The sequence below is a fragment of the Haliotis cracherodii genome, unplaced genomic scaffold (genome assembly GCF_022045235.1).
Source record: "Haliotis cracherodii isolate W230 unplaced genomic scaffold, xgHalCrac1.p SCAF_4, whole genome shotgun sequence".
NCBI lineage: Eukaryota > Metazoa > Mollusca > Gastropoda > Lepetellida > Haliotidae > Haliotis > Haliotis cracherodii.
In genome coordinates this window covers 60,491,559-60,552,506 of record NW_027266297.1, presented here as the reverse complement: position 1 = coordinate 60,552,506, position 60,948 = coordinate 60,491,559, and the positions used below count along the sequence as shown (strand labels likewise).

General features: G+C 40.9%; 1 protein-coding gene across 2 annotated transcripts; it reads right to left on the bottom strand.

Moving 5' to 3' along the window:
* Positions 1 to 1,342: 1,342 nt before the first annotated feature.
* Positions 1,343 to 45,381, bottom strand: LOC139480582 (nuclear pore complex protein Nup153-like). 2 transcript variants are annotated; one of them, XM_071263722.1, is made up of 25 exons: positions 45,198 to 45,381; positions 43,672 to 43,815; positions 40,246 to 40,480; positions 38,535 to 38,759; positions 37,257 to 37,393; positions 36,828 to 36,944; positions 35,348 to 35,470; positions 34,498 to 34,557; positions 33,434 to 33,502; positions 32,234 to 32,397; positions 30,106 to 30,235; positions 26,023 to 26,232; positions 24,825 to 24,975; positions 23,012 to 23,323; positions 21,848 to 22,015; positions 20,810 to 20,965; positions 19,071 to 19,226; positions 18,022 to 18,177; positions 15,753 to 16,493; positions 11,732 to 11,989; positions 10,377 to 10,523; positions 9,692 to 10,114; positions 8,679 to 8,761; positions 8,019 to 8,176; positions 1,343 to 6,414 (listed from the first exon to the last, which is right to left on the bottom strand). In XM_071263722.1, the coding sequence occupies exons 1-25, from the start codon at positions 45,270 to 45,272 to the stop codon at positions 6,357 to 6,359; spliced, it is 4,656 nt and encodes a 1,551-aa protein (XP_071119823.1). In that variant the 5' UTR covers positions 45,273 to 45,381; the 3' UTR covers positions 1,343 to 6,356. The 2 variants fall into 2 exon arrangements, with proteins under 2 accessions (XP_071119823.1, XP_071119824.1); XM_071263723.1 differs by lacking the exon at positions 21,848 to 22,015.
* Positions 45,382 to 60,948: the final 15,567 nt, after the last annotated feature.

Genomic DNA, 60,948 nt, shown 5'->3' with positions numbered 1-60,948 from the left:
TCCCGTTAGTAGCCTCTTACGCTGGAATATTGCTGAGTGCAGCGTTAAGATCTGTTGATGACATGTCGCTCAGCAGAATGTGTTGATGACATGTCGCTCAGCAGGATGTGTTGATGACATGTCGCTCAGCAGGATGTGTTGATGACATGTCGCTCACAAAGATCTATTGATGACATGTCGCTCAGCAGAATGTGTTGATGACATGTCGCTCATTAGGATGTGTTGATGACATGTCGCTCACCAAGATCTGTTGATGTCATGTCGCTCAGCAGAATGTGTTGATGACATGTCGCTCACCAAGATGTGTTGATGACATGTCACTCAGTACAGTGTGTTGATGACATGCCTCTCAGCAGGATATGTTGATGACATGTCACTCAAGATGTGTTGTTGTGTTGCTCAGCAGGATGTGTTGTTGACATGTTGCTCAGCAGGATGTGTTGATGACGTCGCTCACCAGGCTGTGTTGATGACATGTCACTCAGCAGGATGTGTTGATGACATGTCGCTTACTAAGATGTGTTGACATGTCGCACAGTAGGATGTATTGATGACATGTCGCTCACCAAGATGTGTTGATGACTGTCGCTCAGCAGGTTGCGTTGATGACATGTCGCTCACATACCCTCCTGCTAAGCCCCATTTCATCAACACAACACATCTGGCTGAGCATGTCAACACAACTTCGGATCTTAGCTGGTCTTATTTCTCAAGACACTGATTTGCATTCTGCTCCAGTAGTCCAGTGGTATTATGCAGTGAGTATTGAATTTACAGTGCAGAGTTGCATCCCTTAGCCAAAAGTGAGCTTCCTGCTCCTGGACTCAATCCCAAATCTGACCTGGGTATGATACTTGGTCGTGTCTAATTCAAATGATCATAGGTTTGAATCCTAGATGTGTGGATGTCATATGGTAACATGGGGTTCAGCAGGTGTTGATTGTGCAGACATGGTTCTCAACAGGATGTGTTCATGACATGTCACTCACCAGGCTGGTTGTGTCGAAGAGAGTGTTTAGTAGTATGTGTTGATGACATAATTCTGCTGGTTGTGTTTTTGACATGTTCTTCTGCTGGATGTGAATGAGTGAGTGAGTTTTACGCCACTTTTAGCAATATTCCAACAATATCATGGCAGGGACACCAGAACTCGGCTTCACAAATTGTACCCATGTCAGGAATTGAACAGGGTCTTTGGCTTGACGAGCGAACGCTTTAACCACTAGACTACCCGACCGCCCCTCTGCTGTTTGTGTTGACGCTTCAGTTCTGGTTTGTTTTGCGTATGATCTCATGTCACATCAGTTGTTTTCTCGGTACTAATAGTCAAAACAAAAATTCCTTATTTTCAAGGGGTCAACTCAAGATTTATTTCCGCGTGACAAATGCATATACCAAATTAACTCATACACCATTCACCGTTATGGAGATATTTACAAATGCAGAATTTCACAGCACTTTTCGTTCAATGTTCAACTTTCTCACAAATAGAATATTTTTCAGAAACAATCTCTTTCTCTCGCAAATTTCAAAGTCATCCTTTCACACTCCTATCTTGCCCAAAGTCAACAATTTATGTATAACAAATTTACATTTGATTTTTCGAGGAGAAACAGGTCTTCTCCCAATGAATTTCCCTATGTATATGGCTAATGTAGCCACAAGATTCTACTCCTTGCCCAGCTTAATACACGAGGGCTTCGAGTCTGTGAAATTCTGCCGAGACTGCTAGCATTGTGAGCCACAAAAAAAAATTAAACAGAAAAAAAAACGGTATCACAGTTTGTTCAGTCTCTGTTTGATAGTTGTCCTTCGATTTTCTTATATTTACACCAACAAAAGCAAAGACATCACAAATTGGCAGAGAACTCGAACCAGGCTTGTATCATTAAGTGACAAGAATTATTGGCTAGAAGTACACTGGGATAAAACAGAAATGTTTGACATAGAAACATATTTGTATAAAAATGTAGCTTTTCTTTAATGTGCAAACTTATTGGCGATATTGATTAAACTGATATATCATGCAGTAGGAGCCATTAACACGCTGTAGTAAGTATAATACCAATCAAATTATTCAGTTACGAATAGTATTTCCCAGTATCTCTTCCTTAATATGGCAGTATATCTATGTACATTTTGTTTACATCAAACACATGCATACTGAAATATTGATGCAACTGAATTTGTTTTTTGGTTCTGAAGATAAAATAATCTAAATTCAGATTATTTGGCACATTGGATTGTCATACGTGGCAAAATATGGAATGAAAAGTACTAACAAAACAATTCGGTGAGTCATCAACCCTTGTCTAATTCCCTGCCTTACTCATTGGTGATAGATGGCCTGGTGCAAGCCCTTCATACAAGTTGAACTACACTGTACAATATCGTATGATCAATGAAAATGGAAAAATTGTGAATTACAATCTTGTTGAGCACCTGCTTACGAAATTCAATGAAAGCTTACCAAATCATAGGAGCTTTACTATGGAGTATATACAATGAGAAGCAAACTGAGTGTGGACATACAACAGAAATTTCTATGTACAGTATCATCCCAAGTGGACAATTTGAGACCATGATCACAATCAGATTGAGGTTAATATTAATGGACTTTTTGTGAAACTTCTTTTATAAAACACTTCATTCCTGCATGGAAAATGTACACTTCCAAATAACAAACAAGATATTCATTCACCTGAAATAGTCTTCATGCTCCCAAGTTCAATCGATAATAAAAATTTGAAATTTACAAGATGTACAAAATATTGTAGATGTGTAATGACCTGGACCCTCACTGGCTGCCAGTGACCGACAGGACTAGAATTTGGTAGTGCTCTTATCATCAAGTAAGTCTTCCTAATGCACTGAGAAGGGTCTCGAGGCATCTCCAGCAACACCTCTGCTCAGGCAAACCTGAGGAATAAAATCTACAGCTTTACAATAAACAAGCCCCGAGAGATCCTGTCAATACAGTCCATTTTGATTTACATTCACAGACCTAGGACCTGAGAATTACATTCTGGGACGGTACCAACGGTTTGGACAAACTCTGAAGATACCATCATTTCCTGCTGCTTGCCAGATTTCTCTGAATGTCTACCAAATTAAATGTTTCTTTCAGAAATATGGTCCAATGATAAAGTGTTAAGTTCAGAGCTACACCAAACTAATATCTAGTTACATATATTAGTATCAATGCTTAGCATGAAAGAAATGCTAATTTAGAGAATCCAACCAAACGGTTCTTGCCATCTTCCAACTCTATTGATCTTCTTAAATGACTGTTCTGTCTTATGGCTGTCTTGGAGACAAACCACACAATTGCATATTGGAACATATCTAATAACTAGATTCGGATGCTGAATGCCCGAAGTGTATACCATAGAGTGGGTAGACAGAACACTGATGTATATCTTCTAATCAAATGTGTAAAAGGACAATCAGCTCAAAACCTCCAAACCAATATAAAAATAGAATCTTGTTTGTTCCAACACTACTTGAATACATACCCTGTCTGATACGAGAGAAAGGAGCGATAACAACCGATATACAACCCTATCTCCACACTGCTTACTTGATGAGAGTAGCACCCAATAATAACACTTTAGTAATTAACAGGGCTTGGAGGGCTATATGGAGGGTCAAGCTCACTACCACGACATAACACATAACAATGTTTAACATTTGTGCACCTCATACACATACAAAGACACACCAATAACACTAACTCAATGATCACCACATCATCCCCACAGCCTCCCAGCATCACCGATATCTTACAAAAAAACCCGATCATTCATTAAACACGATCTAGTATTACTTCTCCTTCAGTGTATACCCAAAATGAAATTTTAACATACTGTATTTGACGTAATAAGCGCCCACAGCGATATTTGCTGATATATTGACTAGTAAACAATCCCAATTAGCACCCCTTAGGATTGATCAATGTTCACAAGATTTATTTATTCGCGTATAATACGCACCCTTAATTATAGGCTATTAAATTCTGGAAAAACATATATGTGGTATATAAACATTTCAGGCCGTGAGCATAAACCACGAATTTTATCTTTCAACTCTGTTTTTCACCAAAGTAATATTCTATTAAGAGCCCCCTATTTCTCATTTTAGAGAGCGCCCTGGGCGCTTATTACGTCAAATACGGTATATTACTTGATGTGCTTGACCATTTTCTGATAATAAACACCCATTAAAAATAGAACCCTTTTGACAAACATTGATATTTAACAGTAATTTAATGATATATATTTGTCCCTTCACCAGTCCACCAAAACGTTAAGGAGTGACGAGTGTGTACAGGACCTCATCAACATTGGATTATTGATTGTTGTTCAACGCCGCACTCCGCAATATTCTAGCTATTTGACGGCGGTCTGTAAACAACTGAGTCTGGACCAGACAATCCAGTGATAGGAATGATGTGCTGTGATGCTGGGCAATACCACGATACAATCTCTGAACAAATACAGTATCAATTCTTCATATCTGTCAACACTTTAAAAGATTGTTAGATTTTCAACTTGGCATCTTAGATGATCCCAAGAATACAATAAAAGAGCATGGGTTCAAATCTGCATTATCACCATACAGCAGACAACACCATGTTATTTTATAAGTACTTTGTTAAACACTGTTACATCCTAGCAATGGACATAATCATTGGCAAGGCACCAAGACACAGTCAAGGTATTCAAAAATAACAGCCCTATTTTCAAACCATTTCCTGATTTATTTATTATCTTGTGACAATATTATTAAACTTAAATCAAAACATTCGATGAGTGAATTACTTGCCCAAAGCTAAAAAAACCCCTGAGAAACCTAAGCTTAGTTATGAAAATGCCTTTGTTCTTTTTTTTTCATCTCTGAAACATTTTGTTACTTGTATAAAATCAAAGTGTCAAATGACTAACGTGTTATACCTCACAATTCTTCACTCTGGCAAAACGGTCTGACAACCTGATATGGCACTAACATTGTGATCACCAAACAACCTTGGTTTCCCTTGATCTACATAGATATGGAACAGTGAACCCATCTTGATGAAGCTTGGTCAAACTGACCAATGACTACACTGCTTGCAACTCAACCAAACCATCAGCAGTGTTTCTGGGATAAAACCGCATCGGGAAATCATCCATCAAATGACAATCATTCCTGATGATTTCAGACCACTTTTTTTCAAATTTACATAACCGGAAGACTCTTTATTTATGGAATCAATGGATCAAACCTCATGTTCTTTAAGTTCCAAAGAGACACGATACAGGACAACCACATACACGATACACAATTCACACCTGTGATAGGGGTAAAACTGCAGTAATACATCAGAAAACGAATGGTTCATCTCTCCGCGACTTCTGTCTCTCACTATTCTCTTTCAAAAAGGCACTGGGCCAGGTCAAAAGTTTTGTTGATTCACAAATAATTCCAAATCTGACACAGATGATCATGTCAAATGGCTTTTCAACAACAAACTACCTTGAATCACTGACCAGATTAATACGAGTTCATTTCAGGATCAAAAAGTGTGTGAACTGGCTACTCAAAATGAAGGCAAAATTGCACATTGACATGGCTCGAAGTCCTCTTCTTTTTCAATGCTGAAGCTCTTGATGCCACGGCTCCTAACCCATCAATGCCAAGATAATTAAATAACCTGATGGGTGAAAGACCTTTTAGCAGAGTTTCCAGGCATTATAAACCGTCTAATTGAATCTGGGGCATTTGTTTATGGATTATCAATGTCCTGAAGAGTACACATGAAAGGCAAGCCACTGCTGTCTCCACTGTCTCAAAGCCAACATGATTTAACACATGGAAATTTGCAGCGAGTCAACTTAATGTGTTTGTACATAAAAAGGAGACAATTAATTGCCTGATAATGCCCCAATGTTTTCAAGTTTTCTCCATGGTAGACACGTTTTGGGTATAGATACAACAAGATCTGCATTATGCAAGTGGTCTTCTCCAAGATTCTGCATGGTCCAAATAAATAGTGAAAAACAAACAATAATACTCTCCATCTTGAATGTATCTTCATGACGATCTTTTGTACCTCCGTTCATTCTGTTCACTTGATCAATCTTCATTATTGAATTTCTTCCCTGTCCCGGAAGGTTTCCGGACACACCAGTCGTGTGAATGATTAATTCCACCCTCCCTCTCTTCCTTTCCATGGAGAGGTAATGCCTATTTTACGTGTGTCCATGTCTTGACACGGTTGTTTTACTTGGCTGATCCTTAAGCCGCTAATCCACTCATTTCCTCATAAGCTTGGAAAGTGCTTACAATCAATGTGAAATTGTACAGCCATGTCCGTTTTATTTCCTGATTTTCCGTACTGCACGTTTGATTTTTCTCCCTGTATCTGGAGTGCTCCTGAAAAGAATGTTAATGTAAGTATGAGAAATTAGATACTTAAGGCAGGGGTGTGGGAGGATCGTAGTAGATACAATTCCTTGATGAACAAGTCATTTTAAAAAGAGGGAGGGAGGAGTTTAATGACCACGATTGAGTGAGTGTGTGAGTGAGTGAGCTTTTTTAGCAATATTCCAGCAATATCACGGCGGGGGACACCAGAAATGGGATTCACACATTGTACCCATGTCGAGAATCGAACCCGGGTCTTCGGCATGACAAAGTAATGCTTTAACCACCAGGCTACCTCACCACTGCGACCATGGTTGAGTGAGTGAGTGAGTATGGTTTTACACCGCTTTTAGCAATATTCCAGCGATATCACGGCGTGCAAGCGGACACCAGAAATAGGGTTCACAAACTGTACCCATGTAGGGAATTGAACCCCGGTCTTCAGGGTGAAGAGCGAATGCTTTAACCACTAGACTACCTGGCCGGCCCTGTGACAAGTACTATGTAACTGATGTGTCGAGTTTAAGGTAATTAAATTATTGAAATTAAGTCACTTCACAAATACATCACACTTGTACATTTTTCAGTGAACTAGAATGAGCCACAATGATTCTACATTGCAGCTGAAGATTGGTGAATGGCATCTTCCCAAGGCAAGGGCGTTAAATTTTCCAGAAAGGTCCAGATTCCACCCTTGCCAAACTTGGCTGGTATTCCGGAGTTACACTTTGGCTGGACTAACAAGTCTATGCACAGTCCAATCAAAATCACGAAACGAATTAGACATCAGGTTGTAAACATTGATTTCAACGTGCAGAATATCAGTTGACCGAAGGATTTGCAAAGCATATGTACCATCAAATGGGCATAGACAGATATTTTGCAAGTCTTTTCATGTTTTTAATCAAGGTGTTCAAGTGATTTGATGCACTCGGATGTCTTATTACAATATAGATCTTGATTATCAATCAGATCGTCGTGACTGGGCACCGCCATTTTGTTTGAAGCAAATGCAAGTAATATGAGAGGTGGAATCTGATTGGTCAATAGGAGGGACATAGACGGGACATCAGTTGTAATAGCCACTGGTGGCATTGCGATCGAGCCAAGGAATTCCAGCCTAGTTCAGCAAGGGTGGAAACTGGACTGTTATAATAAGTTAACGAAACATGCCTTGGGAATATTGTCGAATGGCCACTTGTTCATGATCTGGTTCCTCTTTCTGATTTTGTGAATGTTTTGGACATCCAAATATCTGAAGATAATCAATGCCCGCCCCACTACCATACATCTTGCCTTACAACAAATTATTGCCCCCACGTACCTACAGACAAAGAAAATTAATGTGTGTGCTCTCTTCATTTGTAATTCGTCAAAGCCTATTATGATCGTCAATGACGTGCTACAGTCTTATTCTCACATACTCCCTACAGTTTTGTATTGGGGGATTCGTAGACGCCTATTATGACCAGCAATGGAGTGCTAAGGACTTACTGAAACCTGGGTCTACACATTTTATTGGGGTATTCATAGTTGCCTATTACGACCGGCAATGGAGTGTGAGGACCTCCTTCAAACCTGGGTCAAAAGAGTATTGTTTGGGGTATCCGTACCCGATGGTGAAGCTGGGAGTGTTGCCGCCTGTGAAGCTCATGGCGTTGGTGGAGTTGAAGGTTGGGGCAGGGGCTGCCGGCTGGGGCTGCTGGGTACTACCGAAGGAAAACCCTGACGACGTGGATCCCTGGGCTGGTGCACCGGCTGAAGTCTCATTCTGCAACAGTGACACATCATGAAGACCTACATGTGACAAAGTAGGTACAGACCCCACAGTAACTCAGTAGTGTAGTCGCTTGACACAACTTTGAACATTATCGCGGTTGTTATACCACAGCATCATAACCAACAACTATAATATTGTCAGCAAAGGGGCATAACTTTACAGCTATTTGCTTTGCCTTGGACCACCAGTGAGTGAGTGAGTGAATATGGTTTTACGCCGCTTTAAGCAATATTCCAGCAATATCACAGCAGGGGACACCAGAAATGGGCTTCACACATTGTACCCATGTCGAACCCGGATCTTCAGTGTGACAAGCAAACGCTTTAACCACTAGGCTACCCTACCACCCCTGGACCACCAGTATCAGAATTCCCTGATCCAAACCAATAGGACTATCGCAACTCTCCATTCTGTCTACATGACCACCCTATTATCCCCCACTCAATCCATACCCTAGTATAATATGTACCCCCCTACTCCCCTGAGTACATACCCCTTTAGCGGTGAACTGGAACACTCCTCCGCTTCCTGCTCCCCCGAAGTTGAAGCTGGGTTGAGAGTTGAGAGTGCTGGTACCTGCAAGAGACACACAAGGTACTGAACGACATGTTTCCAGGGTTAGAAACTAACAGTTTTTGTCCACTAGTCCTTATAGTGATAACATATAGCAAAACCCTTAAAATGGGCCAATTTCTACTAGTCCTTAGGATACCTTTACTATTGGGCAGTTTGGTAAGGACTACAGGACTAGTGCCAATTTCTAACGCTGGTTTCACATGGAGTTCCTTCACAGAAACATTCCAATATCAAAGAATCAACTTTCTCCAACAACTGAGGAAAGGGAAATGTACAGTTCACACTTAGAGCAATTGAAAAAATTAATTTCAAAACAAACAATTTATTAACGTTTTCCGTCCTCACATATTTTAAAGTTATCCTCTGACTTGATATATCCTACTCCAAGACACATCTTTAGGAGACTCAAATTGTCTTAGTTAAATGCTAGTTTGATTCCACTGAGAAATCTCAGAACAAAACAATTCTTGACTTCACCATCACCAATCAAAAGTTATCTGCAATTCTCTCATCTACTGAAAAAGGTGAGGTGAGGTGAAATGGGGTTTATGTCGCATCCAAGATTATTGCACTTATATAGCAACGTGCATGCATGTGTATGTGTGTGTGTGGCTGCTTGTACTAGTCCGGACTGATGCCGATTTATAGTGCTAGCACACTGAGATACCATGCCGCAGTTTAACATGAATACTCCACTCAGACACAGTATACTGACTCTGAGCCGACCAGTCCTTATTTTGGCCCCTTAATGCCGAGCACCACACAGGGTAACAACAAGTACCATCTTTTAACGTCTTCTGGTATGACGCGGTCGGGGACCGAACCCGGACCTTCCGCTCTCCGGGCGGACGCTTTACCATTAGACCACGGAGGCGGTCCTACTGAAAAAGGAGTTCAGGCTAGTTTTTGTTATTGGCGCAAACTGCTTACTTTGGTTGTTTGCGCCTGCCATCTTGAATGAGAAGCCTCCTGAGTTGGCGTTCTGATCTGCAGCTCCGAACGCAGGCACTGGTGTGGCACTGTTGTTGGCTCCAAACACCGACGTGGAGTTGCTGAACATCCCCCCGCCCTGGGCTCCGGTCTGAGGGGTGCTGTTGGCGGTGTTGCCGAACGCTGGCTGAGGAAGGGTGTTGGTGGTGCCAAACGGTGCCGTAGTTGTTGCTGGGGCGGAGGAACCGAATGCAAACCCTGTCTGTGATCCAGCGGAGCTGTTCCCGAACTGGAATACTGAGTTGGTTCCGGAGGATGCTGTTTGAGCGGAGAACTGGAAAGGTGTGCTTGCAGTAGGTGCTGGCTGGGCAGCTCCGAATGAGAATGATGGGGTTGAAGTCGTCGTCCCTGCCGCAGTCGATGCTGTAATGAAGGCAGACATACAGGAGGGGAAATATGTCATTGCTGATGACAATTATCTAACTGCATCTTAAACGCCAAGTCAACAAATCTGACAGTGACACAAAATGAACAACTATGAAAGTTTTGGAAGTGAATGAGTAGGGATTAACACAGAATCATAGTTACATCACAGCGTGTTAACTTCATGTGGGAGAAAAATCTACAGATGACAAGTATCTACACTGCTACAGGACAACAAAGAGAGTGTTCTCCGGTCACTCACCGCTGCTGGTGGAGTTGGCACCAAAGGTGAAGACACCACTGGCAGATGTCACAGATGCCGATGCACCAAAGTTGAAGCCACCTGTTGAGGTAGAGTTTGTGGACTGCCCGAACGAGAAGGACTTCTTGGCTGCAGGTGCTCCTGACTCTGCAACAAGGATTCTGTGATGATCGACATTCAACAGACATATCAGAGAGTCAGTGAAGATGGTTTTACACCACTTTTAGCAATATTCCAGCAATATAACGGCGGGGTACACCAGAAATGGCCTTCACACATTGTACCCATGTCGGGAATCGAACCAAGGTCTTTGGCGTGACAAGCGCATGCTTTAACCACTAGGCTACCCGACCACCCCTTTATCGGACAGAAGAAGCTAACAGTTCTGTGCAGATCAAGAGCTAAAGCATGTGGTTTTTCTGATCCCAAGGTCCTGAAACAAGCCAGGGGGTCAAGTTCAAGACAGCAAGGGGAGATAATAAAACTGGCACGTAAGCCATCTTTTTCATAGAGGATGGCCAAATACCTGGCCCACTGATGATTTACAGTTGGCAGTGTGAAGTATGGCACAACAAATGAAGATATGTATGTTTTCACCATTAACTTGCACTACTGATCAGTGTTTAGTGGAACAGTTATAAAGCAAACATTTAAGGTCAGAATCGATATTATTTCCTTAGTGTGCGACTGTGATTGATACTTGTATCAAGAAGTAAAAAATAGCGATCCACCGATGCATCAGTGTATCGTCCCACCACTAGCATTTACTGCTTGTTCTTGACAGTGAGAAAGAACTGTTTGAGGTCTTGCTGAAGAAGTTGTTTCAACTAGAAGAGTGGCTAACCCTATCACACAGCTCCATTGTGACCATGGAAAGGGTGGTGTCACAGATCAGCAGCACTTTTCTCATGCAGGAGAAGTTAAAAAATATGAGTATTACAGGCAGATATAAAGACTGAAGACAACCAAACATATCTGTATAGTTGGGGAAAACTAACAAAATGCCCATGTTGTTACTGTTTGTTGTTTAACGACGCACTCAGCAATATTCCAGCTATATGACCAAGGTCTGTAAATAATCGAGTCTGGATCAGACAATCCAGTGAATGACATCATGAGCATCAATCCACGCAATTGGGATCGATGACATGCATCAACCAAGTCAGCGAGTCTGACTACCCGATCCCGTTAGTCGCCTCTTACGACAAGCATAGTCGCTTTTTATGGCAAGCATGGGTTGCTGAAGACCTATTCTACCCGGATCTTCACGGGTCCAAAATGCTCATGAAATCGGAGTATTTATTCTAATAACTTGTCATTTTCTATCCTTTCCCTTCCATGAAGGTCCTCCTCACCCTCATCCCGTCCTCGCTTCGGGGCAGCTGCTGCTGTTGATGTGTCTGTGTTGGCAGTGAAGGGGAATCCCCCACCCACTCCCAGAGGTTTGTTGTTGTCTGTGTTGCCGCCGGCGACTGGTTGACCGAATGCAAACAGGGAGTTGTTGGTTGCAGCAACAGGCTTGCTGGCTTCCGTAGTGGCAGCTGGCATGGTGCCAAACACAGCCTTACTGTCGGTCTTGTCTTGTCCGAAGGAAAACCCACTGGACATAATGCCTGCATAGAAATGAATTTATTTTTAGGTTAAAAACATCATTTATGCTTATCCTGACTAATACTAATTGGTTATCTTTCTTATTCCCAAAAGGTAGTGGAAACTTCCTGTGCTGTGTTCCCAGAGACGGAAACATCTCACCCAAACACACCCCTCCAACTTGTAGATGCACTGGAAACCACACGACCAACTCTTGTTAGGGCAAAAATAAGAGTGATGAGTCCAGAGCTCCAGATAACTTTTTGAGCAATTGAGTTTTTAATCTAGGGTTCCTATTTTAATTGGGTTATTACATTTTTCATTTGGTAACCAATATTTTTTCACTCATCTCTTCATCTATTAGGTTTTTCCAAAAATCAGTTAACATTTTAAGATCAAAAATAAAAATGAAATAATGTTCTAAATAAATAGGCTTGACTCGGTAAGTAAATTAGCTCGTAATTGTTTCGGAAATTAGCTCCTTTGTACGCATGCTGAAAAAGCCTCTATTTGGTATTTACGCGAGCTGTTTTTGTACATTTGAGTATGCGTGATTAAGTTTATTGAAAGTAATTGGGTTTTGAATATTTGGGCTGGGTGGGGGGTGGGTGGGTGTATTTTACGCAAATATGCTGCTTATCTGTAGCTCTGCGAGTCAGATGGGTTTGGATTTGGTCATGTGGTTCCGATGTGCCTGCATGTGGGAGGGGTGCGTTTGGCTGAGATGTTTTCTGTTCTTCGGGTACACAGCACAGGGAGTTTCCATTACCTTCAGTCAGAAGACAAAATAATAGCGTTTAGCAGAAGCCTATCCCTCAAAGTAAGCAATCATCAACTGAACTGTCAGTGTATACACATTCTCAAAGAGAGTATCAACAACTCTTAACACCTGTTATGCAGTGTAAGAAGGGAAGGCTTGGGTCCTACCCGTCTTTTTCTTGTATAATAATTTAGGGACTCCCCAAACATTCATTTAACATGTTTAATCAAATTAGAATTTCATACCCTCAACTCTTATCATTATAAGACATGAGTCAAAATAATTTAATCACAATTACCCAGGGCTCGACTTCAGAAAATTGTCTTATGTTTGTTGTTTAAAGCCTCACTCAGCAAGATTCCAGCCATTTGACGGCAGTCTGTAATTAGGTGAGGTGAGGTGAAATGGGGTTTAACGTCGCGTCCAAGATTATTGCACTTATATAACGACGTGCATGCACGTGTGTGTGTTTGTGTGGCTGCTTGTACTAGTCCGGACTGATGCCGATTTATAGTGCTAGCACACTGAGATACCATGCCGCAGTATAACATGAATACCCCACTCAGTCACAGTATACTGACTCCGAGCCGACCAGTCCTTGTTTTAGCCCCGTAATGCCGAGCACCAGACAGGGCAACAACAAGTACCATCTTTTAACGTCTTTTGGATTGACGCGGCTGGGGATCGAACCCCGGACCTTCCGCTCTCCGGGCGGACGCTCTACGACTTGACCACGGAGGCGGTCCAGTCTGTAATTAATAGAGTCTGGACCAGACAATCCAGTGATTGACATCATGAACATCGATCTACACAATTGGGATACGATGACGTGCATCAACCAAGTCAGCGAGCCTGACCACTCGATCCTGTGAGTCGCCACTAGGCTTCCCGCCTGCCTGCCCGAAAACGAACTCTAGGTTGCCTCTGAGAACTTTCTTGACCAAATATTGCATTAGAATGCATGTAACATATGCCTGACTCATACCCAAAACACAACCCACATGTGACCTCACATAACCAAATTCCCAAATTAATGATTCATTAATCCAGTATCAGAATTTTGTGCAATGAAATCACTTTATCTCATACGAGGTGTCAGACAGTATCATCATCTACTGGACAAAGAATAAATTAATATGTCTAACTTTTTATAAACAAACACTTTAAACTGTCAGTTTTGGTCAAAGTATATCTCAAGACATCTTTCAAAACTCCCTATTTTTAGCTGTATTTGGCTTTATTTATAATTCCAATTGATGTTTTTGTTGATGGAAATGTATTCCAGGCTCCAGTCTACTTATTCAGATTGTTCCCAATACTCTATTATTCTTAAAACTTATGGAACTGTTTTGTCTGCACTCAGCAATATTCCAGCTGAATGACGGAGGTCTGTAAGTAATCCAGTCTGGACCAGATAATCCAGTGATCGACATCATGAGCATCGATCTACGCAATTTGGCTACGATGACGTGCATCAACCAAGTCAGCGAGCCTGACCACCCGCTCCTGTGAGTCACCTGCCTGCCCGAAAAGGAACTCTAGGTTGCCTCTGAGAACTTCCCTGACCAAATATTGCGCAGAATGCATGTAACATATGCCTGACTCATACCAACCACACAATCCACATGTGTCCTCACATAACCAAATTCTCCAAATTAATATGATTTATTAATCCAGTATCAGATTTTTGTGCAATGAAATCACTTTATCTCATACGAGGTGTCAGACAATATCATCATCTACTGGACAAAATTCAAAAGAGCTGATTACAGCAAGAATAAACTAATATGCGTAATTTTTTATATACAAACACTTTAAACTGTAAATTTTGGTCAAAGTATATCTCAAGACATCTTTCAAAACTTCCTATTTTTAGCTGTATTTTATTTAACATCCCAATTGATGTTTTTGTTGATGGAATGTATTCCTGGCTCTAGTCTACTTATTCAGATCATCCCCAATACTCAATTATTCTTAAAACTTATGGAACTGTTTAGTCCTCACTCAGCAATATTCCAGCTGAATGACGACGGTCTGTAAATAATCCAGTCTGGACCAGACAATCCAGTGATTGACATCATGAGCATCGATCTACACAATTGGGATACGATGACGTGCATCAACCAAGTCAGCGAGCCTGACCACCCGATCCTGTGAGTTGCCTCTTACGGCAAGCATGGGTTGCCAAAGGCCTATTCTCTACCCGGATCTTCACAGGACGAACTTGTTTTAAGTTGTACCAGGTGCATGTTGACGTGAAAATGAAAAGTTGGTCACACCAGACGAAACCAGGTTGCACCCTGGACCCATAAATTTATCGAAGTTGAATCAGATGCATAAGCAAGTCTAAGTAAGCACAATCTCAGATCTCTGAGGACTATGTCATGTGTCATGAATTACATACAATACAGCGATTAGTGATGTATTATGGTAAATGAAGCTTAGACGTGACGTATGGAGTGTGTTCAAAGACTGTTAGGTAAGTTGGACACAAAATTGGTTTTACATAAATAACATAAATAATAGGTTGCATTTTTTTTATATGGCTAAATCAAGTCCTATTTACCAGTGGTTGATATTTGAACAACTAGCACCTGCCTTGGGGTTTGAACGGACACCAATTTAGCCAGCCCTAAGCTGAGAGTGAAAGTCTTGTCTGTGGTTACTTGTCCAGTGTTTGACATGAAGGGGGGTCCCGGGATGCGTGTACGGTACTTTTGTCTCAGGACACTCTAAATGTTCTTTTTACAATCAGGTTACGACAAGGTCAGGACCCAAGATTTTTATACTGAATTCTGAACACTGCTATCCAATTGTAAATGGCTTGAAAATGTCAGGGTACATAAATACTGACTTGTCATGCTTCCAAAACTAAGCATCAGAGAATATCATGTATTTACTTGCCATGCCTCTAAAACTAAGCATCAGGGTATATACAGTACTTGTAATGTCTCCAACATATTTAAAGCTAAACATGAGTTTCATTTTCTTAAGCTTATCTGCTTATAACACTACATTTTACTCACCTGTAGATGTTGTGTTAGCTGTAGCAGTTGTCGTGGCTGCCGTTGCTCCAAATGAGAATCCTCCAGGTGAAGCAATTGATGTGGCACCACTCTGACCAAAACTAAAACCTGTAGCACTGCTCAGAGAATTCCCAGAACCAAATATATTGTCACTCTTTTTCTCTGCGGTAGAGTCTGTTTTTTGTCCAAAGGCTAATTTCCCATTGGACGAGTCCGTTCCACTAGGTTCACTAGTAGTACTTGTTTTACTGGCCTCAGAAGCAGACCCACCAAATCCAAACCCAGACGATTTAGATTCCGACACTTGGGTCTGTGTGCTGGCTTTGAAACTGTTCACAATGCCTTCCGATTCTTGAACTGGCTTCTTATCGAGAGTTCCAAATTGAAAGCCACCAGATATACTAGAAGTCTTTTGAGAGCTAAGAACATTTGATACACTATTAGAATCACCTTTACTAGAACTTCCATCTTTTGCTTCATTGTCACTAGATGCAGATTTTGAGTCACTCCCCTTAGTGGAAGGTTGTCCAAAACTAAAACCAGAGCCAATCTTAAATCCACCTTCCAAGCCAGCATTCTTTGAATCTGTAGATCCCATGCTGAAGCCTCCAGTGGATAACCCTGACTTTCCAAAACCACCAAACCCTCCTCCACTAGAAGCTGTTCCACTGCCGAACATAGATCCACTGATTTGGAATCCAGATGCACCGATTGTACTGTTTGTCTTCGTCTCGGGTGTCCCTACAGCAAGATGGTAAAATAGCAATTATTGAGAAGTGTTCGTTCTCGGTAGTTTAGACTCAATGAGTTGGACTTGACACAGACTGTAACACTTGTAACACAGCATCAAGGTATTCATACAGTAGAACTGTAGCGTGTGTGCGAGTAATATCCTAGTCCAGGGCTCAATCTAGGAATTTTCTGACATGGTCCCGTTATGTGAAAATTTCAAATATTCCAGGGGTACGCCCGTACAGCACAATGTAAAAATGCCCCATTTCTTTTAGAATGTGTGCCTTTTTTCAAATTTAGGGGCCAAAAGCACAAGGCCTCACCCTCGAATTATACCTGATAGCCATAAATTGGCATCATCAATACTTGTGGGTATATACACTCCGTCCCCCCGATCATCCCCATATTACATGTGTATGCACTACGGTGTATCTACAACCAACAAATCAGGAGACGGAATCGCTCCAGTAGCAGGGACACCAGTGATGACTCGGTTTACATCTTCACACAAACACCTTGGTTCATGAACAGAGAAATACAGTCTCATTTCATTAGCTAACCACAACTTTAGACATTGGTTGATTCAATATTGTTGCACTCATTTAGTGATGTGTATGTGTATGTGTATGTGTGCGTGTGTATGTCTGCTTGTACTTGTCCGGATCTTATAGTGCTAGCCCACTGAGATACCATGCCGCAGTTTAACATGAATACCCCACTCCGACACCGTACACTGACTCCGAGCCGACCAGTCCTTATTGGCCCCTTAATGCCAAGAAACAGATAGGGTAACAAGAAGTAGCATCTCTTAACGTCTTTTGACGCAGACGGGGAACAAACCCCGGACATAACGGTCTCCAGGCCGATGCTCTACCACTAGACCACAAGGATGGTCCGAAGGCCTGACGCTGTATTAAGATAGCTTGTGAATAATATAGCCTGGGCCAACAAATAACACAGTGGCCAAAAGCATAAGTAAAAGATCCCCCACCAGTGTTCAGCTGCTCTTTCAACAAGCACCGATATCTATATCTATGCACAGCCTTACATGGCTATACAGGTCATCCAGTCACAAGGCAAAGAACCCTTGAAGACCCGTGCTGAAATAGGCCTTCAATAACCCAAGCTTGCCGTAAAAGGCCACTATGCTTGTCGTAAGAGGCGGTTAACGGGATCGGTGGTCAGGCTCACAGACTTGGTTTGATGCATGTCATGGTATCTTAATTGTGTAGATCGATGCTCATGATATCAGTCACTGGATTGTTTGATCCAGACTAGATATCTATGGACCGCCGTCAAATAGCTGGAATATTGCTGAGTGCGGCGTAAAACAACAAACTATCAAAACAAACAAAAACACAAGGCAAAGAGGTACTACACCTGATAAGCCTCTCCACAACAGGGATGGGAATTAACATGAGAACAATATGACATTTATATTTCACTTTGATGGTTGTATGTTTTAGGTACTCAAGCATTAATAGTCTTCCAATACAATGTCTCAACTAAATTCAATAATTCATAAATCTCATTTTACCTGATGTCTTGGCTCCAGGTTTGGGCGTTTTACAGGCCACACATTTGGTGTCTTCTGGCTTGTTCTGAATCATGCACGTGTCACAGTCCCAACTTCCTGCAGACGACTTGAACATGGAGGACAGACTTGGTTGTCCGGAACTCAGAGATCCAGTCCCTTTAGCAGAAATGTTACAACGGTTTCTTTAAATTTGTATAAAATTCATTTCCCGGGAAAAAACATTTGCAAACAAACACACGCCCAAGACCAGTTAATTCCACGAGGGACGGGAAAAACAACAAAATTACCCACCCTGTGGACAAGTCATAGTTTACAGTCATTATTAACTCCCTGAACTAGAATTATGGATATTTTAGGTTTTAAAAAGTTAAGACAACTACTCCTACCAGTACGAAGTTAACACTTTCAACAGCAGTCAACTAAGGTTTTACTGCTATGACACAAAGTTCCAAGAGACTCTGGTGTGATCGATGAAGCCTACATTCATCAAGGAAATTATCAACTTGTGCAAACATCTTTGTTGCAACATGTTATACACCATTTGAAAGGTCAAATCCTACTGTTTCTAAATATGATAGTTACGTTTGTCAAATTATTAAAATAATGCATTTACAACTTAAGTTTGTTTATAACAAAAAATGTAAGCATTCATTATATCTGGATTGATCACTAAGGAAGTGAAAATTGTAGCGATTTTCTGCAATAAAGTAAGATTTCTGAATATCTATGTACCTTTTTATTTTTTATTTTCATTGTTTCAGTAACCGGCAAATTATTTTTAAAAGAATATTAAATATTATGTTTATTTTAATAAAGACAGCATCACAGTAACTGTATTGACGAATGTCAGATGCATCACTTTTCATGCTATCAAAACTTACATAACAAAGTGCCAATGCTGACACATTTTCCATCATCATCATCATCATCATCATCATCATCATCAATGTCAAACTGCAGCTCAGTTTACTAATGCTCCTGAACATTGAGAAGACTAGTTTGGGGCTACAGAAGTTCACAGACTGAACTTATTTCAATAGGCGCATTACCTGATGTCTTGGCTCCAGGTTTGGCAGTTTTACAGGCCACACACTTGGTGTCTTCTGATTTGTTCTGAATCATGCACGTGTCACAGTCCCAACTTCCTGCGGACGACTTGAACATGGAGGACAGACTTGGCTGACCGGAACTCAGAGATCCAGTGCCTATTTTTGAAGAAAATTGCACTGACAGTTAACACAGAGATGTGTAGAGAAAGATGTTTTAAAGACACAATCCAGAAAATGTCAGTTAAAAAGGTAAGACATCAAAGGTGGTATCCTCAAGTTGTCGAAACTCACATTGAGCCAACAACCTTCAACAAAATATCCCCCTTTGGGCAAAACTTCTTGTCCAAAAAATTTAAAAATTTAAAATAATAATAATAATAATAATAATAATAATAATAATAATAAACAAACAAACAAACAATAATAATAATAATAATAAAATAAATAAATAAAATAAATAAATAAAATAAAATAAAATAAAATAAATACAAAAATAAATAAATAAAAATAAATAAAAAAGATTTGCTTTTGCAGGGCCACAGGATTTTACAATCTAAAGTGACTTGAACACCATAAATTCATAACAAATTTTTCATTCAAAGTTATGTAGCAAAGCAGACACTACAGGAATAGACACAGCCTCCAGTCTGTAAATCAGAGGCTAGTGGAAATCGATGACTAAAATCTAGCTACAGTGATCCCTCGCTACAACGCGACCTTCGGGGTCCAAATAATTGATGAGCGTTATAGATGATCAGCGGTTTAACGGAGGTCGAGTCGAAGGTGGTAGATGACCAACAAAACAGTATACATGCTCTGCCTACCTAACACGATCTACTTTGCACATTTCAAAAGTTTAAAAAAAGACTAGAATAGGAGTTATTTATGATTCAAAGTGTAAAAAAAGTTTTATCGAGTATAAATTTGCACTTTCAAAAATTACAAACACATTGTATCCCTTCAGCGAATTCAGGTGAATAAACAGGTATAACAAACTTGGTCAATAAAAGTATGAAATTTGATATAAAACATCACTAGACATGATGATTTTCCATTTAAGTGTTTTCTGCTCTCAAAGGCATTGTTTTATATACAGAGATTAAGATTACTGTGTGTATTTTCTCGTAAACTAAGCCGGAAATAGCAATCAGCTGTGCACACGTTTCTTCCGTATCTACCATTGATTCAGTAAAACGTACCTAATGATACATCTTCAAAGAATTTTGTTGCAGGGTTGCAGGGAAGAAATTGTATCTAAAATTATTATTTTATCAGGAATACTATATTCCAATATCATGTTATTTAAGTTGAAGCTTCCACCATATTTACTTAAAATTATAAGAACCCTAAGCATAGCACTTTGGTACAGATTGTATGCAGGATATTTTTTGACATATGGTACGATTTTGACATTTAATAGTCAAACTGGCTCAAATATGACTTTTAGCGAGTTGTGGTACGGCATTTCTGAAATGTGTATCCATTCTCTTGCAACTAAAGATCGTTTCAAGGCGTCAATACCAGTAATCTGACTGCGGTTGCTGTTAATAACGGTGAGTTGTGCGATCTACTGATCACTGCGCATACGATTTCGCGGAATTATTGTAAACATTATTACAATTGGTCAAGCAAGGCTGAACAGCTGTCTTGAATGGGTTCTGACAGGGAGCTACCAACAACAGCTAGATCCAATGGCAAGTAATATTACATTAAATAGACTCGGTTTAATAAGGAATTACCTGATGCCTTGGCTCCAGGTTTGGGAGTTTTACAGGCCACACATTTGGTGTCTTCTGGCTTGTTCTGAATCATGCACGTGTCACAGTCCCAACTTCCTGCGGACGACTTGAACATGGAGGCCAGACTTGGCTGACCGGAACTCAGAGATCCAGTCCCTTTAGCAGAAACAGCTGAGATAACGTCATGCATGTGGACATTGTATTAGTTCTGCTACAAGGATATGAGCCTTCGGACATTGACAAAGAATGACAACTTCTGCATTTGGATCTTATTTGATATCTGAATAGCCAATGAGGTCACAAAACAATTTATTTGTTCTACAAATTGTGTCGGCAGGATGGACTTTTCCCGAAATAGACAGAAATACTTTATTTGGAAAAAAGAACGAGTTTGACACATCAGAATACAAAATGCCATTTTGTTACATTTGATACATCTGATCTGCATTAGGAAGTAGTCCTAAAGTCCTTCGTGCCCAATAGTTAAGGTATCATAAGCACTAGTAGAAATTGGCCCTTTTAAAGGGTTTTGCTTATTGCTATCATAATAAGGACTAAAGGACTAAAACTGTTAGTGTCTTATGCTGCTTATCAGCTAAAGTAATAACAAGAGTTTGCCACTAACGTGGCTATATCCCCCGCCCCTGTTGCAGAATTTATGACATAATTAAATCTAAACAAACCCTAACCCTTTTTAACCGAGGTGGAACTTGTCATGGAAATTGTAAAAAAAAGAAGAGTTTGGAACCGAAGTCCATCTTGTTGCCATGGAAACGTAAAAAATTAAAATTTCTAAAATTTCTATGTAGCAAAAGGCACAACTTCAGCATGTACTTGACAGACCTGCAAAGTTTCATAAAAAAATATTGATCGGTTTCCGAGTTATGCTCCAGAAACGAAACGTGACGGACGGATGGAGCCCGTTTCTATATCCCCAGCCAACTTTGTTGGGCGGGGGATAATAACCATGATACGTTAACCATAACTAAATGCGCATCAGGGCAGAGGCCCTCCACAGATGCAACCCGACGTTCCTACCTGACGGAGGAGGGGGTTTCGGACCCGACCCTGGCTTAGACGTCCCACAGGCAACACATTTAGTTGCCTCAGGTTTATTCTGTACAAGACAGGTGTCGCAATCCCATTCCCCTGGCTTTTTACAGAACTTGGTCATAGGACTACTTGAAGGCGGAGTCTCACCTCCCTCTGCAACAAAGAAGCCATGGTTGTGATGCCACTGATACTGTGGGGGACCAGCTGGGACACATCCTGAATGCACTCAGCCTATTATATAAGAGTGTGAGTGAGGTGGGTTTGACGCTGCTTTTAACAGTATTCCAGTTATATCACGGCGTGTCAGCTTAATGTGGGAGGAAAGCCCGAAGTGATGCAGGTCTTAGACGTTTACCACTTTCGATGAAACCCACGAGCACGGGTATGGTGCTGACAAATCTATAAACATGATGGGCGAACCGGGATTCGAACTCACAATCATAGGTTTCTTGCGTGCCCAAGGGACGCAATTCTGCACAGTGAATCGTGGCGCCTTAGACGACTGAACCACCCATGCCCCCTATTATATAAGACAGACGCCGATTATAACATAGACACCTATGAAATAATGAAATGGTGTAGTGTACTGATGTTTAGATAATTACTACAGAGCCTGAAATGAATCAATGATCATTTGGACATGATAGATGGGTGAAACAATGGACACCCATAGCTGCTCTTGCTGCGCTGTAGGTAAAATGAATATTATTGTACTTCCATTGAGATGCAGTATATTTCTTTTCTACGTCCATTGAGATGCAGTATATTTTTTTTCTGCGTCCATTCTTTAAATTTGTGCATACTGGACGTACATTTTTGTGTTGTGTAAAACCCTGCCTAATACATTTGTGAACCTTCATGGAAAAGAGGAATGGTTTGCTGCCATTAAATAACCCCAGATCCTAATTTGAACTTGTTGCCTTGGAAAAGCAAAAGATAATTATCATTTTTAAATTCTGGAATATCAGAGGCGCCAATACAGCATCTTCCTAATGTGTATACAAGGTTACTCTAAGACATATGGAACAGTTTTAAGTTACGCTCTTGAAATGAACCCTAACATCTTTTCAGCAAAAGAAAACATACAAAAAAAACGCACCAAAGGGCCACAACTCAAGCTGGTGGTTTTCAAATGTCATAACAACTTACTCTTGCCTAGGATGTCCATGACACTCCCTTGCTTCAGGTTCAATGCAGGCTTAAACCCTGACGGTGAACTTGTATCATTGGAAGTTTTCCCCAGAATGTCCATAACACTGCCAGACTTCAACTGGCTTCCTTCTCCAGCAGACTTGGTACTATCTTTCCCCAGAACATCCATCACACTCCCTTGTTTCAGGTCACTGGAGGGCTTGAAGGCACCTCCGCCCAACACGTCCATCACACTCCCCTTCTTCAGACCTGCAGCAGGCTTAAAAGCCTGTCCACTGCTCATGGCTGTCTTCATGTTCATCCCAATACCTGCAATATTGACTTGCATATAGTACATGTACAACACACATGCATACTGAACATTTGCTAAAACCCAAATAGTCATCTTTAAAGGTGTGGTCCTTAGCAAATGTTGAGTAGTATATACATCTGACTAGCTAGTAATTCCAGCATTAGATCGTGCATTTGCAGTGAAATCATTCCTCTCAATATAAAGTGTCAGAGTGAGTAAGTGAATAAGTATGGTTTTACGCCGCTTTTAGCAATATTCCAGCAATATCACGGCGGGGGACACCAGAAAGGGGCTTCATACATTGTACCCATGTCGAGAATCAAACCTGGGTCTTTGGCGTGACAAGCGAACGCTTTAACCACTAGGCTACCCGACTGCCCCTGAGGTGTCAGAGAGAATCATCATGTACTGGACATGCACATGCAGGGATCTTAGATATCACAAACATCATGAGCAAATTTAAAAATCATCTGAGAGACAGGTTTGTTAAGGATCAGTCCAGAAAATGTTTGTTTTGTTTTGTTGTTTAACGCCGCACTCAGCAAGGTTCCAGCTATATGACCAAGGTCTGTAAATAATCAAGTGTGGACCAGGCACTCTAGACACTCTAATGATTGATATAATTGATAATTGGGATACGATGGCATGCATCAACCAAGTCAGCGAGCCTTACCACCCGATCCCGTTTTGTCGCCTCTTACGACAAGCATAATGGCCTTTTACGGCAAGAATGGGTTGCTGAAGACCTATTCTACCCCAGATTTTCACAGGTCTGGTGGACCTTAGCAAATGTTAAGTAGTATATACATCTGGCTAGCTACAGTGATTCCAGCATCAGATTGTGCATTTGCAGTGAAATCATTCCTCTCATATGAGGTGTCAGAGAGTATCATCATGCACTGGAATAACATCATAACCAAATATAAAAAACATCTGGACAGGTTTCATAACGATGAGTCCAGAAAATGATCCGAACTAAAACCCTAGAAAGAGTAGTGCTGTTTTGTGCTGCAGTCAGCAAGGTTCAGTTATTTCATGGAGGCCTGTGAATAGTTGAGTCTAGGGCAGCCACACTAGTGGAAGATAGCATGAGCATCACTCAAGTCAGGTTACAAGGACATCCTAGTGATCACTGTGATATGATCCCATCAAAGCATTGTCACAGTATCTCAGGACTTTTGTCTATGAATGATTGTCTATGACACACATAAGACCCTTGCAGCAGCATAATAGCAAAGACTCCTAGCATAGCCTTCACACACTGTAAAACCTGTGTCAAACCAGGTTACAATTGGTCTGGCTCGCTGACTTGGTTGATGCTCATGATACCAAACACTGGATTGTCTGATCCAGACTCGATTATTAACAGATTGGCGTCATGTACCTTGAATCCTGCTGAGTGCGGTGTAAAACAAACAAACAAACAAACAAACAAACAAACAAACAATCACCCACTGTAATGTGTGAGGGAAGTTTCAATATTCCTGTTGGATAACATGCCCGAGTTCCTGATCTTACCTCCATTTCCCAGCTTGCAGACAGGTGCAGTAACCGAGGAATTCAGTAATGGTTTGAAAGCTGGTTGACTATCACCAATGGCTGTGAATGTAGATGACTTAGGCAAGGACTCTTTGTCAGTGACCTTGAGGGGGGAACTGAAGGTGAAGCCCTGTGAAACAAGGACAAGGAGTTGGTGGTAACATTATTCAAAAACACATGATCATATCTCACAAGTCTAACAGCCTTGCAACATCATATAGATTCTTTACATACAAACAGAAAAGACAGCCTTTAATGGATATATTGATAACAAAAATTATTATTAATTAAAGCATTCATTCCTGCAAAGTTAACTTGCCTCTACATATCAAAACACTTAGGCCTTATAAGGAGTGAAATAAATGAAGCTATTCTGCACCAAATTTCCAAAGAGCAACCTTCAAAATTCACTATAGTCTGCTAGCCCATGACCTACTGGTGAGTGAGTGAGTGAGTTTGGTTTAATGCCGCTTTGAACAGTGTTCCAGTTATATCCCAGGGAACCACTTTATTGTGGGAGGTGGTGAGGTGAGGTGAAATTGGGTTTAACGTCGCGTCCAAGATTAGCGCACTTGTTTAGCAACGTGCATGCACGTGTGTGTGGCTGCTTGTACTGGTCCGGATTGATGCCGATTTATAGTGCGAGCACACTGAGATACCATGCCGCAGTTTAACATGAATACCTCACTCAGACACAGTATACTGACTCCGAGCTGACCAGTCCTTGTTTTAGCCCCTTAATGCCGAGCACCAGACAGGGTAACAACAAGTACCATCTTTTAACGTCTTAAGGTACGACGCGGCCAGGGATCGAACCCTGGACCTTCCGCTCTCTGGGCGGATGCTCTACCACTAGACCACTAGGCGGTTCTATTGTGGGAGGAAAGCCAAAGAGATGCAGGCCTCAGGAGTTTACCACTTTGGTGAAACCCACAATCACGGGTATAGTGCTGACATACCAACAAACATAAACCTTATCCCAGACTATAAAAAAAATGAGAAAGAGTGTTCCCCTTGTCTTATAAAAAAAGAAGAAAGTGCTGAAATAAGTACTTGTGTTTGTATTTGTTACACATGATCTAGTTTTACTGAACTTAAACATTCAAACAAAGCAAATGATCCAATCATCAATCATGTTTTTACAACAAACACCCTCCACAAGCTGTGGAGACCCTACCTCTGCCCTTTCAGAACTCGTCACTGCGGAAGGCCCACTCTTCTGTATCGGGGTTGAGAATGTGAACTTAAGGCTGGCAGCCTTGTCCTCGCTAGGTAGGGACACTGTCTTCCCTTTCTTCGACATGCCCGGTGTAGGCTTGAAGTTGAATGCAGGCATACTCATCACAGGCAGAGTGAAGTCTGTCTTGAGGGGAGGAGGAGGCTCCACCTGCAACAAGCATATACTTGGATTACACCACTTTCAGGTGATCCTCATCTACTGTTACATCCCTAGTGTTTGCGTTTACAGCATCCTATATACAAAAACATGCACTGAAAAATATTGGACGCCAAAAAGGAAACCTGTGTCCCCATACGCGTTTTTCATTTTCATTTTCATTTTACTCATAACTAATTGTTGCTTTGTTTCGGGTTAAACATGAAAACAGATACTTTATTTGAGCTTAAAATGGCTTAAAATACACTATTTTCGGCCTACATTGGAAACAATTCTGTGTGGTGGCATGCACCCAAACCCCCCTAGACAGCTTTGTGCCTGTGGTGTTTGTGGCTAACACATCCAAGGGGATCCCATTATGTTGGAGACCAATGCAAACATTGCATCCTATACTACTCAACTGTTGATAGGGATAATCAGTAATGCCAGAAAGATTCAAACAGACACTTGACATAATTACGAGAATCAGTTCTGTGTATCAAAGAAACATAATTACATCCTATCCAAAGCGGAGTCGCGTATTTCTGTGAAAGCTGATAGTCATACAAGTTACATGTAACATTTAGAATACTCAGCAGAATTTCCTTGCAAGTGAACAGGTGTGACCAACACTGGTCTAAACTTATGGCGGTACAGAAGGCAGACAAGAACTGTGGCAGTACTGATTTAGCCTTATCATGCGTATAAATCGATCTTATTAAAATCAGTGGACCAACCAATAGGATGACTGACAAGAAGTCGACATTAGCCAATCAGAAGGCAGCTTTCTTGTGCTTTACAAAACATATTTTGACTAATTCTTGATTAAAAAATTGAAACCTGAACAAAAGAACATGCTGGAATGGCTAAAGATGGTCTAGATTGTATGGATTCAGTCGTTAATCCTGTTACTATCGTTCGGAATGCCCCGTGTTAAAGTTTTCGAGCTTGCATTATTAGAAATCACATTCCGACTGTCACTTTCATGATCTGGTAAGCGACGCTGATTGGTCGGATGAAAGATCGTTCTGATGTAACGCCTCATAGGATGTCCTCAGATCTTTGTTTAGAGGTAGCAAGAACTAAGATTTGGTTTTAATGAGATTGGCGTATAAATGAGACTGTTTACACGTGAGTGTTGATCTCGTGTGAAAATGCAAATGAGGACCCAACCAGTGTCTTCAAAACTCCACTTGGCTGCCCTCTCAAGATTCACAAGTATGTTAAACCAGTGTCAGAATTTTGTGCAATGAAATCACTGTTTCATACGAGGTGTCAGACAATATCATCATACACTGGATGTATAACAAAATGGGTTGAACTAGGACAGAATCATAATAGGTTCCAGCAATACTTAAAAGAATTCAAATTATGCCTAAATTTACTTCATATGTAATCGAAAGTTGTCTCACAAATATTTTAGGTGTAGTGTGCGTGCAAGCAACCAAGGTGCCCTGACATCAACTTCCTGACAAACATGACAAATCCTTTTTATCCTATCACAGAGTGATTCTAGTTGAGTGACGTTTTGAACAGGATTTCAGTTATTTCACGGCTATAATGGGAGGATGGCCTGAAATGATGCAAGTCTTAGATGAAACCCACTGGCATGGTGTTGACAAACCTAGACTCAATAACGAATCTGATTTGAACCAGCAGTCATCGGTTTCTGTCAAGTCTAGAGGTCGTAACTCTTCACAGTAAATTCACTCAGCTAAAGGATTAAATGAACAGTATTAATTTTGCTTCATTCATCCAGTGTCAGAAGTTTGTGCAATAAAATCAGTATATCTCATACGAGGTGTCAGACAATATCATCATACACAGGATGGGAAAAGCTGGGCACGCATGATGAGGACAGTGCTTACTGATCCTGCTTTGGTCCTAATTACACTCGCTGACTTGGTTGATACATGTCATCGATCCCAATTGCATGGATCGATGTTCATGATGTCAATCACTGGATTGTCTGGTCCAGACTCGATTATTTACAGCCCGCCGTCATATAGCTGGAATATTGCTGAGTGCGGCGTTTAACATCCAACCAACCTAATAACACTCAGGCCTAATCGGCCTCCATGTCTCTTAAATACCTTGAGTGAGTGAGTGAGTGAGTGAGTGAGTGAGTGAGTGAGTGAGTGAGTGAGTGAGTGAGTGAGAGTGAGTGAGTGAGTGAGTGAGTGAGGTTTTACGCCACTCTTAGCAATATTCCAGAACTATCAGAGTGGGAACACCAGAAAAGGACTTCATACATTGTACCCATGTTGGGAATCGAACAAGGGTCTTCGGTGAAACGGATTAACGCTTTAACCATTTGGCTTCCCGTCTGCCCGAAAATGAACTCTAGGTAGCCTCTGAGAACTTCCCTGACCACATATTGCACAGAATGCATGTAACATATGCCTGACTCATACCAACCACACAACCCACATGTGACCTCACATAACCAAATTCCCCAAATTAATATGATTTATTAATCCAGTATCAGAACTTTGTGCAATGAAATCACTTTATCTCATACGAGGTGTCAGACAATATCATCATCTACTGGACAAAATTCAAAAGAGCTGATTACAGCAAGAATAAACTAATATGTTTAATTTTTTATATACAAACACTTTAAACTGTCAATTTTGGTCAAAGTATATCTCAAGACATCTTTCAAAACTACCTATTTTTAGCTGTATTTTATTTAACATCCCAATTGATGTTTTTGTTGATGGAAATGTATTCCAGGCTCCAGTCTACTTATTCAGATCGTCCCCAATACTCAATTATTCTTAAAACTTATGGAACTGTTTTGTCAGCACTCAACAATATTCCAGCTGAATGACGGCGGTCTGTAAGTAATCCAGTCTGGACCAGACAATCCTGTGAAGACATCATGAGCATCGATCTAACAAAAGGGATACGCTGACATGCATCAACCAAGTCAGCAGGCCTGACCACCCGATCTCGTTAGTCGCCTCTTACTGGAAGCATGGGTTGCTGAATACCTTTTCTAACCCAGCTCTTCATGGATATTAGATAAATGTACCGATTGCATAAATGCACAATTTAGAAAAATCTATGATTATGGCCTCATTCAACAACCATGTATGAGTGAGTGAGTGGGTGAGTGAGTGAGTTGGGTTTTATGCCGATTTTAACAGTATTCCAGTTATATCGCGGCGTGTCAGCTTAATGTGGGAGGAAAGCCCGAAGTGATGCAGGTCTCAGACGTTTACCACTTCAATGAAACCCACGAGCACGGGTATGATGCTGACAAACCTAGAAACATAAACGGGGCGAACCCACAATCATAGGTTTCTGGCGAGCCCAAGGGACGCAACTCCGCACAGTGAATCGCGGCGCCTTAGACGAATGGGCCACCCGGGCAAACCGTGCCCCCCAACCATGTAGGAATTCACGAGGGACTGTAAGTATGGCATACAATACATAATACAGCATCATTTGCTTCATCGCAGGGACCTGTCACCAGATTCTCTTCACATATAGATGGAGATGCTGGTCTTGTCACCATCGAAGATGTTGAGATTGTTTTAAGAGGCTCATGTGACGTTGAATATGGTTGAAAATGAATATAGTTAAAGCCATTTCATCTTGCCCTCAGTCACATGTTCAATGTTCACGGGGCAAGATCATGTCATTCATCCAGTGTCAGAATTTTGTGCAATGAAATCACTTTCTCTCATACGAGGTGTCAGACAATATCATCATACACTGGATAAAATGACACTATATTCCTGGGCGCTTATTAGAGCGGGGTGCTAATTACGTCAAATACGGTACTTACATTGACTGGCATGATTTGTTTACTTGTTCCTAGTATCATTCCACCACATATCACACAACTGAGAAGGTTTGAAGCCATGATGTACTTACCTCTTCCTCCTCGTCTTCTCCTGCTCTCCGTCTCGCGGAGGAACGATAACTCTTTTCCCGCATCATCTTGCCCCCTTTCCCCCCTCCGCCTCCAGGTCGGTCATCTATCACAACTGGCTCATCTTCGTGACTGGAAGAAAGGCAGTGATCATTGAAAACAACATTCAGTAATACGCTACTCCGCTTATGGATGCCTTGATCTTTCCATGACACACACAACTTCTTCCCATGTCATGTGTACATGAAAATAGAAGGACATATCGGATTTTACTCATCAAGTTAAGATGTATAATAACTACACCATCTACTTGGTCCTGTTTCATTTGATTTGTCTGTTTGTTCTTTAACACCGCGCTCAGCAATATTCCAGCTGTATGACGGCGATCTGTAAATAATGGAGTCTAGACCTGACAATCCAGTGATTGACATCAGGAGCGTCGTTCCAAGCAATTGAGATACAATGACATGCATCAACCAAGTCAGCGAGTCTGACCACCCTATCCAATTTGTCGTCTCTTAAGACAAGCATAGTGGCCTCTTACTGCAAGCATGGGTTGGCTGAAGACCTATTCTATCTTCATTTGTCTTTTCATTTGAAACCTTTGAAACATACATTTCAAGTAGTATAATCATCTCTTGGAAAACTGAGAGCCAATTAAATATGATGACAACAATAGATGTCAATTAACAGCTACATCACAGCAACCTGCAAATGATCCCAGACTAAACCTGGCGTCTTAAGCATCTTAGGACTTTTCAAACAAGCATGACATCTTTATATCCCCAGCCAATATGACATGTCCCCTTGTGTGCAAGGAAAGAAATATTGGACGTTTTTCAAGAATTGCTATGGAAACAAGCAATACCACCAATTAAAGCGTAAGTCAAAGTTGTTGCTGTGGAAACTCGAAAAATAATTTTAAAAAAAATCCAAACTATTAAAAGGAATCCAGTTCACTAGGAGACCTATCTACGTGTCAACTTGGGTGAAGAAATTTTATACGTTTTTCAAGATCTGACCTGAAAGGTGCACAACTGCCATTTTCAGTCTAGGTCAAAGATGTTTCTATGGAAACTCAATTTTTTTTTTTTATAAATCCCAAACTATCAAAAGGCACCACTTCACCACCAGACCTATCTATGTGCCAAGTTAGTTAAGATATGTCTCATGGTTTCTGAGTTCTGCTCTGGAAACGAAACGTAACAGACAGATAGACAAGCACCCATTCCTATATGCCCCTTCCACATTGTGGCTTGGGATAATAACCATATGCATTAGAAATGCAACTTGATTTTACCAATGAATATGGAATAACATCTGCTTGTATTGTTTGTTAGTAACCTCTAAATAACATTCAAAATACTCCGAAAAAAACCCTAGACTAACCATGCTAACTGCATGGATTTATCTAGGCCTACTCAGAGGCTGGTATTTGGCCTGAAGTCTACACCAGACGTCAGTACAAATATCTCAAATTGGAATTCCCCCCCCCCCCCCCCCCCCCCCTTTTCATGTTATACAGTTATAACTCATGTTATGGCCTTGCACAATCTCATTAAAATCAGATTTTAGTTCTCACTACCGCTAAACAAAGATCTGAGGACATCCCATCCCATTTCGAAATGACTGACAAGAATCGACATTAGCCAATCAGAAGGCAGCTTTCTCGAGCTTTACAACACTAGTTTCAAACTGGTGACTATGCTCTAAATAGTATTCTCGATTAAAAAAATTAAAACTGATAAGAAGAACATTCTGGAATGGCTTAGAGATGGTCTAGAATGTATTTATATAATCTTAACACCCGTAACTGTCGTTCGGAATACCCTGTGTTAAATATTTGTGGTTGCATGATTAGAAAACACATTCCGACTGTCACTTTCATGATCTGGTAAGCAACGCTCTGATTGGTTGGATGAAAGGTCGTGATCCGTGACCCGCAATGGGATGTCCTCAGATCCATGTTAGCGGTAGCGAGAATTAAGATCTGATTTTAATGAGATTGGGCCTTGCAGAGGTGACTTGTATTTCGCAAACCAGTAGGAAGAAGGATCTTTAATGACAAGGACCTTCCTAGCTACGTCCCTGACTTAACATGACACTGGTAACTTGAGATGAGTTACTGACCTGCTGTCCTCATCTTCTTCACCACTGTCCTGGTCGCGGTTCTTTCTCTTTGGTTCCGGTATCCGTGACGATGTCGGTGTGGAGGATAGGAGCTTCTGGCGATTCTTGGATATAGACGCGATGGAAGGAGTCTTCAGCTGACTGGTAGGGGGGCCCTTCGGAACCTGACAACAAGCAGAAGACTGGTGAGTAAAATATACAACAAAATACAAAAAAACATGCACTGTAGGAAACATAATTAGGTCAATGTTGTATCCACATCACCATCAACAGATACAGATACATATAGCCAAGGGACACAACTCTGCACAAGTTGTTGAACCTTTGATCACGGGGCAAACTGTCCCAAAGATTAATAATTGAACTTCATGAATCAAACTTACGGAAACTCACAAAATATCAGGATAGAATCAGATGGGCTCACATAACCACTATCAGGGTTTAATTGTTTTGCTTATAAGAAAAAACTAGTGACATTCCTCATCAAATACCACTTTTACCATGAAGTGAGTGAGTGAGTCTGTGCTATGCAAAAGTTTAGTTTAAATAATAGTGGGTGAGCGAGTGAGTGAGTATGGTTTTACGCCGCCATAAGCAATATTTCAGCAATATCACGGTGGGGTACACCAGAAATGGGCTTCACATTGTACCAATGTTGGGAATCGAACCCGGGTCTTCGGCGTGACGAGCGAACGCTTTAACCACAAGACTATCTCACCACCCCCTTTACCATTAAATAAATGTAAATGTAGCAATATCTTTAACTCTGCAGCAGGTCAGTTTGGTGGACTAGTGAAAATAAACATTGATTTCTAACCCTGTTGAAGGATGCAGCAGACAACAATATATTAGAAATATGGTCCATCAGTTATCCAACAGTTCTACAATACAACAAGCATGAAATATTCATATCTCCCGCCAATACCACCATTTTCAGTCAAAGTCAAAGTCGTTGCCATGGAAACTCGAAAAATAAATTGTTTAAAAATATCAAACTATCAAAAGGCTCCAGTTCACTACTAGACTTATCTATGTGCCAAGTTTGGTTAAGATATCTCTCATAGTTTTTGAGTTCTGCTCCGGAGATGAAACGTGACGGAAAGCCGGCATCCATTCCTATATCCCCCTTCCACTTCGTGGCTGGGGATATTAAAGAAGGGTACACCACCCTGTGGCAGCCTACTATCAAAGTGTACTTACATCGAGTGACCTCCTGGTTGCTCCAACACCAGTGAGTGGACGTGAGGTTCGCCTTCTGTAACTGCCAGGCTGAAACCACAGACAGGGTATACAGGCTTGTAACAACATACCTAGGCTTATCTCAACTGACAGTCATGTTTCGAATGAGTATGTAGTTTCTCAAGTTTTGTCAAGTGTTGGGAAAGCATGCCTAAAAAATTCTGATCTTAGAACCTCTTATCAAATATCAAAATAAACTTAATACACTATGTTTATAACGAACATGTTTATAACGAACATGCTTATAACGAGCTGACAGATTTAGCGAAATTGTTGTTTTTTTGTCACGCCCATTTGGTGTATATATGTTGAAAATATGCTTATAGCGAACTACGGTTATAACAAACTAAAATAAGTGGTCCCTTTGAGTTCGTTATAACCATAGTTTACTGTAATTGAGTGCATTCTTAGTTATGGCAGTTCTCACAAATGAACCCTGGCTGCAACATGTGCTTCATGCTGTTGTACAATTAATAAAAATTTTCAACTAGTGTTCCCAGTCTCTTGTAGACAAGCAAGCATCACATTAGGGTGTCTGCTGCTTAGCGCTCATAAGTACGTCAAGAAAGACACTTTGGTAGTTGGTGTCCTTTCTTGACACCATTAACTGTAACTTTCAACAAGACATTTGAAATAGTGTTCTGTTCAAATTTATTACCTTAAGAGGAATCGTAGTAAATTAGTTTACTCACAAAGATTCACTCACTTTTAGATTCCATTTTGTTGCCATGTGTCTGTCCAGCCATGTTAGGGCAATGAATGTAAACAACTCATTTTTTTTTAATACACATCGGACAGTTTTCACATTTAGATCCTTGGTAACAGCATGTTACATTAGAGCAAAAAGTCACATGTCATGCAAGCGATTCACTTTCAGTTGTTAACTCAACCATGCCCTTTCTTATCATTCCACTGTGCAACAGTTATAATTGTGGGAATATGTCAAGTGCACACACTGATTGAAGGCAGCATGAAATACTGCAGTCATTTGTGCAGGACAATGTCCACGGATGCCTGGCACTCACCGTGAATGACAACACAGAATCAGTCAGGAAAGATTCACTAGCAGGGATCTTTTTTGCATCCTGAAGAGAGAACATTTTATACTGTTAGCAAATCTGAATAAAGAATATAAACTCATGGCTACATGTATCATGCAATATCCCTGGCGATGTTTTTATGTGATATCCCTGGCAATGTTTTCATGTGATATCCTTGGCAAAGTTTTCATATGATATCCCTGGCAAAGTTATCATATGATATCCCTGACATGTTTTCATGACATCCCAGGCAATGTTTTTATATTATATCCCTGGCAATGTTTTCATGTGATATCCCTGGCAATGTTTTCATGACATCCCAGGCAATGTTTTTACAAGATATCCAGCATATCTGTAGTCCTTGCCAAACTGCCAAATAGTTAAGGTATAAACAGGACTAGTATAAATTTGCCATTTTAAAGGGTTTAGCTATATGTTATCATCATAAGGACTACTGGACAAAAAATACTTCTATTGCTGGATATCCCAGGCAATGTGTTCATACAATATCAAAAGATATTTTTTAGATAAGATACAACAGGCAAAATGTTGTCATAAGATACCCCAGGGAATATTTTTAATGACATCCCAAGCAATGTGTTTTCTTGATACCCCAGGCAATATTTTTAATGATACCCTAAGCAATGTGTTTTCATGACACTCCGGGCAATATTTTTTATGATACCCCAGGCAATGTGTTTTCATGATACCCAGCAATATGTTTTCATATGACACACATGGCAATGTTTTCATGCTATCCGACGACGCTTGTAATCTCCAAGCGATGATGTTTCCCACTGTCATGAGTATGAGAATACAACCAAGTGTAACTCACTGTGAGGGGTGTAGACATCCGCTCCAGTGTCTCCAGGATCCGTCTGGCCGTGGAACTGGTCACTGCATTAAAACTGCTGTTGAGAGGCTTTGGTTTCAGTTGTTTACGAATTGGCAGTGCAGTCTGAAATTGTGAAAAGATAATGCTGTCATGTGTTGTATGAAAATAAATTTTCTGCATGAACTAAAGTGACTCAAAGAAGTTAGTTTGTTGTTTAACACTGCACTCAGCAATATTCCAGCTAGTGAATAATTGAGTCAGGACCATACAATCCAGTGATTGACATGATGGCGGTCTATAAATAATCGAGTCTAGGCCAGACATCACGAGCATGGATCTACGCGATTGGGATACGATGACATGCATCAACCAAGTCAGCGAGTCTGACGACCTGATCCCGTTAGTTGCCTCTTACAACAAGCATGGGTTGCTGAAGACCAATTCTACCCCTGATCTTCATGGGTCTACTCAAAGAAATGAGCATTATGAAACATAAACTTGCATCAGCATTATTTTAGCCACATAGTGACAAAATCAGGGCTCACTTATCCCTGCTCACCACCAGTTTGTTGTTTAATCTGCACGCAGCAAAATTTCAACCAAATGATGACAGCCTGTAAATAATCTAGTCAAAGCAATCCAGTGATTGAGTGAGTGAGTATGGTTTAACGCCGCTTTTAGCAATATTCCAGCAATATCACGGCGGTGGGACACCAGTAATAGGCTTCACACATTGTACCAATGTTGGGAATCAAACCCGGGTCTTCGACGTGCTGGGCCAACGCTTTAACCACTAGGCTACCCGACCGCCCCTGATCCAGTGATTGATCCTGGGAACAACCATCCCCGACTTCAACTCAAACATATTTCTAAGATCAAAACATGAAAAAAGCAATATTTTCCCAGAAAATCCACTTATCGAAATAAAACTTTGCACTGCACCTCTCCTTTTAAGTAAAGAAAGTGTTCCTTAAATTTGTAAAGTATCCATGAAGTAATTCTCAAGTTACTGGTCGCACAAATGTTGAAGTAAAACAAACATTCTGAGTTCAAAACATGTAAAAAAAAGATTTTCTAAAATAATCCACCTATCAAAATCAAACTTTGCACTGCATCTCTTCAATTAGTATGGAAGCTGTCCTCTAAATTAGAAAAGAATCCATGCAGTAGTTTTTAAGTTAAAAAATGTAAAAAGATTCTAAGTAAAAAAATGAAAAACAGCTGTATATTATTCTGAAAATCCAAATATTGAAATCAAACTTTGCACTGCACCTCTCCTATTGGTACAAAAAGTCTTCAACAAGTTTGAAATGAATCTATGCATTTGCTTTTAAGTTATAGGTTCCACATAAAAAAATTCTAGGAAGGATGGATGGATGAACGGACAGAATTCCTTGGTATAACCATATACCCCCACCCTTTTAGGTTGGGGGTTAACAGAAGGCCTTAGGGCTAAGACAAGGCAGTGAGCCCACAGTACCTGGTAGGGAGCTGTAGAGTTAAGTTTTCTGTAAGCAGATGCACCTCCATACGTCGTCCTGCCAGAATAGAAGGATGACTCCCCAAAACTTTCACCCAAAATGGACGAGGACTGGTTCTGTAAAATTCCATGGAACTGTTGTTAAAATACATCAACATACACATTCATGACAAGGGTTATTCGTAAAGAACAAATAATACAGATTAGAATGACATACAGTCAACTACTTTTATAACAAACATGCTTATAACAAACTGTTTTTTGGTCCCGGGCATGTATATGTGTATAATGAACTCCGGTTATGACTAAAATTGGTGATACCTATGAGTTTGTTGTAACTGTAGTTTACTGAAGTTGTTTATCTTGTGTGTCAAATGTTTAACTGCATCAAGTAGGTTGCCATCTTCACTAGAACTGTCTCCTACATACCAGAACAGGGGACCCGAACAGTGAAGAGTTGAAGCCGGGTTTCTCCCGCACAGCTGGGGCCAGGGGACGCCCTTGACGCGACGCCTCTGCAGTCCATGTCTTTGGTGGATTTACAAATGTGTCAAACATCTTAGGGGCTGTAAGGGAATGACAACAGAGTGAGTGACTAATGTTCTTTTACATCACAGTCAGTTGTCAAACCGGTGTTTGATACCAGGAACATTTATCCTTGCCATCTGGACACAAGACTCACAATCATCTGGGTTATACATGGTAACCACTTAACTCCCAAATACATGACACTTTTAAAAATCAATATTTTTTTTGTTAGGGATAACAACTCCCTTTTTCTTTGTAGACAATGTTCCAGTGCTACTTCCTGCCCCTTCATCAGGTGAATACTGGCAAGAAGTAGCCCGGAATACAAAGAACAAAGAAGTTGTTTCCCATACCATAATAAAGTGTCATGTATATGTGTTCTATCTACTAGGAAATGCCTATCAAAGACTTCACTTCATCTTCCTGAGGCAAGGGAGTTAACTGGCTGCAAAAGTCGTTTCCACCCTTGCTGATCTAGGCGGGATCTTTTGGGCTCAGTCATTGCGCGACCAGTGGCTATTATGAGTTATGTCCCTCAGATGACCAATCAGATTTTACCTCACCAGATTCCACAAGTTAACTCCCTTGCCTCGGAAAGATGACTTCACTTAGATACTAACAACAACAGCATTGGGTACTGACAACAGCATTGAGTACTGACAACAGCAGCATTGGGTACTGACAGCAAAAGCATTGGGTACAGACAACAGCATTGGTACAGACAACAGCATTGGTACTGACAACAACATCATTGGGTACTGACAACAACATCATTGGGTACTGACAACAAAAGCATAGGGTACTGACAACAGCAGCATTGCGTACTGACAACAGCAGCATTGGGTACTGACAGCAACAGCATTGGGTACTGACAACAACAGCATTGGGTACTGACAACAACAGCATTGGGTACTGACAAGTTGACAACAACAGCATTGGGTACTGACAACAGCAGCATTGTGTACTGACAACAGCAGCACTGGGTACTGACAACAGCAGCACTGGGTACTGACAACAGCAGCATTGGGTACTGACAACAACAGCATTGTGTACTGACAACAGCATAGGCTACTTAAAAACAATCATATTGGACCCACCTTTTTGACATGATGAATGAACTCATTAACCATCTCAACATCTTATACTACACATGTAAAAGTTCCCTTTCGTACAACATACCTATAGGCTGAGGCTTCTGTGCTGGCATATCTTTCTGTGCAGCACGACCACCTTTTTGTGGCTGAAAAACTTCAGCTGTTTGAAAGTCTGTTTTCAACATGTCTAGAGCAGAATCATTCAGCTGCAGTATTTCCCTCTGGTAGGCCTGCTTGTCTGGGTGAGGGATCATGGAGGAACACCCGCTCGTCGATCGAGACACATCACTTCGTTCAGACATAGTGTCATCTGGATGGACAAAACAATTTTCGACAAAACCATGTACCAAAAATAGCATGGGAGTTATTTTTCATAATATTGCAATAAATTGCAAACAATTGTGTTCCAGTAGTCCGAATATTTGTGAAATTGAGAAATGTGAAAACACCTCTTCAATCTGTATTGTTAGCCAGGTGGATGACAGCAATAGTTGAAACAATTAACACCTTAGCTTTAAACCTCAAGTAGGTTGCTACTCAGATATTTAAGAAGACTGATATATAGAGAATCTCACCCGAGTGTCTTTTGATATCAAATATATCAACACGAGTTGATAAAAGTGGGAAAATTCCGAGGCTTGCCGAGGATTTTTGCCACTTTTATCAACGAGTGTTGATATATTTGATATCAAAAGACACGAGGGTGAGATTTTATTTATCATCCAACATCATTCTTTCAACTTTTTCAATTTGTAGACAGTAATTAGCAGTGTCTTCAGTGTAAAAAATACTGCTAACAGCTTCAGTAGCAGAGCCATTAGTGATGTCATTTGATTGTGACGTCATGGTAACCAGTGACATCACAATGGTCTGCAAAGCATTGTGATGTAATTTCATTGCAGCGATATCTACAGTGTAGATATCGCTTGATCTCATCCAAGCGATATCTCCTGTGGGAGCCAGTTTTGGACGATAAACTGTTATTGATTTTTGTAATGTTACAATTTCTTTCAATTCATTATTGATATTCATATTCACGACAGCTAAGATAACACGGACAGCATATAGAGTTGCTTCTTGAAGTGTATCAATGTCAGCAACCAAACATTACCAGGTGCTGCTAATTATTGTGTCTTCATAGTGAGGCTTTCTAGTAACTTTTTAGGGGCGGTTGGGTAGCCTAGTGGTCAAAGCCGCTCGTCACGCTGAGGGCCCGGGTTCGATTCCCGACATGGGTACAATGTGTGAAGCCCATTTCTGGTGTCCCCTGCCTTGATATTGGTGGAATATTGCTAAAAGCGGCGTAAAACCATACTCACTCGCCCAATAGTAACTTTAACAGTGACAGACAAGATACCCTGTTATATTGAGGAACTGTAAACACAAGCTCGAAACAGTATTATTACATACAAAAGAAAAGACTTCCTATGAAAGTCTTAATCAGCAACATTAGTTTGGAAACGAGTCCATCAATCGGATAACAAAATGGCTATCGGGTGAGTGAGTGAGTGAGTGAGTGAGTGAGTGAGTGAGTGAATGCTTTAACCACTAGGCTACCCGACCGCCCCGGCTATTGGTTGAACTTTCAAGGTGGGTTTCATAAGTACTCTATCAGCCGCCATTGTGGTTAAATAAGTTTATCATTCAACAGGTACTTTGGGCCATTTTCATACATTAATTTGTAAGAGAATAGGGTCTTACTGCTTTAGCAGGTACTATCAGCAATGGGCTTTGATGTGACTGGTCTTACCACTACGATATACCTAGACCAAAACTTGAAACAATGTGATATATACCATTTGGGATTCTGGATTTTTGCTGGGTAAACTTGGAGAAAGGCAGATGTGATGAGCTGAATGATGGCTGAGGTGGCGCCAGGGATGTTGACGGGACGGCAGGGTCCAGGGGAGCGGCAACTGTGGCCGCTGCAGACCGGTGTGCAAGCACTGCATTGCGCCTGTCACAGTCCTGGTGCTGCATGCGAGGAGATTTCTTCACATTGTTCAACTGTGATGGTGACTGAGCAGGGCTCTGTGAAAAAAGACACCAGGGTTAGGAACTATCAATTATGTCCGCAACAATGATCTGCTACAGTTACTTTCTACCAAGGCTAGTTTATCATGAATATTACTACTCTCAGATTTGTGTTCATTTTGAACATTGAACATTCATGTGACATGTATTAATAATGAATTACAGTGGCCCATAAAACATCCTCATTTCAGTAGGGCTTTAGCGATTCACTGATTTTTTGGTGCAAGGGTGCCGCTGTGTAGAAATACCATACCACAAGGACTCACGGCTCAATACAATGTGTTGCCATTTCAATGAGGATACATAATATAGTATAATTTGTTATGCACGTATTAAGATTATTGTGTATTTGTGCGTAAATTAAGCCGGAATCTCTGAAAAGAACCTTAATGCAATGGTCGGATGAAATAGTATCTGAAACTATTATTCCATTCGATAATATTGTGTTATTTAAGATGCATTAAGATGCAGGTCTTACTATTAATATCTAAAATAATAACCACAACCTGGGTTATGCGGTAGGACTTTGGTACATAGTCAGACACTTTTATGTATGGAACCATTTGACCCATTTCCGTTAAGCGTTGAGATGTTGCATGGTCCAGCTATTTCGATTGCAATAACAAAATGACTTTAAACAAGCCAAAGTATGGCAGTTATGGCAGTTATGACATATATATGATATCCATTCTCTATCAACTAAAGTTTGTTTCAAGACATCAGTGGTGGTAATCAGGTAATATGATCGTGGCTGCTGTGAATGTGACTTGGTGCTATCATGGTATGTGGAAAAGGGTAAATATAACTTATAAGTATCGTACATGTCGTAGGGAAACACGATTTTGCCAAAATTAATGTTAACATTATGGAATGAAATTTTGAATAAAAGTAATAAAATAGATTACAAACAAACATACGTTTAGATATACAATGAACATTTTTCATTACCAGATAGGAGTAACATGCATAATACAATACGGATTGGTTGATATTCTATTTCCAATGATGCATGAGTGAATGAGTATGTTTTATACCGCTTTTAGCAATATTCCAGCAATATCACGACTGGGGTCACCAGAAATGGGCTTCACACATTGTACCCATGTAGGAATCAAACCCGGGTCTTTCATGTGACATTCAAAAGCTTTATCCAACAGGCTACCCCACCGCCACCGGATCATTATGAGAAGATGTATGTAGATCGTTGTCCACCTTATTTACAGGACATACTATTTTGATACTTCTTTCAAGGCTCAGGTTTATACCTCAGCATAACTATGGGATCGGCTTATCTAAGGTCATATACTATTTGTCGTTTTTATGATGTACTGACTTTGACAGGATTTTTTCAGCTTGTAGTTGTTTGGACATAGCAAATGATGACCTTACCTCATGATAACTCAATTTTCTTAGGCTAGAACTACCTTGAATTGTTACAGCAGTTGTATACACGATACGACAACTACTTAGATTATCAGTATGTCTACTACCTCAAAATGGATTATGTATATCAACAGGATCAATCAAGCAGTTATGACTACCCCAAGTGCACCAAGACACACTTGAATTGAGGAAGGAAAGCTTTGCCTCTTGTTTATTCCTTGTATTTGAGAACCAATGGCTCGGGCTGGCTATCGATACAGATCATAGAGATCAATAATCGTTCAATATTGGAGAAGCATGTTTCAGCAAATACGCAAATTTAATCCTAAAGAAATCAACGTATTTCACTCCACTGGTGAGTGGTGGCACATTTATGCAGGGATTACTTTGTGGACATTTGAGATATAACAAAAAACGTTACTTTCCATTTTCAGCAATTAACATTATTGACAATAACAAGTCTGTTTTGGTAAATCTAAACTTAATTTAATCACAAATATTTATGTAAGGTATTATCGATGACACAATTTTCATATCGATAATCATTAATAGTTCTTCCCATTGATGATATTTTTTTATTATCAATCGTTACAGAGCTCCAGATAAGCTTTTGGTGTTGTGGGTATTTTACCCATGCATTTTAAAATCGTTGGGTATCAGTAATTCTATCTGGGTATTCGAATTTCTCTTACCCACTATTTTTCACACATGTGGGTATTTAAGTTAAATATTTAAAAACACTATTCATCTAGTCCTTGCAAACTGGTGTTGTGTGGGTTCAAGAGCTTTATAGGACACAAAAATACCATGATACTTCCACAAGAAAGTGGGATGGCAAATAATCATGATGTAACTGTCATCGTGGAGTTGGGCAAGGTTGACCGAATGCCTGTATATAATTTCAAAATAAGCTCCTGATTTGCTAATCAAATACGCAGGGTTACTTCACAATATTTTGATGATACGAAAAAATTATATTTTTGTAGCGTATCTGTAATATTCATTGCATATTTGAAACGCTTGGATTTTATTTTACTGCGTATTTCTGATGCATATTTTACGCAGATACGCAGCTTATCTGGAGCTCTGAGGTAAGTTGTACTGGTTACAATTTAATCATGGATGGATGGTTTGTTGTTTTACACCACACTCAGCAATATTCCAGCTATATGACGGCGGTCTGTACCTGTTTGCCCTCCTTAACAATACTAAAGAGCTGTGGCACCTTTGGACTAAATACTAGGGCTGCAACAAATATACTATAAGGCGAATACGATATGAATCACAAATATAGGGTAATGAATACAAATATTAATTCATAAATACAATAATAAGTCAGCAGTTGATGTATTATTTGTTATATTCAGTGAAACATTAACAACATAAATTATATGATATGGTTTGTTAATTATCTATATTATACATTTATATACTGCACTTGTCCAGGTACTTAGTCTTATTATCTGCTCAAATGCTACAATGACCAGTGACTAAATTCCTGTCAAATTTAAATATCATAAGAGTGTTGTCTTTAAAGAAATCGATGCATATCATATGCTCTTATGGATGTTTTAGGTACAGGGTATGTAAATGCACATGACTGCATATTCATAAATATTTGATTCTACTATCTAGTGGCCACAAATAACGAATTCAATCAATGAATGGATACGGTTCGATTCGCTGAATCCGCAAGTGAATCGTTACGGCCCTACTAAATACACTTCCATCCCGCCACTTGGTGGGTGCACTGAACATGCTTGATGGTACATTAATTTCACAATCCAACAGCATGTTTTACATACCATAAACACATCTTCCTCTTCTTCTATGAGAGCATCCTTCTTGTCTTTGGGAGGAGTCTTCTTGGAAACAGTGGATACAAAATCTGTCAACCATGATGGAGCAAGCAAATCTTTCACAGTATCCGTCACCTTACCCAGGAGCGACTGAAATGTTACAGTAACAAATATGAGACACACGAGAAAAACATGACACAAGCAGTAAGTATATTAGTGAGTGTGAATTACTTGGAATAAACAGTGCTACTATAAACACTTTTCATTTCCTTTGAGGGACCGTTTTTTCACCTTATATTTTATATAAGATCATCATTCAACTTAATAGGGCACCAGATAATTCTTTTTGTCCACTGAGTATATATTCACACGTTATCACGCACATTGTGTATTGAGAGTTTTTGGGGGTGTGTATCATATATTTTTACTCCCATGGGTCCAGTCCATTGGGTTTTCTTTCACTGCTTCAAATGCTGTTTTAGGTGACTTTGTGTAACATGCATAAACTCAGATGCCTATTAACTATACGCGAGATGTACCTTTATTAAGTATTAGCCACGGCAGTCGAGTTCATGAATGTGTGATGCCTGCTTTTCGTCAGCAAATAAAAATATGTGAAGAAATACAGGTACACAAGTTGGCAAATGACACATTTGTTAATAACGCAGTGTTATATCTACTGGGTTTTGAAATGTTTCATGCGCATCTGTGCACAAGCCACTTAAAATTGATCAGGTTATGGAGATATTTTTAGTGTTTTTTACGGAAGTACACAGCTTATCTGAAGCATTAAAGCTCTGACTAAGTGTAGTAGTACTAGTAAACTGTCATAAAATGAGTAGACAATCAACATTAACAGTAAAGCAAATCATAATCTAAATAAATTGTTTATCAATAAGAAACAAAGTGTGTAGCATGTATTACTGCATACATAGGAAGCCCAACTTAATGTATCAGATTTCTGAGTATGATTATTATATAGATACATAAACACACCAATGAATAATTTAAGCCTTAGAGAACCATGTTAACATAAGTAAATGTACATCCTTATCATCATCCTTTGGTAGAAATACTGACAAAGAAACGTCAGTTAGTAATCTAAGTGAAGTACATGCTCCAATTATCTAATTTTCAACTAAATCATGTAATTCAAATTAATTGTTTTTAAATGATATACAAGTTGTTGGCTTGTCTATCACCAACTGCCGGCTGATTACAAAGCAGTATTTGGGGAGAGTTAACATCAAACTTTTATTTAGGTATATGATGTGGTTAAAAAACAATATTCGATTGAGAACAAGTTTCACTTTGTAAATTACAGAATCATGTCGCCAAGCATGCATCACGACTCTTTAAAGTGAAGTACCGGACTTTTCAAAGACCAAATTCTTCAAAATCAGGACCTACAGAGGTAACATGTAAGTTATCAGGAAATCGAACTCATGTTGAACGTTCACGAACACCGCACTGAAGATACAATCGCAGTGATCACGTAAGACAAAACTCACGTGTACCAGCAAAAGCCCTACCTTTCGTCTTTCGTATGGCTTTGAAGTCGAGTGGCTGCGTTTAGGTTTAATCTTGCCACCCCCTTCAGTCGCCATGGCTGGGTTGTCTTAAACAATTACTACTTATTGTTAAAATATTTCTGTGTAATTACGGATTAGACACTAAATTTTCGGAGACAGTGTCTCGCCGTATTTCTCGCCAAAGATGGCGGCAACATTGATTATTTGTGATTGGCTGAAATTTAAATCACATGGGTGCCTTGACAGTCAAAGTTCATATCCGCCAAGGGAGATAATACAGCGAACCAAAATACGAAATTCACCTCGTTCGGATTATGTGAAATAATCTATTATATTTATACTTTAAATTATTGTGCAGATCACTAGTTCTTGCTGTTTTTCACTTTAACGTAGTCTCTACAAGGTTTAGTAAATTCCATCTGTTTGCAACCCTGAGAGGGACCTCGAAGGTCTGCACATTAATGTGAGAATTTAACATGATTTTATCCTACAAGTGTAATGCCATTCAGTTATCTGTATGACAATCACTGTCTCCAAACGTAGTTACTTAAACATATGTCATTGCTATTTAAGTTATTGTTTTATGTATCGAAGGCATTTCCTCAAGTTCGTATAGGCCTACTCAAAGACGTATATATAGAATTCTTTGGTATTCTGCATTGAAGTGATTGACAAGATTATAGTGCCTGTATGGACCTTTTTTAACTGGACCATGAACTTTTTTTTTGAAAATTTGACTAGTGTTTATACAGTCAAGACAATTCAATTTTACAGACTCCATGACAGAGGAGACCTTTCCAGATGTATCTGAAATTGATCTATCACAACAGTTACGCAACGCTATGACGTAACACCGGATTGATGGACGTATTGCCAGGGGGTAGCCCCAAGGTTTAAAATCCACATGGATACAAGTAGCTTGCTTCCATGGTGAGGTGGTGATTGATGCTTTGATTCACATTCTGCAGATGGCGTTATTTTGGTAATTGCTTGAGGAAACATTGAACTCATAATGATACCATATATCGGGATTAAGACTCCATTAAAAGGCATTCTTATTGCTTATTGATAGCGTAATACAGAAAATGGCAAAGCAATAAGGCAGTTCCTTCAAACCTATTTGTAACGTGGTTATAAGGATGCCCGTGTCCTATATAGTTAGGAATACCATTAATTGATAACGATAATTAATAAACCCCTTCTGAAATGTTATGGAGCATAACACCTAATACACTTTTTACAAACCTATATATTGGTATTTGTAGCATTTGAAGTCAACACATATGCGGGTATATTTATTTTACAAATGATTTATATAATACCCCTTGGGTGCCATGTCCAAAAACAGAAACTATTTGGTGAACATTTTTAAAATGTTCCTTCATGGGACGACCTACAAATTAGCGTCGTGCTCGTGGATGCCTGGTCGTGGACGATCAACCCATCATGGTTGAAATATGTTACACATATACTACCCCGAGTCTCATATCAAATCGCAAGTGTTTATGTGAGTGAGTGAATGTTGTTAAAGGCCGCAATCAGTAATATTTCCGCTCTATGACGACAACATGTAGATGGTGAAGTCTATGTCTGCGAAACCAGTGGTTGAAAGTTTGAGCAACGATTCACCCTCCTGGATGCGAAGACACAAAATACATGCAGTTCAGTCATCATGGTGAACACCCGATACAGTACCCACCCTTTCCCCTTGATTAATCTACACTCTTAAAAAAAAGAAACACCTAGTTAAAAAATAAGGATATTTATTAAGCGGATGTAAAAGTATCTACCCAGAATATGCGTGAACACAATCAAATGAAATTAGACACAGTGATTGACAAAAGCATTGTCGTCATTGTCAGCATTAATTCAGTTCAGTCATTGCACATGTGTAGCCACAAGGGGGCGTCATGGTCAGTACCTGGTCACACCACCTCTTGCAGCCGTCACTGCTCGACAACTCTTCGACACAGATTGCACAAGTCGTCGGATGTTTTCGTGGGGAATTCTTCGCAATTCCTCCTGTAAGGTGTTGGCGAGTTGTGCCAGTGTGCGGGAACGCTGGTGACGTTGACGGACGCGTCGATCAAGTACGTCCCACAAATGTTCAATCGGGTTCAGATCAGACGATTTGGACGGCCATGGAAGGATACTCAGCAATACTCCAGCTATATGACGGCGGTCTGTAAATACAATCGAGTCTGGATCAGACAATCCAGTGATTGACATCATGAGCATCGATCGAGCCTGACCACCCGATCCCGTTAGTCGCCTCTTACGACAAGCATGGTCGCCTTTAGCTGAAGACCTATTTTAACCCGGTTGTTAGTGCTACTGGATAAGTATGTGAGCTGTAACGTCGCTTTCAGCAACATTGCTGCAAAAATACTTCGGTAACCCTAAGATTCAACACCACCACAATTAAGTGAACAGTGAGACCCGTGAAGATTCCGGGGTAGAATAGGTCTTCAGCAACCCATTCTTGCCGCAAAAGGTGACTATGCTTGTCGTAAAAGGCGGCTAACGGGATCGGGTGGTCAGGCTCGCTGACTTGGTTGATACATGTCATCGTATCCCAATTGCGTGGATCAATGTTCATGATATCAATCACTAGATTGTCAGGTCCAGACTCGATTATGTACAGACCGCCGTCATATAGTTGGAATATTGCTGAACGCGGCGTTAAACAACAAACCAACCAACCATATATCCTGTAGCTGCTATTTTTTGCGTTACAAGCCCCTGTGGCTGGCATTTTGCTGACTGCGGCGTTAAACAACATTCACTCACTCACCCTACCCCCACTCCTATCTATAGAAGGAGGTTCTAGATCTGTTAAGTTTGGTTGGTTGGTTTGTTGTTTACCGCCGCACTCCGCAATATGACGGCGGTCTGTAAATAATCGAGTCTGGACCAGACAATCCACTGATTGACATCATGAACATCGATCCACGCAATTGGGATCGATGACATGCATCAACCAAGTCAGCGAGCCCGACCACCCGATCCCGTTAGTCGCCTTTTACGACAAGCATAGTCACCTTTTACGGCAAGCATGGGTTGCTGAAGACCTATTCTACCCCGGAATCTTCACTGGTCAGATCTGTTAAGTGTTCTGTAGCGGGGTTAACCCAAAGACCGCAGTGACATGAATTACTTGACCTGGTTTAAGGTGAAACTACTATTACGTGTGGCCATATAGAGCCTTAATAGTGTAAACACTCGTAGCGATACCTGGTTTACATTAGACTCGCATATCTCCGACGCCTATACTGACCTGTGTGTGTTTTATCTGATTATGCTTTGTCCATAGCCTATACATCCGGGGATTACAGTATGGCAGTTTATATATTTTTGCTTTTGGATATACATTTCATGACCTTTAACTGAAGTTCCGGAGTCACAACTGTCAGTGAGTGAGTGAGTAAGGTTTTACGCCGTTGTTAGAAATATTCCAGCAACGTCACGGCGGGGGACACCAGAATTCGGCTTCACACATTGTACCTCTGTCGGAAATCGAATCCGGGTCTTCGGCGTGACGAGTGAACGCTTTAACCACTAGGCTGTGAAACTGCGTAGTTTTTCATTAACTATGTAATGGGCACGGATGGCCCAGTCGTCTAAAGCGCCGCGATTCGCTGTGCAGAGTTGCATCCCTTGGACACGCCAGAAACCTATAATTGTGGGTTCGAATCCCGGTTCGCCCCATATATGTTTCTAGGTTTGTCAGCACCATACCCATGCTCGTGGGTTTCACCGAAGTGGTAAACGCCTGAGACCTGCATCACTTCGGGCTTTCCTCCCACATTAAGCTGACACGCCGTGATATAACTGGAATACTGTTAAAAGCGGCGTTAAACTCAACTCGCTCACTCACTATGTAATGCATGCACGTCTGTTTATATGTGGCATACATATCTATCCATAAGTATTTATCAAGTTGCAGTGGTTGGATGCAGTGAGTGTGTTGGCTTTAACGCCGCTTTGAACGGTTTTCCATGGTAGTTGTATCACGGCGTGTCGGCTCACTGTGTGAGGAAAGCCCGAAGTGATGCAGGTCTCAGACGTTTCACACCTTAGGTCTCCACCTGAATCCTACATGTATACATCTTCATCAGCAAGACCCAGCATTGATTCCAGCACGGAAAATGTCTGCCCTTGTAACCGACGGATGAGAATCCTGCAGTTACAATGGATTGTGTGTCATCGTACCTTGACGTGCTCTGTCACGGCTCATTGTTCACACTCCCAGTAACTCGTTTGTCTGGTTACCTGTCTGACAACATACTTCGAGAGTTACCCGTCCGTCTACATACTTCGAGAGTTACCCGTCTGTCTACCGACTTCGAGAGTTACCCGTCTGTCTACCTACTTCGAGAGTTACCCGTCCGTCTACCTACTTCGAGAGTTACCCGTCCGTCTACCGATTTCGAGAGTTACCCGTCTGTCTACCTACTTCGAGAGTCACCCGTCCGTCTACCTACTTCGAGAGTCACCCGTCCGTCTACCGACTTCGAGAGTTACCCGTCTGTCTACCTACTTCGAGAGTTATCTGTCTGTCTACCGACTCCGAGAGTTACCCGTCCGTCTACCGACTTCGAGAGTTACCCGTCTGTCTACCTACTTCGAGAGTCAACCGTCCGTCTACCGACTTCGAGAGTTACCCGTCTGTCTACCTACGTAGAGAGTTACCCGTCCCTCTACCCACCTGGATATTTACCTGTCTGACTACGTGGAGAGTTACCTGTCTGTCTGACTACGTGGAGAATTACCCGTCCGTCTACCCACGTGGATAGTTACCTGTCTACCTACTTCGAGAGAAACCCGTCCGTCTACCCACGTGGATAGTTACCTGTCTGACTGCGTGGATAGTTACCTGTCTACCTACTTCGAGAGAAACCCGTCCGTCTACCCACGTGGATAGTTACCTGTCTGACTGCGTGGAGAGTTACCTGTCTGTCTGACTACGTGGAGAATTACCCGTCCGTCTACCCACGTGGATAGTTACCTGTCTACCTACTTCGAGAGAAACCCGTCCGTCTACCGACGTGGATAGTTACCTATCTGACTACGCGGAGAGTTACCAGTCTGTCTAACGACGTGGATAGTTCGTTGCTCATGATATCAACCACTGATCTGTCTGGTCCAAACTTATATTGTAAGCCACGATAAACTGTAATTTTGCTGACTGTAGCGTTATGCAACGTTTACCCACATTGGCTACAGCAGATGTTACGTAGAAAATAAATCACAACCGATGACTACTCACTCGCCCCTTCACGCATCAAAGATGTATCGATTAACCGATCGATGATCCGCCTTGGTTACATTGTAAAGTAATGTTAGACAAGCTTTCAGGATTATGGATTAATCCTTAATGTTTAATCTTTATTTAGACGACAGTTCACCCGAGTGAGTTAATGATTGTTTTCTTGAGACACGCACGCCTGAGAACAGATCTGGATTGAAGACATTCCCGCTCTGGTACAAGACCATGGATGTTTTTTTTATTTTATTTTTTTTTACTAAAAGGTTTAGAAGGTATTTATTTTTATTTTACTCTTATAGGAATCCGGGTATCGGTGTTAATATTGAACATAATGAACCTTTTGCGCCCGGAACTATGTATACAGTAAAACCTCGTTGGTCCGGACCCCTTTTATCCGTACACCTGTTCTTCCGGACTGTTCCTTCCAAGGAGCTTATCTGCATGTATATGTTACATTCAATGGATAAAATGACTAAAATGTTCACTTGGGCAATTTACAAAACACCAAAATATTTCAGTCGTTATTAAAAATTATTATTTTTCCATTTATTATATCACGATAACTAATTCGAAACATTTTTTGTGCTATATTTCAACACCTATTAACCGGAAATGATAGAATTAAAGAAACGAAAATTAATGTATGTTTTAAAAAAAATGTCTGTTGTGATGTTTTAAGCCTTTTGATGTTTGAAATAACCTTTAGTCAATCTGATGGGAAAATATTTGTAAAATGACTGAAATATTTTGTTTTCTTGTAAATTGCCCTCGGAAAATTTCAGTCATTTTACACATTGACTAACATGCACACAAATTGACATTAATGAGGATGTGTTGATATGGACATTTGTTAGTTGGTCGATTTCGTGGGGAACGCTACCGTCCGGTATCAAGAGTGAGTGAGTGAGTGAATAAAAATTGAACGTGTGTCAGCCGCGACAGAAGATGGGTGCTGTGTGTGGACAGAGTGAGACTGGTCCAGATTATTTGCAGATCGCCATGATATACCTTCAATATAACGCAGACTGCGGCGTTAAACAGCATTCACTCACCCGTGAAGATCCGGGTCATATAGCTGGAATAATGGCGAGGGCGGCGTTAAACAACAAACAAACAAACAAACAAACAAACAAACAAACAAACCAAAGTTATGTTTTAGTTCATTTTTCATTTGAGCGGGCTTGAAAATCTGCACACACTCTCTCTCTCTCTCTCTCTCTCTCTCTCTCTCTCTCTCTCTCTCTCTCTCTCGACCCGGGTTCGATTCCCGACATGGGTACACTGTGTGAAGCCCATTTCTGGTCACCCCCGCCTTGATATTGCTGGAATATTTCTAAAAGCGGCGTAAAACCATACTCACTCACTCACATGATAAAAGGGGCGGTGGGGTAGCCTAGTGGTTAAAGCGTTCGCTCGTCACGCCGAAGACCCGGGTTTGATTCCCGACATGGGTGTAATGTGAGAAGCCAATTTCTGGTGTCCCCCGCTGTGGTATTGCTGGAATATTGCTAAAAGCGGCGTAAAATCGTACTCACTCACTCACTCACTCACAATACTTGTCATGTTACTTTGGTTTGGAACTGTATTTCATCATGAAGTAATGAGAAGGGACCCAACATGCTTGGCTTACTTTAACTGCCAGTGACTTGAAGCTTGCACATTACAAAGAATTGTATTTTACAATTGATTTTGAGACGTACCCGTTCTCATTGATTTCACCAAAGTGGTAAACGTCTAAGACCTGAATCACTTAAGGCTGATAAGGTTGTAGGATAAATATGCTGTTAAGAACTTTAATGACTTGAAGCAGGTCTGTATTTTAACATGCATATTTTAACTAATAATTACCCTCTCATGACGATGTATATTATGTGGACCCTGTACTCCATGTCGTTAAGGTCTCCATGTACCCTGTACCCCATGTCGTTAGGTCTCCATGTACGCTGTAGTCCATGTCGTTAAGGTCTCCATGTACCCTGTACTCCATGTCGTTAAAGTCTCCATGTACGCTGTAGTCCATGTCGTTAAGGTCTCCATGTACCCTGTACTCCATGTCGTTAAAGTCTCCATGTACGCTGTAGTCCATGTCGTTAAAGTCTCCATGTACGCTGTACTCCATGTCGTTAAGGTCTCCATGTACCCTGTACTCCATGTCGTTAAAGTCTCCATGTACGCTGTAGTCCATGTCGTTAAGGTCTCCATGTACCCTGTACTCCATGTCGTTAGGTCTTCACGTACCCAGTTGTCCATGCCGTTGAGGTCTCTATGTACCCTGTACTCCATGTCGTTAGGTCTCCATCTACCCCGTAGTCCATGTTGTTAAGGTCCCCATGTACCCTGTACACCATGTCGTTAAAGTCTCCATGTACCCTGTACACCATGTCGTTAAAGTCTCCATGTACCCTGTGGTCCATGTCGTTAAAGTCTCCATGTACCCTGTACTCCATGTCGTTAAAGTCTCCATGTACGCTGTACTCCATGTCGTTAAAGTCTCCATGTACCCTGTACTCCATGTCGTTAATCCATGTACCTTGTTTGTTGGTTTGTTGTTTAACGCAGCACTCAGCAATATTCAAGCTACATGACGGCTGTCTGTAAATAATCGTTCTGGACCAGACAATCCAGTGATTAGCACCCATGAGCATCGATCTACGCAATTGGGACATGATGACATGCATCAACCAAGTCAGCGAGCAGACCACCCGATCCAGTTAGTCGGCAAGTATGGGTATGTGGAGACCCCTTCTAACTCGGAGGGGCGGTCGGGTAGCCTAGTGGTTAAAGCGTTCGCTCGTCACGCCGAAGACCTGGGTTCGATTCCCGACATGGGTATAATGTGTGAAGCCCATTACTGGTGTCCCCCGCCGTGATATTGCTGGAATATTGCTAAAAGCGGCGTAAAACCACACTCACTCACTCACTCTAACTCGGATCTTCACATAACTCCATGACCATGCACTCCCTGTCGTTAAGGTCGTTAGCGGAATAAAACCAATTTAAGACACAGCGTCGACGGTCTGTATATCTCGCTATACGCTAGGCAGAACAATGCACATTGATCCGAGATAGGTCATGAAAGATGGAGGTGTCGTGCACCAACAGAGGACAAAATGAATTTACATGTCGGCCTTCTTTACGGCGACGTATTATTGATCCAAATTGTATAATAGAAAATTTAAGTTCATCGGAGGTCTATACGCCCTTACATATATCACCGTGTTAAGAAAGGTATGTATTTCACAAGCTGATCAGCTGTTCTACACTGACATCGGTGTCGTGTATGTGTTAATTCATCACGTGATCAATATGTTGTTAATGACATCGAGTAATCACAGGTACGAAATATCAAATAGGAGATGTCGCACCGTGCATAGTAACGAGATACAAGATAACGTCACATTTATTGGTTATACTTTGTTTACCAAGCGACGGTCATGTCAATATAACAACCGACATCTCGAACAAGCTAGCCAGTCATCGGTCCTTGAGTCCTTGGGAGCGACAGCTTGAACACGCTGACCACAGAACCTTCAGTGACCCAAGTGTACGGACGGGTGTATGTTGTATGACGGGCGTACGACGAATGTATGACGGGCGTACGACGGCTGGATGACGGATGTGGGATTGAATAACAGATGGGGCTGAAAACAGAACCCTGCTGGGAGAAAAAAGTTGATAACGAGCTCTCTGCAAGATTCACACGAGGTCACTAGTTCATGAAGAATATACACTTTAATAATATAAGCCACCTGAAGGAACAGACTCTCAACGTCTTCATGCTTTCGGTGCAACGTTTCGGAAGGGGTGTTTTTACCGTTAACAAGCAAGTGAACATGTCGCTTAAGGATATCGTAATCCCATGTTGGCATTCATAGACTTGTATCCGTGAATGTAGTAAATTAACAAGGCGTGTTACAAATGTGGACATGTGTGCTTTCTGTAGACGGACGTATGTAATCAGCTTCTGAAACTGACCATCTGAAAGACAGCTCATCGGTTTACCGTGGGATATCAAATGAATAAGTTTTCAGGAAGAATACTAGCAACGGATATCCCTAGCTGGAAAACATCCCACGACAGGGCAGACGTCCCACGACAGGGGAGACGTTCCACTTCAGGGCAGACGTCCCGCGACAGGGCAGACGCCCGCGACAGGGCAGGCGTCCCACGACAGGAGAGACGTTCCACTTCAGGGCAGACGTCCCGCGACAGAGCAGACGTCCCGCGACAGGGCAGACGTCCAACGACAGAGCAGACGTCCCACTTCAGGGCAGGCGTCCTACGACAGGGCAGACGTCCCGCGACAGGGCAGACGTCCCGCGACAGGACAGGCGTCCTACGACAGGGCAGACGTCCCGCGACAGGGCAGGCGTCCCACGATAGGGCAGACGTCCCGCGACAGGGCAGGCGTCCCTCGACAGTGGCATCCAACTAGGGATATAACGGAGTGGATGACCCACATGCCATACTAGAGATCACCGGAGTACAAACAGACACGGATAACTCATTTCTGGCAGTTGTCGTGTGCACTGAAGTCGCCCGTGGAATAAAAGTTCTTGGAACTTGATTATTGTGTCCGCGACGTATAGTTCTCCAGTCGTAATGTACACGACTCTTTGATTGATTTTCTTTCTATAGCTACCACTGACTGTCAAAGGCCCCGGTCTTCATCAGCGAATAACATGTGTTTGACTTGGAGAAATGTAGTTTATAAGGACCAAAGGCTGTCAATATATTCATTAAATATAGAAGTGAAAGCAGTCGGCTTAGTTAAAGTGTGACAGAAGATTGACTTCACTTAGTGCATGAAAGCAGACGGGAAACACGGTCGGTAAAACGTCGAAAGGTATAAACGTTGAGTGCTTCTGGCTATGAAGGTAAGTTTTAGACGTTTTAGTAGGTTTGTCGTGGGACATTCGCTCGTGAATGAACTTGCTCAATGATGTTTTTCGTTTGAACTTACATTCACACAATGTTTAGTAACTTTCTCTGACAATTTTATATTTGGTATTGTCGTCTGCGTGTGAACTATGAAGGTTTGATTTCGTTGAGCATGACACTCAATCGTTGAGTGTATGGGCACTTTGTGTGTGACATTGTCTCTCTCGATACAGCTTTCCAAAGCGTCTTTCCTCAATATATATATGTTTTTATATATATACAATAGAAGCAAAAGAAACTATACCCTTCAGTTGATTTTATCGCATGTTTTATTTTCAATTGAAAATATCTTAAACGAAATGATATCCAAATAATGAACTCTAGTGGCGCTAAGTCAGCACTAAAAGAATACATGTTTTTATTTCTTAAAATGTAATTTGATTGAAAACTTTTTAAAATATTTTTTCCGCGAAATACATACCTGCTGATTGGTAGCTTAGACATCTTATCTTTGAAAATCAATAAATTTGCTTTTTTTCGGCAAAATTTAAAACATTTCAACATGGAAGGGGGCATGTGGATGCAAATACACTTCTTATCCCTGTCTTCATTGAACCAATTTATTTTTACACAAACTTTACCAGATTACTTTTTACAAACCGTTGCAGTAATGAGTGATGGTTAAATAGACATAATCAAATTTAACAACAGTTCTTTCAGCTTTCAATTACACGTAGACAAAAAACAGACTGTGTATACTTTCTTTCGCCCTCAGTATACTTCTCAAAAAAAGTTAAAGAACACTAGACTTTTCATATGATTGGACAGATTAACTATAGTCATGTGAAAAAATAGCGTGTTCTTTTACTTCGTTTTTACGACATTCACTTGACTTCAACTTGAATTTACTGAAACTGATGGATATGTCGAGTCGTCTGCTCATATAACATCAGCTGGTTAGATATTAAGGGAGTCTGTAAACATAAATGAACACTATAATAATACATGATAATATAGTAACTATAATAATAAGTTCGTAATCAAAATAATCATAACACGATATGTTTGTTTGTTTGTTGTTTTACGCCGCACTCAGCAATATTCCAGCTATATGACGGCGGTCTGTAAATAATCGAGTCTTGACCAGACAATCCAGTGATTGACATCATGAGCATAGATCCACGCAATTGAGATACGATGGCATGCAAATCAGTGATAGGACAAGTTATGGTTGCCATCATAACAAAACCTGTATTTGTGGCATAGGAACAGCTATTTCGTGCTGTGCAAAAACTAGATCTATGATGTACTGAGCACTTCAATGTTGGTTTGCGTTTCTCTCGTGATCATGTATAAATAACTAGAAGTAAGCAACTCCCATTAGTCTAGTAATTCCACTATTTTTTAATATTTTCATTTGAGTGCCTCATAATATATTTGCATACAGTTTTTTTGAATATTCATATCAACAAAGAAATTAAAGAAATCCTTCACGACAAAACCTGTTTTTATTTGCCGTACATGTTTAATTCAAAACTTAAAATGTACAAATATTTGTATTTGATTTGAAAGTGATGAATTAATTCAATACCGGTGCACTACTTTCAAGTGTATGAAACGAGCACGGGGTGTCTGAATGCCCGTATGCTAATGTTAAGTTTGAACCGTTTCACCTTCATGAAATGAAGTCAAACATGCCATGCACACGGAATTCAGTTAATAAACGCAGCGGCATTACTCTCTCTGGTATATATACCCAGTGTATGCTCCGAGAGGCTATTGTGTAGAATCTAATAAAGCAGAAGTAATACCGTAGATATATACCGCCGACTTCTCACGTGAAGGGGCGTGACTTAAAGCGGACACGCACTATGTCAACATGAAATCTATATATGACAACCGAGATTTCGTCTCGTGAATGACTTGAAGTGTCGTTTCCCAAGAGTCTCCCTGACCAAGAAGAATGCAGTTTGGTTTTCCTCCGCGCTAAAAGGATCTGAAGAAGGTGATAAATCTCGTCTCACTTTCAAAGGATTCTTTTTCAATATTGTCCTTTATATATAATATACAGTGACCCATTTCAGACTCGCATTCGGTTAAACATGTACAGGCAACTCTATATTAAATCTGGTTGTCTCGAAGTATGGTAAAGTCGACGTTAACGGACGCCTATAGCATGGTTACAAACAGCTGTCTTGACGTAAACCCAAGTTTTTTAGATATAACTTCCGCTGACCCACTCTTAATTGGTACCAACCAACCTGTGTTATTGTAAGGGGTGACTTAATGTTTGTTTGTTGTTTAACACCGCACTCAGCAGTGAGGATGACATGTCAAGCCGAGCAATCCATGCTTGCCGTAAAAGGCGACTAACGGGAACGGGTGGTCAGGCTCACTGACTTGGTTGATGCATGTCATCGTGTCCCAATTGCGTGGATCGATGCTCATGATGTCTGTCACTGGATTGTCCGTTTCAGACTCGATTATTTACAGACCGCCGGAATATTTCTGAGTGCGACGTTAAACAACAGACAAAACACAAATCCTACATCATGGCGGTGTGTGGACCGGAGCCGTGTTCATGCATGAGCTGGCTACATAATGTGACTCGACACCACTGACCTTCAAGGAGGCAGGTCAGTCATCACAGCGGTGTGACAGGATTAATCCAATCCCCTTAAATATCACTCTAGTCTGACCTGATCCAATAAATGACTGACACACTGAGTGAAATAATCCAAGGATCAAATCACTCCCCTCTCGGGATCAAAACACTCCCTTCAACATACAACCAATCCCCCTTAGGATCAAAACATACTCTTCAAGATACAACCAATCCCCCTTAGGATCAAAATACTCTATTCAAGATACAACCAATCCCCCTTAGGATCAAAACACTCTCTTCAAGATACAACCAATCTCCCTTAGGATCAAAACACTCTCTTCAAGATACAACCAATCCCAATTAGGATCAAAACACTCTCTTCAAGATACAACCAATCCCGATTAGGATCAAAACACTCCCTTCAAGATACAACCAATCCCCCTTAGGATAAAAACACTCTCTTCAAGATACAACCAATCCCCCTTAAGATCAAAACACTCTCTTCAAGATACAACCAACCTCCCTTAAGATCAAAACACTCCCTTCAAGATACAACCATTCCCGATTAGGATCAAAACACTCTCTTCAAGATACAACCAATCCCCCTTAAGATCAAAACACTCCCTTCAAGATACAACCATTCCCGATTAGGATCAAAACACTCTCTTCAAGATACAACCAATCCCGATTAGGATCAAAACACTCCCTTCAAGATACAACCATTCCCCCTTAGGATAAAAACACTCTCTTCAAGATACAACCAATCCCCCTTAAGATCAAAACACTCTCTTCAAGATACAACCAACCTCCCTTAAGATCAAAACACTCCCTTCAAGATACAACCATTCCCGATTAGGATCAAAACACTCTCTTCAAGATACAACCAATCCCCCTTAAGATCAAAACACTCCCTTCAAGATACAACCATTCCCGATTAGGATCAAAACACTCTCTTCAAGATACAACCAATCCCCCTTAAGATCAAAACACTCCCTTCAAGATACAACCATTCCCCCTTAAGATCAAAACACTCCCTTCAAGATACAACCAATCCCGATTAGGATCAAAACACTCCCTTCAAGATACAACCATTCCCGATTAGGATCAAAACACTCCCTTCAAGATACAACCATTCCCGATTAGGATCAAAACACTCCCTTCAAGATACAACCATTCCCCCTTAAGATCAAAACACTCTCTTCACGATACAACCAATCCCCCTTAGGATCAAAACACTCTCTTCACGATACAACCAATCCCCCTTAGGATCAAAACACTCTCTTCAAGATACAACCAATCTCACCTTAAGATCAAAACACTCTCTTCAAGAGACAACCAATCCCCCTTAGGATCAAAACACTCTCTTCAAGATACAACCAATCTCACCTTAAGATCAAAACACTCTCTTCAAGAGACAACCAATCTCCCTTAGGATCAAAACACTCTCTTCAAGAGACAACCAATCTCCCTTAGGATCAAAACACTCTCTTCAAGAGACAACCAATCTCCCTTAGGATCAAAACACTCTCTTCAAGAGACAACCCATCCCCCTTAGGATCAAAACACTCTCTTCAAGATACAACCAATCTCACCTTAAGATCAAAACACTCTCTTCAAGAGACAACCAATCTCCCTTAGGATCAAAACACTCTCTTCAAGAGACAACCAATCCCACTGAGGATCGGGGCGGTCGGGTAGCCTAGTGGTTAAAGCGTTCGCTTGTCACGCCGAAGACCCGGGGTCGATTCCTGACATGGGTACAATGTGTGAAGCCCATTTCTGATGCGCGTCTACACTTTACATTATCTATAACACTGAACTTCCATGCTAGTTAATTTCCATGAAAATCACAAACGATGTTTTATTTGCAAGGCCTGTCATACATACAAGCCTGTAATTATATTGTAGATGTTGGTTTAACCCCACATTCCCGTGCCGGTGTATAATTCTATACGATTAACCCATAGTTTCAGGTTAGCAACACGTTTACAACGAACAGCATCACTCACAAGCCTCGGGTTATACTAGTATTCCAAACACAGCCACAATGCGTGAAGCCCATTTCTGCTGTCCCCCGCCGTGATATTGCTGTAACATTGTTACATGTATATATGTATGTACCTCGCTGACTATACAATCACTTCTTCAATAACTCCTTCTTCTGTTAAGGATTGATGTCTCAGTACATGCCCCGCATGGGTACAATGTGTGAAGCCCATTTCTGAAGCCCCCCTCCGTGCTATTGCTGGAATATTGCTACATTAAGCGGTGTCTTCGTATTTTTAAAAAAAAAATGCTTGCCTACAGTATCAGACCAGCGAAGATCCGGGGTAGAATAGGTCTTCAGCAACCCATGCTTGCTGTAAAAGACGACTATGCTTGTCGTAAGAGGCGACTAACGGAATCAGGTGGTCAGGCTCACTGACTTGGTTGATGCAGGCCATCGATCTCAATTGCGTGAACGATGCTCATGATGTCAATCACTGGATTGTCTGGTCTGTACTCGATTATTTACAGACCACCATAAAGCTGGAATATTAATGAATGCGGTGTTAAACAACAAACAAACAAAAAGCAAAAAACACACAAACAAGCCTACACGTATCACCAAAGTACAAACAAGTTAAAAATAATTGGAATGACAAAACGTCTGCCCCTGTCATATCCGTGTATAGTCGGATCTAGACGGGGTAAGGGGTAGTGACTAAGAGGATAATGATATTTTGGACCTCCCCCTTTCAAAAATACTAGATCCGCCCTTTTCCCTGCACCATGTCCAACACAGAACACTACCACATCATCAACAATGTCTCATTCCGAGGTCGTGTGTGCGTGATGCTTCAGAGATGCTACATTGTGTTCCTAGACTTGAGGCAATGCTTCCGGGTACATATTAACAAGCAGTCACAGCATGGAACTGATATCCCAACACACAAATACCATAATTAACAACAGGCCTCCAGCATCAGAACCTCAGAACATGCATGCCATCATTG

Excerpts from the sequence above, each read along its gene's own strand:
- LOC139480582 (XM_071263722.1), bottom strand. The coding sequence starts at position 45,272 with ATGGCGACTGAAGGGGGTGGCAAGATTAAACCTAAACGCAGCCACTCG. Across the intron at positions 30,236-32,233 it reads GAAGAAGATGAGGACAGCAG|TCACGAAGATGAGCCAGTTG; the intron begins GTCAGTAACTCA and ends CCTTTCTTCCAG. Across the intron at positions 24,976-26,022 it reads CGAGTTCTGAAAGGGCAGAG|GGCTTCACCTTCAGTTCCCC; the intron begins GTAGGGTCTCCA and ends CTTGTTTCACAG.